The sequence below is a fragment of the Montipora foliosa genome, chromosome 7 (assembly GCF_036669935.1).
Source record: "Montipora foliosa isolate CH-2021 chromosome 7, ASM3666993v2, whole genome shotgun sequence".
Taxonomy (NCBI): Eukaryota; Metazoa; Cnidaria; class Anthozoa; order Scleractinia; family Acroporidae; genus Montipora; species Montipora foliosa.
This window is the reverse complement of record NC_090875.1, coordinates 9,739,287-9,801,786: the sequence shown is the minus strand read 5'-3', so window position 1 is coordinate 9,801,786 and position 62,500 is coordinate 9,739,287. Positions and strand designations below refer to the sequence as shown.

Here is a 62,500-nt window from a genome sequence, read left to right as displayed (position 1 = left end):
CAGAGGACGAATCCAAGGAAGCATTTTATGAGCAGCTGCAGCGAGAGGTAGAAGCAACACCCAGGCATGATGTACTAATTGTAATGGGGGATCTGAAGCCCAAAATCGGAGAGGACAATGGAGGATGGGAGAAGGTGATGGGGAAACATGGACTTGGAAGAATGAATGAGAACGGAGAGACGATGGCGACGTTCTGGGGAAACAACGATTTGGTGATCGGTGGCTCTCTATTCAAGCATAGAGACATTCATAAGATTACGTGGACCTCCCCGAATGCAAGGGATCAGAATCAAATCGACCATATCATCATCAATGGTAGATACAGAGGTTCACTGATGGACACTCGAGCAATGAGAGAGGCAGACGCCAAGTCGGACCATCACATGGTTATGGGAAAGGTTAGGCTGAAGCTATGTAGTACAAAGAGGAAGATTAAGGAGAGGATCATCTTCGACACCACGAAGCTTCGAGATCTCTGCGTCAAAGAAGCATTTCGGCTGGAAGTGTATAACCGATTCCAGGTGTTGTCGACAGATGACGTAAATGACATTGAAGAGAGGTGGGGACATTTCAAGAAGGTCTACAATGAGAGTGCCAAGAAGGTGTTGGGAGAGAAGAGAAGAGTGAAGAATGACTGCATCAGTGGAGAGACCTACACGAGAATTGAAGAGGGACGAAGGTTAAAGGAGAAGATAGGACGTACGCGACCTACCCGCCTGAAGGAGAGAGCCACTGCTGCATGTGCAGTGAAGGACAAGGAGGAGAAAGTCAGTGCCCGGGCAGACAAGCGAGGAAGGCTAAACAATTTAGCAGAAGAAGCTGAAACAGCGGCCAGAAACAACTGTAGCGGTGACCTGTACCAGCTCATTAGAAAGATAGCTGGACAAAGAAGGAACATGACTACCGTCAAAGATAAAGAAGGCAAGCGGCTTGTAAATGAAGATGAAGTCTTAGAAAGGTGGAGAGAGCATTTTGAGGGAGGTTTGAATGTACCACGACCTGACATACCACTGCCAGAAATGGATCAAGCACCTGAAGTCATCACAAGCATCGAGACTGGTGACATCTCAATTGCTGAGATCAAGAGAGCTATTCGCCGTCTGAAGAATGGCAAGAGTCCGGGGATTGATGCCATCAGTGCTGAGATTCTCAAGTGCTCTGAGAACGATGCTGTGAAGCAACTCCACTTACTTTTCAACTCCATCTGGAAAGATCAATGTGTACCAGAGGAATGGAAGAAGTCACTCATAGTGAAAGTGCCGAAGAAAGGAAACCTCACTGAGTGTGATAACTATCGCGGTATATCCCTGCTCTCCGTACCAGGCAAAATCTTATGTAGGGTGCTCATTGGTAGAGTGAAGAGGGGTGTGGACGAGATTATAAGGCAGGAGCAGCCAGGGTTTCGATCTGGGAGGGGAGCTTCTGAGCAAATCTTTGCTCTGCGGAACATCCTGGAGCAGTGCCAGGAATGGCAAGCACCAGTGTAAATTAACTTCGTTGACTTTTCAAAGGCATTTGACTGCATCATCAGAGAGCGACTTTGGGACATTATTGGGCAGTATGGCATCCCTGACATCTTTGTCAGGACTTTCAAGGCACTATACCATCAGAGCTCAAGCTGTGTTACAGAAGGCGGAAGGTACTCTAGCTGGTTTGAAGTGAAGAGTGGTGTGCGGCACGGGTGCGTGATGTCTGGCTTCATCTTTGTCTTGATGATGGACTGGGTCATGCGGCACACGAACAACAGGAAACGCGGCCTGAGATGGAAGCTTACATCAGTTATAGAAGACCTGGATTATGATGATGATGTTGCACTGATCTCAAGCAGATTTGCTGATCTACAGGAGAAGACCGATAGAATAGTAACCACCGCCGGCGTTGTCGGGCTCAAGATCAACTCGCGCAAAACAAAGACGCTTAGGATGAACCACAGATGCACAGACTGCATAAGGATAGAAGGAGAGGAGGTGGAAGATGTGGAATCCTTCGTGTACCTAGGTTCAGTGCTTGACAAACATGGTGGCACAGAAGCGGACATCAAGAGGCGACTAGCACTAGCTAGAATTGCCTTCACCAGACTTCAGAACATCTGCAGGTCAGGCAGATTCAGCCAGGAGACCAAGCTGCGCATCTTGAACTCAAACGTGCTGTCCGTGCTATTGTATGGAGCCGAAATGTGGAGGGTGGACACTTCATTTTTCTCGCGCTTTCTGTGGCTCGACGAGGCTACACAGACATACTACATCAACTATAGTTGTTACACAGTCAACGCTTTTCGTGTTCAGGTGGAAAACGGTTTGGAAAATGTTTTCTTTCTGTATTTTTCGCTGGTTTCAATCCAGTTTGACATATTATGATAGCTGTGGTCCACACTGGCGGCTACGCAGTTATTCAAGTCAAGCATCGGAGGGATGTAACTTAAAGCTGAGTGTTTATTTTTAACTTGCTTAGAGCTACGTCTTTCTCTGTATTGCAATTTTTGGCATATCTTTAGAAGCTCTGATAAGGTTACATGATTCCTGGAGGACCTATGACTAGAACAGAAACGAAAGGAGAGCGAAAGAGAACGATAACGACAAAACAGAATACCAGCAATAGCTCATACTTAGTGCAAGACGTCACTCCAAATTCCAAATTCTTTCCTTGGGCACTAAACCGTTTGTTATTTTCAAAAAACGGTTTAATCGGTTTTTCCTTTATTCAGGAATGAAAACTAACTGAAAAAAAATAACAATTATCTGTACTCTTTCGGACATAAACAAAAAGTTAAATTGTTTGTTTGTTTTGCTCTAGAATGCGATCGTACAAGTTCTTTTTAATCCGTTTTCCCAACTGGCTTTCGATGTGTCTCGACAGTGACAAGAAAATTTTGCCCTTGTGTTATAAACACGTAATCGCAATAAGTTCTCGTAAAATAAGGGGGAAATCTCACTAGCTTGTGTTTTCAGAAGTTTGTTTAAAGTACCTAAAAGTTATTTAAGTGCTGGAGCGGATCTTGTTTGAACTTCGTTCTGTCTTGGTTGCATTGCCGTATTTGGCCGATTCTTGTTCCAAGCTAACCTAGCGTGTTTCAATGAAATACATCAAAATGTGAATGATCTCGTTTTCAGAGATAAAGTGGAATAAAGTACATCAGTAAAACTCTTCTTTGACCTTGAACTGACAATTTTTTTTGTTTTGTTTTGTTTTTTTCTTTTTGCATCTAATTTTAGCGTGATTCCTATTCGCTGGCTATTGACAGTTGACTCTGAAATGGCTTTTTTACCTTTTCCATTCGGTCGCTGTGGGTGTGCTTGTTTTGTTTTAAAACTTCATGCTCTTCAAGAAAAATTCATTGCCAAACTGGTGAATTCCAAAGTAAATTTCATTCGAAAAACCGATATCGTAGTGATTGCTTTGTGATTCATGCGATGTCGGTTTTTAGCGTAAAATTTACCGTGGAATTCACTAGTTAGGCCATGAATTTGTATATAGAAGAAAGCAAAGAAAATGGTTTAATTATTAAAGCAGCGACCAGAAACATCAAAACGCGGACAATTCGAAACATTTCATTTTCACTATCCCTACAGGAAGTAAGAATAAATTTTAGCCTTGGCTAAATCTATATATGATTAATTTGCACTCAACTTTGAACAGTGTTCCGGTAACAATTGGAAATGCTACAGTCTTAATATCCGCGAAGAAACGTATTAGATTTCAGTTTATTATTTAGAGTCACTTCCGTTATTTTTTCCGTTACTCTTACTATTTGAATTCAAATTTCTTGTAACTGACATCTTTTATCCCATTTTTCCAGTATTACGTCAACATATATTTACTATATATATGTACATAGAAGCAATCCAATGTAAACTCTCATTGTACCTGAAGAAGGCTGGTTTGGCCAGCCGAAAAATAGTAAATCTACGTTGTATCGGCTCTTGCTCAATATATTTAGTTTCTCAAAATTAGCCGGTGGAGTAATTTATGTCGTTGAAAAATAATGTATGCATTTACTTTGCTGCGACTGAAAAGCGACGTATAAAAGTGACACGAATTTCAGACGTTTTATCTGTCTGGGGCACACAGATAAAACGTCTGGACGAATATAACTTGAGGACGTTCCCACCCAAAACGTTCCCACGTACAGATTTTTTTTTAAACTTGCCACTCACGAAGGTAATGATCTACTTTTGCCAAAAAGGCAAAAAAAATGGGGGGTCACCGAACTGGTTTTTGAGATCATCAGGTGCACTTTTAGAAGCTTGCGTAATTTTAAGACGATCTTAGCTTACAACTGTCAGCAATAAAAAAGCTACATTAATGAAATTTAGATCAGGTAAGCGTACTCAATTAAACAAAACTAATATAACTAAAGAAACTTTTGCAGCTGATGTCTTTTTCTGAGGTGAAATTGACCTTGAAAAACGATACCTATTAGTCTAAGAAAGAAAACTTCGGTCGCACGATAGCATAAAAGGTGAAATATTTGTAACTTCTCACTTACAGATTTTTTTCTTATGTTTTGTTAAAATGGACAAAACCAAGAAAGGGAGTGATCTACGAAAAGAAAAATGGGGTCACCGAGTAATCAAGAGAGTAAAATCGCTGCGAAGTTCTCAAAGCGATTGTCTATTCGCACTGTCACGCCATTGCGTGACATTTCCGAGACGACCTGGGTCCACAGCTATCCCATGATGCCACATGCTTTCACGTTCCATTCTTGTGGAAAATGTTTGTGCTTTTAGCATCGTGTTTACCATCGTGGTCTGCGATGCATGACGTGTGCGTGACATGGGCGAAAAAATGCGCAGTAGAAATGGCCGCGAAAGTCCTTAACAGTTCGTTTTATACTTCGCTTTACTGTCGAAGAAAATTGCTGGAATTAAATTCGTGTGAATTAAATTTGTCTCTAATCTGACGTATAAAAAGGGCCTAAGTTGCACATTTTTTCGTAGGTATTGTCAACAAGAATCTCCGCGGTCATTGACTTTTTTTTTTCAGCTAAGAGCGCTAAAGGGAAAAGTGGAAACTATTTTGAAAACATAAAGCGGTCTCTAAACACATTCCGAGTTAGGAAACATATTTTCTTTGTTTTGTTTTTTTTTTTCTTCTCAGATAAGCGTTGAGGGGTCCGAAATTCGGCAGTCATTCCAAGTTAGGGACCGGTCATTATTTAGCAGGGGGGAGGGCTACTGTGTTTGGGGAAAGGGTCACTTTTCTTTTAGCCTCACTTTGGGGAGGGCCATTCTTTTTTTAGGGGAGGGCTACGATTTTCTTAGCTTATATGTATTCTGTAAGTATCTACCTGAAGTTTTCAAACTCACATTTATCTTCATTTGAGCCAACTGTATCTGTTTTAGGTAATTACAGATGTAAACATGGAGCACTGTTTTACAAAAATTCACTATATTTAACCATCGTCCTTCGAAATCGCGCGGAACACGGCTTGATACTTAGCCGAAGAAGCCGTAGGCCGAGTTTGCTAAAATCAGGCAATATTCCACAAGATTGAGCAGCATATGTTTTATTATTCAACACATTGATGACAAAGCACAATTTTCTACGTGTATGGGAAAAAAAGATGGTTTAACTACCATTTTTCTCCGCGACACACAAAATTACGTACATCGCAGGATATCTGTTGAGTACGCACGACGAATATTGAGCGCGCCTTGACCATATTTTGATATTGCCACAATGAGTTGAAGAATAAAAAGGCATATCTGTTTTCTTAAACACATAATAACTGAGTTTGTTTCCTAGTGCAAAGGTCTTACAAATTGAAAAACTGGAACATGAGAGGAAGTCATCAGTAAACAGGACTGCTAGTAACATTTGAAGATGTACATTGTCACCAAAAGATAACTGTCAACGATGTTGTAGACAAAATATTCTGATATCAAAGGCGGTTTAAAAACACTAAGGATGTAATCAAGCTGAAGCCTGACAAGAAAAGAAAACCAAGCAAAATGAACCAGGCAAAACGCAAATATACAAAATTTAGTGTGAAAGATGATCCATGAATGGTATGGACTCTGAAGAATCACTCCAATATGGACGATAATCTTCAATATCTGACGAAGACGCCTCTCTAGGTCTGGGCAGGACAGAAACGCTGCAGTTGTCATCATCATCACTTTCGTCCTATTCCTCACAGCAGGCAACATCATCATGATCTTCATCCTCGTTCTCATCGTCGACATGGAAGGAATTACTTACTTAACCTCTTTATTTATTATTTATTTATTCATTTATTTATTTATTTTTGCCAGTCAAGCTGACAGAGCGCCACAACAACTTGCGCCAATTACTGTGGTCCCTCTTTCCTGGCCTAGTGAGCCTGAGAGGTAATCCTTTGCGTCACTGCTTAGCTGAGGTGTTTTATTTATTCGGCCAATTTCTTTTTCTCTTTGTTTTAAATTCTCTTTTTGTATGTGAAAGGGAGTCGTTATCTAAAGCAGGGGCGATTTTTTGCAAAACCGCTGACGTTCTCGTTTTGCAGCGCTGTGCTTATTTTTGTTTTCTCGAACGACATTTCCTCTTTAAGGGGGCATAATCAATATGAAAGATTTTGAGGCTTTTACTCCGAGCTCACTGAGCTTCGAATTAGTCGTAGCTACAACAAGTTGCAAAATTGCTGAGACACCGCCGTTAAAAAAAAGAAAACTTTTTCTTGCTTCCAATACCTGCCGTATCTAGAATTTGAACCTTTCCCACAACACTGATAAGGATGAGGGGGGGGGGGGGGGGGCAGGGCTGCAGTGTGGGAGATAAATAGAGGATATTACATGGCCGCACGGGGATACGAATTTTATCTTCGAGTGCTGCAAGTATCGAACGAAGCGAAGCGAACGAGTGAGAGATACTTTCAGCACGAGAAGATAAAATTCGTATCCCCAAGCGGCCATGTAATGTTCTGTTTATTATATAGATATTGATGAAATGTCTAGATTTAAAACAACTTGTTTTATTCATTTTCGAAATGATGAAAAAGTGGTCACCAACCTCTAAAACACGCATGTTGTGTAACATGAAACAAGATATGAAAGTTATGAAAGACAAGTCATGATAATGTCAAATTTTGCAATAAAAATGTTAATGTAGTAGAGAAAAGTTATATTAAAGCACAAAAGTATCTTACATTGAAGAGAAATCTCGCGTTTTATTGGCTAATCGTGTTGGTTACCATAACAACACCTATATCCTCACATGTGAAAGATAAAAATGATATGTTCACTGCGTGCGGTGAAGATATGATTTTTTAGTAAAAGGAAAAATCCTGGTATTTCATCAATATCTATATAATAATAGGTAAGTTAATAACGCCCCAAGAAGGTGAAGTTTCTCCACTAATTTTGCAACTTGTTGTAGCTTGGTTTATTTTGAGCTCGATCAGCTCCGAAATGACATCCTCGTCGAACCTGCAAGACGTTTTTCGGCCAGCTTTAATTTTTCCTTTGGAAAGAACTGCTGATTCTAGATCTATCTTAACTTTTTCCTCAATTTGTTGCAAAGACTTTTCCACCTCTTCGATTCGATTTAAGTTCATTTTTATAACGGTGTTATCGTGAGGCTTTAATGTATGGTTCTCCCGCAGTAAGTAGAAACCTTAAAGTTTTAGGACGTCTTCAATGTAGAACGTGGCCGGAAGTTGAAATTGACTCCTTCTAAGTATTGCGCATTCCCATCCCTGGCTGGAACCAAGTTCAATTTCTGAACAGGACACCATATTTTGTTTTAGCCGATCCCCGCAGAGCGTGAAGAGACTTTGCCTTACTTGTTCATAAAATTGCACTTAAGGTGGCTCACAACAGTTTTAAACTTTTCTAGCAGGGTTTATTTTGAATAAGAAAGAAAAGGAAGAAATGAAAACTCATTACCATTAATTGGCAACATGTTGAAGTTTGATCATCCGTGAAGCGAAAACTACAACTTGAAAAAGTGTAAGAATTTCACAATGGACAATTATGTGGCTAGCCTTACATACGTATGTAAGTTGTTAATTTGCAGATTATGCAATTGGGAATCCTTATCTGATATAAGGCCAGATTGCCACCATCATTTTGATATTAGCGGGACTTCAAACGCGATGTTTGACGAGTTAGCCGAAAGGTCTCTGATGATTCCCTTGGCAGTGATGAAACATACGTATGTAAGGCTAGCCACATAACTGTCCACTGTGAAATTCTTACACTTTTTCAAGTATTCGATTTGGAGTGAAAAAAAATTCAATATTTTGAAAATTTAAAAAAATTCTGTGGAGCGGTTTTTTTTTAAATTGCCAAGTAAAGTAAAATTTGAATAGCAAAAATCCACTCCACATAATTGTTTTGAAATTGACATGAAGCTTGTTCTCAGTATGACCATTCAATTTTCAAAGTAAAAAAATGGAGGTCACCAAGCTCGTTTTCACAAAAAACTGCTTCGCGCTTTCAGAAAAGTCACGCGCGGAGCACACGTGTTCACAAAATATCAGCAATTGCGCATGACCAAGAGTTGTGAGTTGCCCGCGTCAGCGGTCGCAGAATCGAGAGATTGTCGGTTCGATAGATAACAGAGCGTGATAACTCACCGGAATGTACTAGCAATTATCCTCCCAACTTAGCAGTAACTTCAAGACAAAGACAAGACGGTATTCATTCTTCTGTAGGAATTGTTCCACGATCGCGGTGATAACACGCTTTTTCATGAGGTGGGGGCTTATTCATTCTTCAGGAGGGATTTCCCTCTTCAAGTGATAAGCAATGGCACCGAGAATTCGTTTTGTTCGCGTAACACGAAGTCGCTTCAAATCGGACTGTGAGGGAGGCATGCTTAAGATTGCCAGCAAGCCTTTTTTACCAAACTTCGTATATAATTCACAAAGGTCAGAATACGAGATCCCAGTTCCAGCAATGTTCAAGGCCATAGATTGTTTGATGACTCCATTATCATCGTCGGAGTTGAACAGCCTCCCGTTGAAGGTCTGAAGGATTTCTTGACGTTGATCAAAGTACAACATGCTGTCGACTGCTTGACAAACGTTTGTGACAGAAGAGTAATTTACAATTTTTTCTTTGCTCAGTTGGAGTGATGACGTGAAAAGAATTTTCTGTAGAGCTTTTACATCCTCTAAAGCATCATGCGCTTCAAATTCTTCTTGAAAGAGGTGCGAGTAAAGAGAAGACTGGTTTGATTTGCAGAAATTGCCAGATGAAAGCTGAAGTGCTCGGTGCTTTTCTTTTATAAGGTGTTTGACGAGAATTTGACTGTCGGCAAAATTAACATTCAGTTCTTTTTGCTTGGAATGGAATTCTACATTGCTTTTCCGGAGAAGTATTGGTGTGTCAAATATGGAGAAATTATGTCCAATCAAAATAGTGAGAGGCTCCATATTTAGTCCCCGTTTAACATTGACAAGGAAGGCCAGAAACCTCTGAAGTGCTTGTTCAAGTGATATGGCATCAACTGGTTGATTTTCCTTGCAAAGCCTCTTCTCTCCATTGATGGCTCTTACAGATAGTTTACCAACACGTGAAGCTGCATAACGTACGGTTCCTAATGGCAGAATGTACTCAGAGAAAATTTCAACTCCCGTTTCATCAATAGCTGACAACTGACAAAGCTCTGCATTTTTTCCGGTACAGGTTGTCTCTGTATTAAGACAACAAACTTGTAGAATTTGGAAGGATCATACGAAAGAGTAAGCTGATTAGGTTTTTTTGAATAAGGTGGTACCAATTTCTCATATTTCACTAGCTCACTGACTGAGATGTTCTCCATCAAACGATCTAAGTCGATCGGTGATTTTGGTGCAGGCTGTTGTATCCTAGGATCTAAGTTCAAACCTAGTGATTTCCCATATGATGTTCCTTCTTTAGCTTCTTTACGAAGTGCTTGAGCTGATTTTTGACCATGCAACTTACCCCTTCTGTACTTGAATTTCTTGTCTGACTTTCTTTCTTTTTCTGTCCATGTTAACCTTTTTTTTTCATTGCATCACCGTGTAACTAACAAAGATGCCCAGGTTCAATGTTAAGAACTTCAAGCACTCTACTCACATAGTTGTAGCCAATATTTTTTTGAGCAACTGCACATGCAACTCTGAAGTAGTTACCTCACTTCCCCCATAGAAGCGAGTTTTGGAGTTTCTTGAAGCAATAATACTGTTTAAACGTTCATTTCTTTGAGAGTTAGCACCAGGAAAAAGCTTGCTTATAACGACATCGGTGGTATACTCAGAAATCAATTCGTTTAAGGCCCTTTGCAGTGGTTCACCTTGCAAATCCTTCCCTTTGGGTAAATCACTGTGTTTATAGGTGACAGGACTTTTCTTTCTTTAATCCACACCAGAAAATATCACACATTGCATGATTACCAAATGCATGTGGCACAATGCACTTCAGGTTTGCTCTCAAGTTTTCAGGCTCACCAACATTCTGAGATATGGCATAGCTAAAACATTTTGAAAAGTAATTGATCACTTTTGAACTTAAAATGGAACAATTTGGATTTTTGAACCGGTCTTTAAGGTTGTATGAGCGAGTGGTGAGAGACCTCTGGGCATGAATAATGTCTGACCATTTTTCCACACCATATGGCACTTTGCTATGAATATCAGCCAGAGTTGTGCTGTCATCATCTCCAATGTAAGTAGAAAATTTGACTCCGGCATCACGTGTACTGCACCAGAGCTGGCATGCCACTTCTCATTCCATGGATTTTGAAGACCCAGAATGAATTTTCCTGCAATCAAGATTTTTTACAGTTATGCCTGCCTTTTCACCAGCATACCAGCATCACAGAACCTGCAGGTTTTGTATCTAGTTGCACAGGACAATACTTTCACTGTGATAACACTCATTGCAGCCCCCTGCCCTGTTAGGGAGTTGTGACCTTTTCCTTTTTTTTGTGCCACCCCATATTATATGGCACTGCTATTCCAGGCAAATCATCATCACCATCTCGTGCTTTGGAGTTGGCTGGTGCTATTTTTCGCTCTAGGTTTAAATTACTGCGACAACTGCCCCTGGCAACTACTTCAACTTCATTACCAATTTGAATTCTCTTTCCTGCCTTTTGTAGAGAACACTTTTTATTGATGGAGTGTTCAACACAGATAAAAAAAATTGTTTAACTGGGTTAGACCAATATCAGCATGTAAAGAACCTAATACTGCTCTTGTATTGATGTCATCAGCTTTTGGCCCTCGGCTTCCAGTTCTGTGATGGCCAGAAGTGTTGACATTATTCAGCTTTCTACAACAGTTGCACTTTACAATAAACAAACTACTCAGTCCTCTCTTTTCCTCACTGACAATATTCTGCAAGGACAGGGGAGCTGGAAACCAATTGGGAATATTTTTTAGAATATTGATAGTTACTGCACTTAAAAAATGGGAAATTGAGTTACACTGCACATGTTAGGTTGCAAAGCATGATACATTGAAAAATAAGCTGTAAATCTAGAAAATATAAACAAGAAATAAAAAAATAATAATGTTATGTGTTATGTTACGCACAAGACTGGGAGTGACTATTGGAACGATCTTTACGTGTAATCAATTTATTATGTATATGTATATATGTATTCATGCAGCTACATTGTATAATTCAGTGCTATGCAGTGCAAGACATTGAAATAAATAAACATCATCATCGTCATCATGTCAAACGTTGATGTTGAAGAAAACTTCAAAGTTCTCCATAGAGTTTGAATATAAGATTGTCCATGTGTCACAGTTGAATTATTTCGTGCTCATGCATCCCATAGAGTGTCTACACGTGACGTCACGGCGGCCATGTTGTTGTACCCAACCAATCCTCCGGGAATTGAAATCTATTATCATGCAAACGTTTTCTTTTGTTTCGGTGGAAAAGCAAGGTTACTGATCACGTCAGTGAAAACATTCTATAGGAAAAGGTGTCATTATCGGTACTTTTCTAGCTTGCGTGGGTTATAACTTCCCTTGGTACTTGTACATGGAAGAAATGATATGTGATTTAGAAATCAAATTTTTAACATGTTCAAACAAAAGAACATCTCAAAAATATTACTCTCCAATACGTGCTAAACGGCCAACGTTTGCAAAAACGTAACCCCTTCCTATCTCAAAAATATCATATATGTTTATTGTAACACACCTATACAATCATGGAGGTAACTTAAAATTACCCATCTGGCAATGGGAGCAAGAACTCAGTGTTGATATCTACTAATCTTGTTCCCAACTTTTCTTCATCTTGTGCCATCTGCTATAAAATGAAAACAAATAGCCTTTGTTTTTGAAATCACTAATGTAAATACCAGCTCCTCGTTTCCCTGGGGATTTTTGCAATTGGATTTATAAACTAAATGACCCCAGAAACTGACAAGAGAACCACTCTCAATAATTTTGCGGAGTGTCAACATATCAATATTCTCAACTGTGATGAGTACCATGAGGACCACAGAGGAAACAGCTTTCTTTATTCAATTTTGCGACAGTTTCAGTTGGGAAAAAACGGACCACTGCATCATAAAAACTGGTTTATATGTTACAGTATTTATTATTATTTGCTTCTTCATAATCACCATCTTTGGGAATAGGCACAACTTCGGCTATTTCCAAGAAGAATGAAATGTTGAGGAGCCAAGAGAGGAATTAACTATAGATGTACTTGCACGAAGAATAGGTGCAATACAATCTTTAATAGCACGGATTTGAATGTTATCAATTCCTGAGGCTTTGTTAGATGGCATTGACGCTAACATGCCTTTTGTTTCCTTACTGTCGGTGCAAATAAAGGAAAACTGCGCGCATATGGCATTTTGTCTGGGTGTGAAACGATGCTCGTGAAGATCATGACAATGCTCGTTAGTCAAGGTTTTAATATTGCTTACAGGGTTTTCACCAACGGACACAAAAAAGGGTCAATCTTCCAGGCATGCAAGTCTGGACAAAAGAACATGATCTTCTTTTTATGCAGAATTTCTCGTAATCTCAATTCGGGATTTTTCTATGTGTTTGCGTCGTAAAGCAAAAGGAACGCTTCTTCCGTGATTGAGCCCTCAAAAAAAATCAACAAAAGCAGGCCACGAGCATTTATAAAGTCGGCATGTTGAAAACGCGATGAAGTTCCACTTTTTGTTTACGTCCAACTTCTTAAGTCAAATTTCCCGCGTCTGAAACGCCGTGCTCTCCCCAGTCCCTAGTCCCTCCTGTGCCTCCACTTTGTATTTTAGGACGACGTCCTCAGATATTACGGTCCCTTGTAACCTGTAGTGGACGGGTATTTTGCATTATTAAGTTGTTGGATTTTGGCCTTCAGCCTTTTAACTTCTTGATGGACCGTGTACTGGCGCCTTGCTTCCTGTGGAATTCTTCAGAAAACCTTTTTTTTCACATAGTTAAGAAACCGACTTTTTCAATAAAAAAAGATTTATGCACTCGCTTGTAGAAGTGATTCATTTGGTATTGTTTGATTTTGAATCCAACCAAGTGCCTTGTTACGCCGTATCTGCGGTTCAGATGAACAGCTTTTTTATGTACCAGGCTTGACGTGCTCATTGACATTGGAATCATTTGTTGTCGGTAGGTTTTAAGGAGCCTTTCTGCCCCAATGATGCTCATCCCTTCAGAGTAAAATACTAAGAAATGTTATATAATGCCCAAGAATGCAGAGAAGTGCATTTCCGGTTGACGTTCCTTATAATGGAGACGTGTCCAAACCAAAAAATATTATGGTAATCCCCTCTCCCATGAAAAAATTGGGGAGAATAGTATACGAAATCTTGTAATTCTCGAAATAAAAATGAACTACAAAGAGATAGAGAGAGAAAGAAATGAAGCTCCGCCGCAACCAAAAGGCTGACATAATACTTTCCATACCTAGTTCTCGTTGAAGTAAGGAAGCATGGACATCTCTCAGGTGTTTTTCTTTATTTACGCCTTTTCTTAAACATAATTCTTTGTACTCCTTCAGATCTGCTTCTTTTAAAATAGTTATGACGGCAGATTCGTTCCACGTGGCTAATGCCATTGTCTGACAGGAATAGAAAGATCGACTGAGAGTACGTGACCCTAAAAGCGTTATGTACGGAACAGGGTTATATCCGGTACAATATATGAAACCATACATCAAGTACCTACCGTTACATATTCTGTACATTCCACATTCTTCTTATCTTCTGTTCGAGACTCGGAGCAACACAGTCAGGTGGTATGCTTACGTATTAAATGCCGGATCAATGGATGAGTCAATATGTCAAAAAACCGTTTCGGAGAAAATTGGTAAAAACACACCTTTTTCCTTGGCCAATGAGACTGTGCGATCGTCACAGCAATCCTATTCATTGCAAGACAACAGAACAAAATTAGAGGCATTGCTCTCGGTCATGGCCAACAAAACAGCCAAAAAGGAAGCATTATCCATCGGCTGCTGTTTGTATTGAATCAACTCCTTGTTTTAAACAATGTCGGGAAAGCCATTGGTTATCTGGAACTTGACATAGCTTATGATATGTATTGTGGCTTTTTTGATTGTAACATTGGCTCGAAAAAAGAGGCGAGTTTGATAAATCTTTTACGAAACTTTAGGTTTGCGCTCAAGTCTCTGAAATTTTATTTTTACGTAACTTTTAGTACAACTTTGGTTGCCTATTACGCTAAAAATGCAGTAGTCTACGCCTAAAAAAAAAGCTGTCAATGTCGCGCGTTTGATACTCTACTGACTTTAATAGCAAGGGAATTGGAACGTCAGTTGACAACGGAAAAGAGCGCGGAAAGGAGTAAACGTGCCTTCGGATGTCCAATTCCCCGCTTCGCCGTTGGCCCAGGCAGTTGTTACAATACCTTGTATAACCAAGTGCCAAACACAGAAGTCTTAAGACGAACTAAAATGCCTAGAGTAGAGAGTATTATACCGTCAGCGCAGCTAAGATAGTCGGGTCATGTCGTGCGGAAGGAGGATTGCTGACCACCTACAATCTTACTGTACCGTGAACTGATAGACGGAGCAAGATTCGTAGGAGGGCAAAAGTTACTGTGTAAGAACACGTGGAAAATAACGGTCTGAAAGGAGCAAATACGCCAGTGGATTGCATGGTAGTAGAAGCATTTCATAGAAAGGAATAGAGGAAGGTAGTCCACTAACCGTCAGAAGTCATAGAAACTAAGCGAGAAGAAGAATACCAGAATCGACGAAAAACTCGTCACAGGATCCTACAGTCAACCATAGTTTGCAATAGTTGTGGAAGAAATTTCTTATCGAATGCCGGCTTGGTTTCCCACAACAGAGCATTTTGGATCTCCTGAAGAGTGAGCAATCACGAAACAGGCTTGTCGGGATGAAAGTGTAGCTTTTTTTCTGTTTTTCAATATATATTGCGCTCTGCCTTTATGGGTCGACGTTCTACGGAAAAATCGAAACAGGGCCTTTTTATTAATTATTTATTTTTTTATTTGTCATGATTTTTTAGAATAAAGTATACAAAGCAGTTCCGTCCGTGGCAAATAGCCAACGCTAGTCGAGGCGGGCGGCCTAAGGTTACAGCAGTCAGTTAAGCATGAACTAAATTACTGTTAACACACCGGTTGTCAATGTTACTGGCAAGTTTGAAATCCAGGTTGAAATGATTTCAACCTAGGTAAATTTAATTTTAAACTAGGTTGAAATTGAAGGTAGGAAACATCAACAAAAAGTCCATCAAATGTTAGCAAGTACGTCAATATTGGTAAGTAAATTGGTGCTGGAAGTAAGAGAATGTCGTTAGCGTACGTTTTTTATGGGTTAGTCTGTAAATACGCCTTTGGTTGTTATTAAGTCTAAGCACTGATTTTAAATGGTTATCATTAAGGTTGGGGTTATATCAGGCATACTGTGCATGATAACCAATTCTGCTTTTTTTTTTTTTAATCTCAGAGCAGCAGAAAAACAAAACCTTATTTAACAAGAATTAACTTCATGTGACTTTGTTCTATTTTTATTTTTCTGGTTTTTGGAAGGAAAAAGAGTGTTGAATGATGTACAGTTACTTATTCAAATGAAGTTCAGCAGAAAACCCCTTTGTGGTTATAAGTAATTCAAACTCTCTTTTCTGGTAGTTCACAAAGTTTTTTTAACCGTTATTAAACAGTCATTACTTGTATGTAGCTAGTTGAACAATGAGAAGTCATTTCCTTGTTTTTGCACCTCTTGTACATGTGTTACACTGGTCAAGTGCTTTTTTGCACGCTACAGTGAAACTTATTGCTTTAGTCGTGTCTAAAGACACATTCATGTCTTCAGTCATTTGCAGTCTGTTTGGTGCAATCCAAGTGACAATAATTCCAAATTTGGTTACAATTTTCAGAAATCCATGTTCTTTTTCGATTACTCTACCAAGAAGTGTGTTTGGGTGTAATGCACTTTTGTCTACTTTATCAATTTAAATTTTGACAAGAGTGTTGACTTGGAATGAAATAGTATTGAGTTTTGCTTGTTGTCCTTTTGTTGTTGTATTTCTTATTTGTATTTCTTGGTTTTTTCTGTTGAGACGTCCTTAGCCCCTTTGTTGACTTGATGAGTGATTAACAAGCACGTTTAGGTTCTTCTCCTTCTTCTTCTTCTTCTTTTTCTTCTTCTTCTTCTTCTTCTTCTTCTTCCTCTTCCTCCTCCTGCTCCTCTTCTTCTTCCTCCTCTTCCATGGTAGAATGTTGATCGTGTTACTTATCTAGGGTAGGTTTGGTTTCTTTCTATGGAGTATGTCAAATACCAGTTCATATGGTGTTTGTTTTGTTGCTTCATGTTGCACAATTTTCTTTTTGTAAGGAGCTTCCCCTAGTACCTGACACCAAAGATATGGACTTTCTTTTTTCTTTTCCGAGTTTTAAGATATTTCTGATGTTCTGCTTTACTGTTTGATTGTTCCTTTCCACCAAACCTTGAGTTGATGGTTTTCTGGGAGCTCCATGAAGTTGAGTGATGCCGTTGTTCTTGCAGAATTGGGACAGCAGAGAATTAAATTCCCGTCCATTGTCAGTGTGCGTTTTCTCAGGGAATCCAAATTGCCACCAAAATTGAGACATGCATTCCAATAGATTCAGCTTGCTTATATTTCAATGGATAAAGCCATAAATATTTTGTGAAATGTTCAACCATGTGGAGAATCAAATCGTGTTTGCGATGACATAAACATGTACATGGTAAGTTTTTAAGGTCCATTAGGTCCATTTGCAAATGTGTTAGGAATTCTCTTTCTTGAATTGGGGCTAGCACAGGCTTTTTTTGCCTGCTGGTGATCGACTTTTGTTCTTCCTATATCGAGCATAGTGACACAAAGAGTTGTATTACTTTTTGGGATACTGACTCAGTCGTAGTTTCGCTTAATATGCTAGTCCATCTTGTCTCTTCCTTTGTGCTCAATATTCGAATGGGCTTAACAAAGAACTTGGTGTAGTTGACATTTTTGGACAATTTCGTTTTCCGTTCTTGGATAATAATTTGGCAACCTCCAGTTTCCATCCTTTTCTTTCGATAATTGTTAAATCTTCACTCGTCAGATTTGTTCTGTCCTTGCTGTCTTCATTACGTGTTTCTAACCGCTTCACTGCATCGTTGTAAAAGTTGTCGTCAATAAAGAGGGTTATTTTGCTTGCTTTTGTCTTTTTGGAAGCTTTAACTTCACCCAAAATTTTGCAGAATATCTCTGAATCAACACAATTTGTGTGAGCCATTTTATGAACCGAACAGGGCCACGCATTGCGCACCAGTGAACTTTTGCATAAGTTACTGTGTTCAAGAAGAGTCTGGGACCTCTTGCGCCAGGAGAAAAGTATTTGCGAAGTCCTGTGTGGTTTAGCGACTAGTTACAGCGAAGGACTCAATACCAAGGGATGTCAGAGGTGCCCGGTTCGAGTTTCGGTAAGTGCATTTCAAAGCGATTTCTTTCTCTCATGTACACATTGTAGTATATTGTACACAAAGTAGTGTTAGGTATGACGAATGGATCAGGGGATGGAAGGTTAAGAGGGATACAGACAGACAGAAACAGAGTAAGAAAAGCAAGGAACAGAGTAGAGAGGAAAGTGGGAGGAGGGAAAGGCGATTTTTTGGTTTTTTGTTTTGTTTTCAATCCACCCTAAAAAAAAACGTGCCCCTTTTTTTTTTCCAGCCACACCCCATAAAGAAAATCCGTTTTCAAACAGTTGATAAATAACCTACAATACTCGTCACATTTGTTGGAACACCCATCCTCGTTTCCCCCCTCCTTCAATGTTGATTTCAAAACTACCAGAAGTTGTCCGAAATTTTTTCTAACAACACTGAATTGGGGGGAGGGGGAGAAGGGATAAGCTGCCATCTTGTAACACGACGATTCTAGATCATTCGTGTAACGTGTTCCAACGAAATGTGTCTAGTATTGTAGGTCAATTAAACTCACCTAGTTTGATTTAAATTTACCTAGTTTGAGTTATTTTAACCTAGTTTGATTTAAATGAGCCTAAATTTAATTTCAACCTGTAAAAACAATGTAACAGTTACAAGACGCAAGAAGAATGACAAGTAAATAAAATGACGAAAGAAATAAAATGAAGAAATGAAGTACAATGGTAGTGAGTTTAACTTGAAAATTTTGCCAATAGTCTATTCAAGATGGACTCTTTCACACAATCCTCTTTAGCCTCAAATATGGAAAATAGCATCTGTTTATTTATTTATTTATTTAATTAATTATTTATTTTTTAAAGCATGTGTGGAAAGTTTACTGGTCTCAGCAGTAGTTCTATTCCATAGTTTAGCTCTGAAACTTGCAAAGGACCTTTGATTTTGATTTTGTCTCTAGGTTCTGATGTATAACGGTCCAGAGGAGGAGAATCTAGTTTCATGATTATGGTTACCATTAGCTTTGATAAAGAGATCAGTTATGTTAGAAGACGTATTTTTCAAAGAAACAAATATATTACAGACGAGACTTGTACGAGTAACGTAAAGCATATTCAAAGGAAGAGTTTTGGAAGACATAAAGAACGGGATTGCGTGAGATCTGGGTTCACAGGTCTGGAATACATCAAACGAAGAGCAAGATTTTGTAGTAAGCGAATTTTGCTTAAATGAACATGGCGCCAAGCAGAGAAACCATAAGACAAGTGAGGTAGAATCAGAGAGCGATAGATACTTATAAAAGTAGAGAATGGGGCAAAGTGTCTGAGACGAGCAATTACTCGGACAATTTGGCTTAATTATTTGCAGCTAGGGCAATATTGTTGATGTGAAATTTCCAGTCACTGTCCAGTAGAATTCCAAGGGATTTAACATAAGTCTTACATTCAAGGGGGATAAACTGTTGGATACTGTTATCGATCATTTTAATATAAACTAAGTGGTTTATCTTACCTTGATATGGTTGAAAAATAACAAAGTTAGTCTTCTTGATATTTAACGTTAGCTTATTAGCATTAAGCCAGTCAGAAACGTTTCCCAGTTCAGTGTTCATTGCTGCCTCGAGAGTTGTGTCGTCGGCAAAGAGAAAGAATGATAGCTTCGACCACGGAGGAATTAAAGATATCTTTGATATAGATCAAGAATAGCTATAGAATGCGTCCCAGCACAGAGCCATAAGAAACTTGTCAATCACAGATTGTTTAGAGGCCACTTCAGTAACCTGTAATCGGTCAAGGAGATATGAGAAAAACCAATTATTAATTGTTCCCCTTATACCATAGTGATTAAGTTTCTGGAGTACGATTGAATGATCCACGGTATCAAAGGCTTTCCTTATATCCATAAAGACTCCGCAGGTGAAAAGTTTTAGGTCCATATTATTCAAGTTCTGTATGGTATTGACGATGTCAAGGATAGCAGGTTGAGTAGAGTGCTTTTCACGAAAACCGTATTGAGATTTTCAGTCGATGATACATAGTTTTTTTTTTTATTCAAATATCCAGTTGAAAGAGGAGAACAAAGATATTGGCCAATAGTTTCATCTTAGCTCTTATTAATATATAGACAGGAATGGCTTTCGCTCCGTTTAGTTTCGCTTGGAATACGCCAGTTTCAATCGACATCTTTACTTTATTATGCAGCTAAGGGACCAGATACCATGTGCTTAGAAGCGGATAATATGCGAACTGGACAAGAGAAAAAACCATCAGCTTTATTGCTAGGGATGCATAATATTGCATTTATTATGTCTGCTGGGAAAACCCTATCACAAAAGAAGGAATTTGGGATTGTTGGTGACAAGCATTTGGTAAAAAAAATGAGAAGAGTGTGGAACATGAAAGGCTAGGCTACCACCGATCGAGGATTTCTGTGCAGTGTCTACTTTGAGACACAAATCAAATCAAATCAACTCATATCAGATGGCAGGTTTTTTGCTTTTAAGGAGAGGAGAAAACTGAAGTGCCTACAGAAAAAATGCTAGGAGTAGAGTGGTGAGCCAACAAACTCAACCCACATGCATGTGATACCGAGTCTGGAAATCGAATCAGAGGCATATTGGTGAAGGTGAATGCTCTCACCCTAGCGTTAACACTGCTCCCTCATCGAACAAAAAAAGTGAGAGTAAGAAGTGACCCACGCATTAATTTTTGGGTTGCTCACTATCATGTTCAAAAAACTTTAGAAAGACCGACATGCAAAACCAATAGAAGCACTACAAACGTCAATATAGCGGTTGCACAAGGCCATTTCCCTAGCTAAAGGCAATGTTTGCTAAAGAAAAATTGTCTGTTTTAAATTACGAGGGAACTACTGTTACTTTCGGGAGCTTCAACAAATGGTTTAGCGACCAAGAACAATGGATTCAAGGGTCGTGTGAGTCTTTTCCCTGATGACATTACCAATACCATTGCTAGATTTTGGCACTACGAGCGCAAGGTGTACTCATCAAAAAGTCAGCTTTCTGAGGGCTATTTGAACGATTGCTCCTTGAACAGACTACATTCGTATTCTCAGCATTGGTCTGGAACTAGCTTGCAATGGAGGCTAATGCAGGGGGAAAATGATTTGAATATTTAAAAAAACGTATTTACACTTGAAAAGATTCTCCAGCATTAGCCTCCATTACTAGCTATTGTAGTTCCAGTCCAATACTGAGAATATGAATATAGTCTACCGTACGACGTGAAGTCTTATCATCAATTGCTCGTAACTATCCGACAAAATACAAGACGTTGACGGTGATACATTTTTTTGTAGCTTAATCTGCTCAACTGTTCTGTTAATAGCTCTGGAAAAAGATATATTATTCAAGTGCAACTAGCGTGCGCTTGATGACGCATAGAACTTTCCTTAGCCTTCGTAGCTGGCTGTATTGTCGGCCCGGAGACCCTTATCCATTCTCCGCACGGCTTAGTCGCTTGTTAAATTGCCTCATGCGTCAAAAATACCGCCAGCTTTCCTATAATTTTGAAATCAGGGCTGTTGATAACAATCAGGTTCGACAATGTTGTAATAGTTATGATTAAATTTGCGAGAGGTGTGCGCGAATAATCAAGATAGCTTCAAAACAAGCTGATATTATTTCTTGCAGTTGTCTTCCTGAAACATTATACTCCACCTAACAAAATTAAACTAAATGTATTTATAAACTACACTTTGACAGACACGCAATACAACATTCCCGGCGACATTACTCATATTTAGACAGTGCATTCTGAAGTGTTTTTAATACTTCTATTTGTAATATCCACTGTAACCATTAATAATATTTATTATATGGCTTTGTCTTACAAGGACAGGGAACTGCCAAGTTAACGAATTTGATTGGCTGAAATCCATATTGACCGCGGTCTAGATTTTCCTATCTAGACCGGCATCTAGACCGATAATGTTTTGCGGTGAAAAGATGCAAACTAAAATGCAAAAATATTGAGTATTTTTTTCTACCAATATTTATTTATGGAAGTGCCAAACAGCATGATAACAAAAGAGAGGATGACAAGCAAACTTTGACAGAATTAAGTTCAGCTCATCACCACTCATCGCCTTTCGCAAGCAAAATGTCAGTTAGTACAAACCAGTTACATTAAACGAATTAAATTGTTCTTGTTTGCCATATAATAAACATTTTATTAACCGAGCTTAGTCAGTCTGTTTGGGAGAATCTTGACCTCGGTCGTGTGTACAGACCTCACTGCGTTCGGTCTGTACTCACGACCTCGGTCAAGATTCTCCCATACAGACCTCCTGCTCGGTTAATAAGAGCTAAATATAAAGATCTATGTTTTGATATATTTGCAGAAAACGAAGATTTGATGTAGGTTTTTCAATTAATGGCCGAGGTGATCTCAGTTGACACTGTATTTTTAGAGTTAGTTACTAAACATAAGAATATATCATTTTACTGCTTTCATAGTTCTTGAAACACTCATGCAAATATCGTTTTTCTTGGTGACTTGATTATTTACACATTAGACACCTTGAGAGCTTGCAACTGGTAGCTCGACTTCCAAAAAGTCAAATAAATTGTGAATCTTTGGGCTGATACAGTTATCACAGCAATGTAAAGTTATAGACATTTCTTGTAACAATTGTTTATTTTGTTGGGTAGAAACTGCTGCAAGGAACAATAGAGATGCCTTGGGTTAATATAGTATTGTTGTGTAAGAAAAATGGTCGTCTCGGTTTACTGCACTTATATCATATCGTATTAATGCTACACAAATATAATTAGGACTAAGTATACGAAATCGTATGAATACGAGTACATTTCGTCATTTATGGACAAGAGTAATGTTTCGAAAGTTCTCAAAATTGCACGGGCCGAGTGCTACTTTAGAATAAGTCGCTACTTTAGAATAAGTCGCGAAATATACGGCAAGCTCATTACGATTTTTTTCTTAATTTAAAACTCAACAACATTTCTCCTTTGCTATGTTTCCATAGCAATTTCCGTATTGGACTGTAGAACCTATTTATGCATTCATCACTGACCAATTGGAACACGCGCTATCCCCGTGAGTATATAATAAGAGGAAGTATAAACAGACCGACGAGAAGCCATTTTAATTATTAAAAAGAAAAACACGTTATTAATTTGCTAGATTAATATTACTCCGCCGTGATGGCCATTGACGCAGAGTATTTTCTATAAGCAATATTAATTGGATTCAATAAAAGCTGGTTCCTTTTTTTTATGTCATTCACTCCGGTTTCTCAGTGTGGATTGAAGATCAAAGCTTTGGTTCGTTCATTAAACCCAACACGCTTCAAGACATGTCTCGTCTTGTGCTGTTCCTTTGTGTTCTGCAGACAGTTTCAGTGATGTTTCCTCACAGCAGTGCTGCACCAGTCCATAAGGTAAATCATAAAGTAAACACGAATTCTTTGAAGAAGTGATAGTTTTCAAAGGTGACTGGCGGGGATACTAGGAATAAAATCCGATTGTCCCTTTGCAGGCGTCGAACTACTAGTTCGGATGCTGTACTACTGAGCTATAGGAGACGCGTGGAAACTAAGCCATTACCCTAGGTTCATCTGACAAGTTGTCCCGCTTCACTGCTCGAACTAAAAATCATCGAAACGGTGCATTCTCGCCATTGAAATGAATTTCTAAGAAGGAAGATACTATCTCTTCAATTCATCTACCGGGTTTGACAATTTCCATCTCGGTCATCAATTCATTAATTCTTGTTACACCGCTGCCGGAGGTGGAACATTTAACAATTATTCGCCAAAGGCGAGGTGAATAATTGTTTTTGTATAATTATTAGGTGATTATTTGAAAAATACGCATTTTCTTTAAGACAATTATTTTCTTAGTGTCACCTCCACAAAATGGTTGCAGCCATTTAGGGTGTGTTTGATTGACTTTATTCCGGAATAAGAATACGTGGAGTGATGATTTAAAACGGTATGTCTGGCGCTTTTAAAGCAACAACGATAATAAATGTATGTTTAAAATAGCATTTTAGCAAGTGTTTGATAATTTTAATGTGAATCTCCGTAAAAACGAAGGATTTCTAACTTTTCTTCCATGTATTCCTATTCCGGAATACGGTCAATCGAACGCGCCCTTAGATAAATTACCTCAAGTGCAACCACTCAACCCAGAGAATTTTATATCGTCAATTATTTATTATACTAAAAAAGGATCTTCCTTAAATTAAAAATTACGTTTGCCGTGAGGTACATAGGAAGCGACGGGAAAAAATCATTGAAAAAAAAAGACACATGAAAGAAAGGTTTTCTTACAGCATTAAAAAATACAAGCAGATAACTGCACATTAATAGAAATTAGACATACTGAAGGAAGTTTCTCTATGATGGACGATGGCAAGCTAGACGGCCTATTATCATCACGGGGTTGGGGTTCGGATATAGTCTAGAAGAATTGCCCGCGGCGTTTTCGTATGCGATGACCATGGTTTATCAGTGCCCCAGAAGTTGAGTGGTTATTTAACATTTGTTTTTTTCAACAAAAGACTCGCTCTGCGCTCATCAAACTAGTTGCTGTGTAAATTTTCAACCTAACCCAGCAATTAAGGTGTCTCTCGATACCGAAAAGGAAACTGAATAGCAGAATGTAAAAAATGACTTCAGTCTTCCAACCTCTTAGAACATGAACATTATTTTCAAAGTAATATCAGTCGTTTATTCCAAAAAAAGATGTTTTTAATTAGTTTACCTATGGAATTGAGCAATTATAATCATGGCTAATATATCATACAAAAAAGCTGCATCGATATGCTTTGAGAACTTCCGAAATGTTCGAAATGACAATTGCGACGTCAAAGTGGAGAGCCGTTTGGAGTCGTACAACTACCCCGAGGTCTATCTATTATTATTTCAATACTTTGCCATTGCTTAACATAGTTTTTGTCATTATTGCCATTTAAGCGTTCGTTACATAACAACCGTATGGAAAACTTTAACATGGAATTCATGGAACAGAATGACGTACCGGAAGAAATAAATAGTGACGAAGGTACTTAACTCAGCGAACTATAACTAAGAAATTTTATGAAACAGCTTTAACAAACTACAAGGCTGGAGTCAAACTCATTGCTCTGATTTAGACAACCATGTAGTAAGGAGGCAGTGTAGCCCAGGCTTGTTGCAAAATACGCAACGCAATATACCCGCCGATGTCAATATGTAAAATACGCAATATGTGCTAAACGGTTTATTTTAACAGCGGTTTACTTGGAAAATGTCAAACTGCGCATGCTCACCGTTCCCATAAGGTTCCTCGTGTAAACACCTGGATAATGGATGTGGTTTGCGGTAACTGTTGCTAACAGTCGGTAGAGCAGCGGTGATGTAACCCGAAGGTCGTGGGTTCAATTCCCACCCTGGTCAGAGTGTTTCTCTGTCCTTGTGAGGGCCCCTTTCCATCAGTAGGGCTAACGTTCACATGGTTCATATGGGGTAGACACTTAGCACTTCACATGCCACTCTATTCAGTTAAGTCTGTTTCTAACATTCATCGCCTTCCATCTTTAACCATGCTTTGTTATATGCAGCAATAATTTAAAGTACTAAGTATTAAAGACTCCTTTTTAATGTCCTTTTAATAACCGTTTTGTCATCAGAGCCGGATTGTTCTCCAAATCCGGAGCAGTCAAGAACGCAAGGAAATGTCTTTCCCTCAAATGTGTCCGCGGTTGTTTACATTTAAGGTCGACATTTTCGTAGGCATAGCCTAGCGTAAAATTTAACATTTATGTTGCGTCTTGTTTTCTTGCATCTCTTGCCATTTTAACTCGATAGACTTGTTTCCGTCGAAGTAAACGTGCGACATATAAAGAATCGGGTTAGGGTTAGTCGTCTGAGTGGGATGGAGGAGATGATTACTTTCTCTTGCCGAAAGGATTCCTATAAATTCCCGGAGATCTAACGGTGATGTACCCTCAAATATTTTAGCTAGCTGAGATGTTCTGAATTGTGAAATGTGGTGCACGGGAAGAAATCCGGAAGGTTGGAACTGATAGCTCGTTATATTGATTTCAACACGAATGCAGGAAACTCAAGGACTACAGTTTAGTTCTATCTCTAAAAGACAGAAGACACCATATTCTGAATCTTGAGTATCGTAAAATAATAAAATACCTGAGGTTGCTGTCTCCTGGTACATCAATACTTCAACGGGAAAAAGTTCATCGCGTTAAAATGGTACGAAATATACGAAAACACTGGACGCAACATCGAAGGAAAATTTTTCTCTAGGATATACTTATGAAAGTGTCGACTTCAAATGTAAAACGGAAGCATTTGAGTGAAAGATGAAAGGCGATTAATGTTGCGAACACATGCTATGCCGCAAAACACATCCATTTTGCAAATGTACATTAGAAACCTCGTAGAAACGATGAGCATTCGCAGTTTGACATTTTTCAAGTAAACCGCTGTCAAAATAAACCTCTTTGCGCATATTTCGTATATTGCGTGTTTTACAGAATGACGTCGACATATTTTGCGTGTATTGGGTATACTGCGCATTTTGCGTATTGTGTTGCGTTTCGTATTTCACAATAAGCCTGTGGAAAGGAAAGGAACTTTATTTAAGTGTCTAGTAAGTAGTTCTAGTGCTGGAGCACTAATTGGGGACACCGTAAACTGAAATTAACTATTGACACAAATCAAGTGAAATGTTGGTTTTTGAGGAGAGGGGAAACTGGAGTACCCGGAGAAAACTTCTAGGTGCAGAGTAGAGAACCAACAAACTCAACCAACATATGACGCCGGATCTGGGAATCGAACCCGGGCCACATTGGTGGGAGGCGAGTGCTCTCACCACTGCGCTATCCAAGCACCCTCTGCAAGCTCCTCTCCTGGGTTCCAGAGATCCCTGGTTTAGAGCCCGCTCTGAGCACTCGTTGGCTTTGATCCTGGTAGTCCCTGGTTCAGCTTCTCGGCTGCACTTGTGAATACACAACTGGTTTGCCCCCTACCAGTTGTGATACTTACAAACGTCGCTGTCACAATTACGTCCTTTGGGAAGTGGTCAATTAGGTATGTATGCAGATAACTTTGTATAAAGCTAGTGGTTATTTCAAGTTTGCTTACAATTGCTAAATGTAAAAAAAAATTGGTATTTCACCTCAACTTTAGCTTAAGATTACCCCAGTGGCAAATTATCCTAAGCGTGTAACGTTCACATACCGAACTTTAAGTGCATTGTGGTGAAATGTGACAGAAGTTCCCTTGCAGTTTGTTCAGTAACATTGTCCAATGTGGCAAATGCAGATTTTTTTTCCTGTTGGCGTATTCGTTAGCCGCTGTTTTTAGTATATGTAATCACATGGGTCCGAGGACAATTAAGGATTAATTTCATGCGTATTTTCAAAGATTTTACAAAATTGCCCGAGTTGGGAAGCGAAGAGGGCAATTTGCAAAAACTGAAAAATGCTAGTGAAGTCAATCCTTAATCGCTCAAGGGGGGGCACATTTTTAAATGACCAATCGGTTTAATCATGGGAACAATTGAATCTTAAATATACAGCGGGCACGCTTTCCTTAAAGTTCAATTCAATAATTGAAATCGTTGAGCTTAAGATGTATTTTATAATTGGACAAAAAGCAAGTGACAAGGGACTTGATTCATTCCCCTTCACTTAAATGATATTTTTTTCTTGGTTTTTTTTTTAATGAAATATGAAGACTGGGACCCGAAAGACCCAGAAGACATCACTGACAGCGAAGACGAAGCTGATATGAACGGAAAAGGTACATAAATGGTTATGTTATAATATTTCAGGTGCCGATGAGAGACAATTGTCCAGTTAAAGTGGTACTGTGATGAAAGCATAACTTCATTTTCTTTCTTCAGATTTCGAAAGTGTGTTTGCTTCACACCTTCTTGGCAAAATTGTGAGCTTTAATTTCTATCAAAAGGCTGTTTACTTCGAGTGTAACTTTTTGATTCCACGCTCTGGCACTACTCACGTTCAAAACTGACCGCTTGGACCTCAGAAGGTTGGATCTAGGGAAAAGTGACGTCATTAACTCAATAGCTTAAAATTTCAGCGTTTAAATGCAGTTTATCATGTATGCAAAACACGAGTTTAAAAAATCTGGATTTAATTCAGTCGCATACAAACGCATTGCATTCGTAAACTAGTGTCTTTGACATAATTTTCTCCTCGACCCAGCTCTCTCAAGACTTTACAGTTAGTGAAAGCGGACCATTAAGTAGGAAAATTCCGGTTAAAATAAGCAGATGTCTTTTTAAAGTTAATAGGGCTTAAGACTTGGGTCACTTAAGCTCCATTTACACTACATCTATTTTCGGCCTGGCACTTCTAAATTTTGGCACGGGTGCCGATAATCCAGGGCACGTCCCGTCTTATTTACACGACAGTGCTTTTTTTTCTGCTATGTTTATCTCTCAAAGGAACCCCTGAAATACACTGAGCACTCTTTAGCCTCCTAACATATTACTAGTGGCTAACACAATTTTAGCGCCAAATTTTACCCGGGTTACCAAAAGGTTATAACGGGCCAAACTTCGAAGTCAAAATGGCCGACGCGAGATTCCAAGAAGCAATTTTACAGTGCAAGTCCTACGGAAACGAAAGCGAAACGAAGAAGATAAAGCAAAAACGTTCTTTTTCGGGTCATAAAACGACGACGATACGGTCTCCTGCAAGCTATTTTGAATTGCTTATACCCTCCACGATCGAGGAAGGTATGAACATATCTTTATTGTTTTGCTTGGTGCGACATGGTTGAAGCAAGTTTTCCCGATGACCCTTGGTATTCAAATTTTAGAGTGACCCGCGGCACTTTCCTATATACCCTCCATGAGATTTGTGAAGACATATCTCGGCAGGATACACCAATAAGGAAGGCTGTTACTCCAAATCGTTGACTTGTATTAAGGTTGTTTGTAAGGCCACATAGAAGAGAATGGCGTCGGTGATATCCTTTCCGAGTGGAGAGAACCTCTTAGACGTCATTAAGGGATATAACGAGAAGTGGGGGTTTCCAATGTATGCCGGAGCAGTTGACAAAACCCATATCCCGATAATTGCGCCGAATGATAGTCATACTGATTTCGTTAACAGAAAGGGGTACCACAGCATCATCATGCAGGCTGTGGTGGATCACAATATTTTCTTAAAAGATGTTCTTGTTGTGTTGATGTTGATGTTGTTTGGCTAGGCAGTGTGCACGATGCGCGCGTCCTTTCGAACTCGACACTATTTAAAAAGGGAAACAATAACCAACTTTTTCCGAAGGACTGTGAGAGAGAAATATGTCGATAGATGATAAATCATATCTAGTTATTAGTGGGAATGCTGCATATCCCTTGCTCTCTTGGTTAATGAAGCCATACCCAGAAAACAACACTACACCGAGAAAACAAAATCAAGTCAACTACCAATTAACTCGGACCAGAAGGCCTGTTGAAAATACCCTAGGGAGGTGGATTCGACTTTTAAAAAAGGGTAGACATGTAGGTTTCCTCTGCTGTTACCGTGGTGGTGCCCTCGTGTACATATTGCATATTATTTGCCAAATTCAAAACATTGTATTCCTTCCTGTATGGGAAATGAACAACGAAGCTGGTCAAGACCCAGTAATGTTCTGTGATAATGAAATTCCCTAAAGGGATGCAGCAGATATTCGAGAAACACTGTCACATTATATTAGTTCTTAGTAACTGTTACCTTTTTACAGATCAGGATTATAGCAAAGTACTTGTACATGTTTTAAGAGTTATTTAGGTTAAGGTATCTAAATACGTAAGAGGAGTGCAAACCCTGTCTGCAGTCAACATATTTCAATAATAAAAAAGGGCAGAATGATGCCTTATCCATGAAAATTTAGTTAATTCATTCAGTCTGCAAACACTGAAAAAAGTCAACTTGATCATAAACCAAATCAATTTTAACCAACTCTATGGCAGCATTTCTTTTTATTAGGTATAACGATTATGTCAAACATACGGGACAACTGAGATTCCAATATGTGCAAAGTTGTTAGTCCTTAAGTGATATTTAAACTTACATATCGACAAGCAATGAAACCGTACCATTATGAGAATCTCCATACTCTGGTGTTTTAACGTGACTTTCTTGACTAGTGCGCTCATCTGACGTTTTCATGGAGTCCAATATATGAGGAGCATTCACAACCTGCCTTTCCCCCAAAATCTCGTCGATACTCCTGAAGTGTTTCCACGGCCGAGTATTAGCCCCATTTCCACTTCTTTTAGATTTGTCTTTTTCAGTTTTGTACTTCTGCCGCAATTTTTTTAACTTACTTGTTATATCTTTAACCGTGAAGCCTTCGAAAACTTTGGAGAGCGGCTGTATCTGATCAGAATAATATTTACATTACTGAAACTTAACAAAGAAGAAAATATCTCAGTGCTAAATCAAAATCGAGGTAAACAGAACTAGCGACATCACGAGGATACCCTACTGATCTTAGGTCAAATGGCATGCGGCCGAAAAAACAAAGGATGGAGAACAACCTGTCCAATAAAGTGACTTCCTTCGATAGCACTAAATTTCAAAACGCTCTTAACTCACCTGAAGTGTGCTGTACAAGTCTCTCGATTCCTTTGATGTCTCGCAGCTGCTAAGGGCGAATTGTATAGCTTCTTCCGGCCATAAATTAATCTGCACACTAGTTGCCTCATTACTCCAAACAGTTCTTGCCGCCATCTTTGACGCGAAAAACACAAATCTCTGCGCATGGCTAATTGACATTTGGCAGCCACCGAATGCTGCAAAACTTCGTTTTTAGCACGCGGCCTACTTCTCTATGCGGGCTAGGACTTCCTCCAGAGGTGGTCCTGGCCCGCTTGATTTTTGAATTCTTGGCTCGCGTGCCTAAAATGTTTCATTTAAAATCGAGCGGGGCCGTTGTCTAAATTGAAGGTCCAATGGTTCATTTTTTTCTTCTTATTTTGTCCTTTTGAGGAACCAGATGACTATTCATTATCTCATAGTTGCGTAATACGTTTAATAATATTTTTCTACCTTTTATATGATATGCATATGACTTAAGTGGCTGCTAGTTTAAGCACCACGCTTAAACTAGCTGCTATTACGCTATCACCTTTAATTAAGAGACCTTGTGAACACGCGTTGGTGTCAGAATACTTTTTATTCCAATTTGATTTAGGGATTTACTTTTCCTCTTTGAAACACCAAGATTCCTATCAGAACAACCTAGAGGATATCAAGCACTATGATGAAAAGGAAGAAGCTAACATGATTGAAGGAAGTACGTAAATTGCCTGTGGAAAATGTGGTTTGAATTTTGACGTAGCAATTAAACACACTTCACCGTTCCTTGATTGACTGGAGAAAAACAAGCAAAACGCAATAATTAAAAACCGTTAATGCGCCGATCAAATCGAAACTTCAACATCCCCCCTCCCCCGAGCAAAGCCCGGCCATTTGAACTTTAGAAGATTGGATCGTTCAAATTCCCGCCCCCTCGTTCCAAAATGGTGTTCAAATTCCCTACCCTATCGTCGGATTTGTCTGTTATACCCTATTAAAGAACAATCCTCGTCGGTTCCTCCTGTCTTTAATAAAGACATTTTGAAGACTTTTTTTGTAAGCCAATCGCTCACAAACGCTGTATCTTTTCATTTAATCTCTTCCATCTCGTCCAAACGCGTGTTTTATAGCTGTTAGAGACTTCGGCTCCCGAAATTAAAATCATTTGAAACCTGACACTTCCGGTTCAATTCTCCTCAGCCCACGCAGGCAAAGATCAAATTCCCCACCCCCCGGGCACAGAACACAGTCAAATGCACGGAGGCTGCCCGGCAGAGGAAGGGGGGGATGCTGAACTTTCGATTTGATCGGCGCATAATAGTCACCAAGTGAACCTACAATTTATAGTTTGCTTTAAAAGACGGAGGAGGGCCATGCTTGAACTTTGAGAATAGCTGAAATAAAGGAGACTATTATTATTGATTGAAAAGACGATTAGTACGGCAATCCTGTAACAAATGGTTTATGATTTAAAAATGTAATGACACAATGGCTTAGCGGGTAATTCAATCATAGAATTTTAGGACTCTCTGTCGAACTGTCTTGCTTTACACACGTTTGGGTTTCTATTCTGCTTGATAAAGCCACTTGAGATCGGCGGGAGAAAATAAGCGATTGCGTCCTTTCCGACAAGCGAACGGAAGAAAAATATCCTCGAAGAATAGAAATGTATATTTCCAATAAACAAAGCAATCAAAAATTATCGGTTTCCTGGCCTAACGCGGCCCGCGCCACAACAGCGATTCAAATATAACACAGATATCGATAAAGTATATTTATTGTTTTCGATTCAGACGGGGCTGAACGTTTGTTTTTTATAACAATATGAAAAGAAATACTATTATTCTTGTCCGATCCTATGCAATTTGTGGCAAACTGATAAGTTGTTCATGTAAAGACTGCTGCAACCGTTGCAATCCAGTAACGTGCACAAACAGCTTGCACATCTTGGTCAATTCCGAGAACTGAACGTTTGACCCGACATAATCTTTACAAGTAACAAAATCGTTTCAACCATAGGTTGTTTGATAATAGTATCAAGATTTCCTGAACAACTTCCAAAAATATTAAGGAGAAAAAAATATCAAACAGAAGAGAACAAAAAAAAAACATGTAGCACAATCAGTACAAACATATGACTTCAGCAAATGAATCTGGTTAGCAACAATAATCGATCTCTAGTGACCTCGAAATGACTTCCGTGGCTCAGGTGTCTGAGGTCTTCATTCAGACATCTAGAAATCGCTTCATCACGGTCCAATAGTCATCAACTGGTGTTTTTCACCGTCGACATGGCGAATTTGCGGCCGATATATCAATAACGATTAAATCCTCAAAACTACCGATTAGCAATAAAATATACACATACAAGGCAAGAGGAATAAGAGCACTATTAATTTCATACTAATCTAGCGTTAAATTTGAAAACAAGCCTCCGATTGCGTGGGATTAAATACAAAATATATGAAATATGAAATATGACGATCAGTGGAAGTTTTGTGGTCCACTAAACCTGAGCCGAGCAACGCTCTACAAACCGTTCAACAGAGAGCCTGAAATTTCATTTGCTGAGGTTTAGTTGAAAGGCCTTCAATATGGTGGCTGTTAAAAATTCCAAGAACCTTTTAACTTGCATTGTGCGCAACCAATACAACATATTTTTTCTTTGTTGGGTGGACAAACGTCTCATTTATTTTTCTCTCTTGATGTTTTAACCTCCGATCAAAGTCGAAGACGAAGACGAAGACGAAGACGAGGATGAGAACGAGGACGAGGACGTGGACGTGGACGAGGACGAGGATGACGACGAATACAAAGACCAAGCCGAAGCCAAAGATGAAGACGAAGACGAAGACGAAGAAAAAGACAAAGACAAAGATAAAGATAAAGGCAAAGACAAAGACAAAGACAAAGACAAAGACAAAGACAAAGACAGAGACAGAGACAGAGACAGAGACAGAGACAGAGACGAAGACGAAGACGATGACGAAGAAAAAGAAAAAGAAAAAGACAAAGACAAAGACAAAGACAAAGGCAGAGACAGAGACAGAGACAGAGACAGAGACGAAGACGAAGACGAAGACGAAGAAAAAGACAAAGACAAAGACAAAGGCAAAGACAGAGACAGAGACAGAGACAGAGACAGAGACAGAGACAGAGACAGAGACGAAGACGAACAAAAAGGCAAAGACAAAGACAAAGACAAAGGCAAAGACAGAGACAGAGACAGAGGGAGAGACAGAGACAGAGACAGAGACAGAGACAGAGACAGAGACAGAGACAGAGACAGAGACGAAGACGAAGACGAAGACGAAGAAAAAGGCAAAGACAAAGACAAAGACAAAGACAAAGGCAAAGACAGAGACAGAGAGAGAGATAGAGACAGAGACAGAGACAGAGACGAAGACGAAGACGAAGAAAAAGACAAAGACAAAGACAAAGACAAAGGCAAAGACAGAGACAGAGACAGAGACAGAGACAGAGACAGAGACAGAGACAGAGACAGAGACAGAGACAGAGACGAAGACGAAGAAAAAGACAAAGACAAAGACAAAGGCAGAGACAGAGACAGAGACAGAGACAGAGACAGAGACAGAGACAGAGACAGAGACGAAGACGAAGACGAAGAAAAAGGCAAAGACAAAGACAAAGACAAAGGCAAAGACAGAGACAGAGACAGAGACAGAGACAGAGACAGAGACAGAGACAGAGACAGAGACAGAGACAGAGACGAAGACGAAGAAAAAGACAAAGACAAAGACAAAGACAAAGACAAAGGCAAAGACAGAGACAGAGACAGAGACAGAGACAGAGACAGAGACGAAGACGAAGACGAAGACGAAGAAAAAGGCAAAGACAAAGACAAAGACAAAGACAAAGACAAAGACAAAGACAAAGGCAAAGACAGAGACAGAGAAAGAGATAGAGACAGAGACAGAGACAGAGACAGAGACAGAGACGAAGACGAAGAAAAAGAAAAAGACAAAGACAAAGGCAGAGACAGAGACAGAGACAGAGACAGAGACAGAGACGAAGACGAAGACGAAGAAAAAGGCAAAGACAAAGACAAAGGCAAAGGCAAAGACAGAGACAGAGAGAGAGACAGAGACAGAGACAGAGACAGAGACAGAGACAGAGACAGAGACAGAGACAGAGACAGAGACAGAGACAGAGACAGAGACGAAATGGAAGACGAAGATTCAGAATTATTTCCCGGAGAATACTCTGAAGACGAGACTCAAGCGGACGCTGGGGCACCTAAAGGTAAAAAAAAAAGGTTCGGTAGGATTAGAAACGGGAGTGGTTTTCATACTCACAGTACTTATTCATCTTTGTAAATTTAAATTTGGGATACATCTCTCTTTTTGAGAGCAATGTTAATTTAATAGGTCTAAAAACTGCAAAACCCAGTGCTTTTTGTCGATTTTGGTCATGACACGGCCTGGTTAACAAGTACCTCTTTGAGTTCGTTCTCTTTCGCTTGGATTCTCAGGAGACTTAAATTGAGTAACATCAACTGTCGACATAGCTTTCTTATGGGGAGCTCTGCTTAGTAATTCCCTTTGTCTGCATTGCTATCCTTGCTATCTAGACATCGTGTAAAACATGCAGTTGCCGGGACAGACTTAGAGTGGTTGGTGTCGGAAGAAAATCCTTGAATAGTTTGGTTTTGCATAACTACTCTTAATGACCGGCTAAAGAACGCATCTGATGTACTCAGCCAATCAGAGGCAAAGCCAACCAAATGGACCCTCTCAGAGTTGACTTCAACCTCGAATTTGCGCCTCTGAGTATGAGGCTGAAATTGCTCGTTTTAATTTACCGTGCTTACCACTGACCTCATGCTCTTTGCGTGAATTGTGATCAGTTTATTGGTTTTCAGCGTTTATCATTATTTACCTTTGGCTTCACTGCCGCAATTATTGCTAACTATTGTTAGGGAAGAATGACTAAACGACTTTAACAACATTCTTAGGGTACTTTGACCGGTGGATCAATGAGGAAGAGGAGCCAGAAAAATCCAATTCAGAGCTGATGAATGCGAATGGTAATTAAGTCCTTTATGTGCCAAGCATAGCAATGTGAAAACGTGAATAAGAAATATTAGCATTTTAAGTATTATGTGTAAACTGTCAGAATAGAAATATCTTGTTTGATATTTTCGCTGTTCAACCTTAGCAAAAGAAAAACCTTTAATTGGGGTCGTGCAATTCCTTTCAATATCGTGAGTAGGCTCGTACAATATGTATCAGCTTTTATCTGTGATGAACTAGCACTCGGAAGGTCATTGGTTGGAGCATTCGTATTTTCCCCAGTAAACATCGCTAAATAAATCTCTTCATTTCAGATATGTATCTGATGTGTCTAGCCTTTTCATTTAACTTTCTTCCAGAGTCCGAAGAAGGTAAACTAACCGTTTAAAAGACCTCTGCTCTGCTCCGATAGGTTTTCTTCGCATACCCGTACTTTCGTTTTTACTTGTCACAACAAATCAGCATTTTAGTTGTTTTCAATTCCAGTGTTCTTGCGAAGGGCCTTTGATGGTATTGGGAATTGAACTTTTTCCCTAATAATCAGCAATAATTGAATGAGTTATTGTGATATACCAAAATAATTAAGCCCGAGGCAAGTAGATTTGGGAGGGGCTGATTTCACATTTACGTGGGCATCACAAAAACTTAATACAATACACATCTTTCATATATGCGGCCAAATGAAATATTCTTCAGTTCCAATGGTAATAAGCCTTTCTAGCCTCGCTACGACGAGCAAATTTCAAAGAACTTTTTGTTGCAAAATGAGGGTAGTAGGCCTAATTAACATAAGTATAAAAGAAAGTGGTCTATAGTTATTTTATTCTATGTTGTTTTAGAGAAATCAAGGGGCATAGGTATCTTCACGTGGAATCCATTTTTTTCTTCTCTAACAAGGAAAAACAATTAAATACGTAGTCATGACCAACTTTTACATCGGTAGGGTAACTGGAGTGAATGCACCAGTCAGCACGTATCATACGAAATTCCTAAAGACTCTGACGGTTGCGTACCTGTTGTTACCCTATCAGGTTTAAAGGGACTGTGAACCTATTCACTATGCAACTTACCGTTAACCTAGGAAATACTTTTAAACGACACAACTCAAACCTTCGTGGCAGAAAATGGTTGCGTCAGTGTTAAATCAAGTTCTATTGTTCAGTTTTCCCCTAGCGATTCAAAACACCAGTGTTACACTGTGTTCCTCTCAAATGTGACCGTAACCAAAGTCTGTCGAGCATACATAATTTAAGTTCCAAACAACAAAGATAAACTTTGAAAAACTGTTAGGGCCTGGCCAAACTGGAAATGTTTGGCGACCAAACAACATCAAACATTGCTTGGTGACCAAACATTTTACCGTTTGGCCACCTTGTTTGGTGCTGTTTGACTGTGTTTGGTAAAATTTGAAGGCCATCAAACATTCGATCAAACAACTTTAAACATTTATATTGTTTTCGTGTTTGATGGGTGAGGTTTCGTTCGTTTGGACAGCTGTATCAAAAATGTTTGGCGAAAGTTTGTATCGACGTGTTTTTTTTATGTTTTGAGTGACCCATAGTTCTTGTAGAGTTTGATCTGAGTTGGATCAAACATGTTTTAACCATTTGGCCTCTCACTTCAACATCAGCATGTTTGGTCACCAAACAATGTTTGATGTTGTTTAAACGCCAAACATTTACCGTTTGGCCAAGCCCTTAGGCTGGGCAGTTTTCAAAAACTCCAAGAACTATTGCAATCCATTTTTAACTTCTATCAATTTTATCGCTCATTGCCTACTTTGGTATTTGCTCTTTTATCAGTTTAAACCTTCTGTATATGTTTTAAGTAGTTATGCTTACCCTTCACCTGATTTGGTTGCTAATTCTTAGTCGCTGAATTTCTCTCAATCTCGTGACACAGCCCCTTCAAAGAAATGACTATAATTTGGATAGTGATAACTTGTAATCTTGCAACCTTATCGTCCAGGTCACCTCTTGCCTTGGCCTGCCTCTAGTTTTAATATAAACCTGCAGAGGACCATGTTCGATTGTCAGTAAGCAGTACTCAATTACGGCACCCTGTTCATTTCCAATCACGTGCCATTGTTTTCAATCACGTGAGCCATGGTAGCTCCTGAAACAAAGAAAAAACAAAAATACAGGCCTCGGTTGTTCAAAATGTGGTTCCTGGAACAGGTACTGTTTACCTGGCGTGAACTTTTTTATTAATGCAAAACATAAAGAAAGCTAAAATGGCAGCCTAAACTATCCGGACTTTTGTATTAGTAATCACGTTGCGCGGAGTAAAATTAAGCATTAATATCACGCGTGTTTTCAGAAGTTGATAAAATTAAACTCGTCGCTGCCCGACTCGGGCAATTTCAGCAACTTCTGAAAACACGCGTGACATTAATCCTTAATTTTACCAGGACCCATTGCGATTACTTGTTAAGAACATAGTGGGCCAAAGTTTCTTAACATTGTTGATGTACCTGTAAGATAATCAGCCAAGCGGTGTAAAAACACTCGTTCGCTCGCAAGCAAAGCAAACAAACAGACAAACAAGTCAACAACTCCTTTACGTCCAAAACGAGTACAGATGATTGCTATTTAATTATATCCACACGAGAGAAAAATTCTAGTTTCATTCCTAAACAAAAGCAACAACGATGTAACCAAACGTTAAGCTCTAATTTATTTAATTCACCTGTGTTTTTGAGGTTTTCTACCACGTGAAAAAAACAAGAATCCACTTCAAAACACGTATCCGTAAAAAAAGCAAACTGTTTGCCCACAGAAAGAACTTCTTCCACTAAGTTTGAGCTACTCTTTTCGCCAATCAATTGCACAATGTTCTGTGACCTTTTTTTCTGAGCTGCAAGATGCCTTGGTAAAAATGTGAAAGCCCCTGACGCGTTGAATCATCATTGTTCTTCAACCTCACAATCCTGCCACGCCGGGCAACATGCAAGTCGATCCAATTTTAGGATTTTCAGGCGAAAAAATATTGTTCTTCCTGTTATCACTCAAAAATTCACCTTCCGGAGTATCTAGTTTTTTTTTCTTTCCTTTATTTTCCTTTATAGCATTTTAGCGAATGCAACGCGAATATATTAAATAACAAACTTCGACGAAGACGAAGTTGTTATGCTGAAAATAAAGAAACCAACTGAACGTGGAAGCGGTGAGTTCAGCCAATAAGGAGCGAGTATTTTTGGAGCTACACCAACGTGAGCGAGTAATTTTGCTCTCTTCACAAGCAAAATTAGGAAAAAAATTCCTTCTTCATTGACCAATCAGCATTCAGTAATTTTGCCCTCTGTGTTATTAGTCAGAGTTATTACTTCGATTCTTTCCCTATCGAGGGTATCCGCCCGCAGCCGGATGTCATTGACTGAGAGTGGATTTGGGTGAGGGACGAAAACCGGATTACTCGGAGAAAAACCCTCAGAGTCCAATTGAGATCAACTGTAACTCAGCCCACATGTGACCCGAGGCCAGGTTTAAACCCTAGTCACGGAGTCGGTAGGCGTGGTTGATAACCGCTAAACCACCCTGAATCCCTAATCAGATAGCTTTAGGTCTACCAGTCTCAGCACTTGGATTCCTTCACTTTGACTACTCTCTGTTTTTCGCTGTTATATGGTGTCATCGATCAGTAGTCCATTCAGAAGATTACCTCATTCAGAAGATTAATCCAAGCCGACCATATTTCTGAGGGAAAGGCCACACCACAACACCAGGAACTCCATGCCCTACTCTTTTCGAATAGTGTGTGGGACTTTATGAACATTAAAGGGTTGTGAGACTGGGCCTACGGTTTCTAGTCCTTATCCGAGAAAACTTGAGAGTAACCATTTGTGGATGTGGCAGCACTTTCTTCTCCTCTGATTGGCCAATTTTAATTTGGGGAGAGGTTTTGGGGTGGTACGGAGTTTGTTCGTCTGATACAAATGGCTTTCCTTGAGGCGCTGCTTTCCTACACATTAAGGCCTAAGCAAAGGGTTTCAACAATAGCTCCCCTTCGAACAGTTTTGAAACATATTGAATCGAAATTGAATCCATGCTGAATGAGTTTAAAGGCGTTTTAAACTTTGCTTCAACAACCATTGAACTTTTTTTTTTTGCAGTTAAAGCCGTGTGCCCACCTCTTTCAACCTTGTTGTGTATGCGCCTGCGCATTAATCAGTCTCTCAATGACTTATCCTTGTCCGTATCCATATTAACAACTGCGGCTGCAGCCTGGGACTGAATACAAAGCCACTCGAGGGTTTGATAAATCAAACGATGATGTGTTGAAACAGTTTAAGCACCCTGGTAGTCAACATCGTTCAACATAGTTCAACATCACTTAACAAACAACTCAAAGACGCTTTGCTTGATTGCAATGAAATTTTGACTTTACCCAGGTAAACCGTACCTATTTCTAACAAACCCGTTTTTGGCAAATTTTGCAATTCGATTATTTTTACATTACAGCATTTTCTGCGCTGTTGCTCAAAGCTTTTAGTTAGTGCTTTCGATAGTGATCTGTAACTTATTTAGAAAGCGATCAAATCAAGGAAAGTCCCGACAAGATATTTTAAGTTTCTGGGTGACATACTCAATGAAAGAATTAATTATCGGAATATGAAATTCCTATTGACTTAGAATTTGTGCCTTCATGTTTCAAGCTTGAGAAAACAAAACAAAAACAAATCATGTTCTTCAATACTAAATAAAATATTCCAATTGCCACATTCAATACAAAGGTTGGGATATCGGAAAGCGCTATCCGTACGTCTCACTGAATACACTCCTAAAGGTACACAGTAGCCCTAAGAATGTATCTTTTTTTGGTGTCAATTAATTGCGCAAATTTTGTAATTTTGAACAATTGAAATATTTTACCAGTTAGTTAAAATGAAGACTTTATCCAATTCAAAAGGAATTACAAATAAAACTTTCGCGGGGAGATCATTTGATGCCATTAGTACCAGGGTAGTTTTGACACGTCTTGTGGCCAAAAAAACCCCCATAAAACACCAAATGCCATTCATAAAACCGATTGAAAGGGCGATATGAAAGCTGTAACAGGTGCTAATGGCTAAATATTATTCGCTAATCGAACATTCAATTACTTAAGTTACTCACAGTATAGGATACTTAGAATAATGCATTGCTTAGTATAATACACTACATGCATTACCTACAATATAACATTGTATTGTTCAGTGTTACTGCCAGGAAAAAAAAGAAAGAAATTTATCAAGCTTTATACTTATTGAAACAGACTTAACTGATTAGAGTGTGATGTGAAGTGCTAAGTTTCTACCCCATATGAACGATGTGAGCGTTAGCCCCACTGATGGAAATGGGCCCACACATGGACAGAGAAATAGTCTGACCAGGGTGGGAATTGAACCCACGACCTTCGGGTTAGATCATCGCTGCTCTACCGACTGAGGTCATACGGCAGCAGGCCGTGGGAACTGAAGATGTTAATGTCACGGTAATGAACATGTACAAGTAAAAGGAAGGATTACGTTTTTTTGCGAACGTTGGCTGTGTAGCATTTATATTTGAACAGACTTAACTGATTAGAGTGTAATGTGAAGTGCTAAGTATCTACCCCATATGAACCATGTGAGCGTTAGCCCTACTGATGGAAATGGGCCCAAACAAGGACAAAGTCTCATTGGTACCGAATCCATAAAGACGACTCACTTTTCAACTTTCATGTCATCCAGTGTTTGATTTCAGTCTGAACACGTGCATGGAGCCGTGCAGTGACCTTGCCTGCGTGCGCGAAATGTGATTGATTTGTTTGCAGTTAAACCACAATGAAAAAGAGAGAGTCAAGACACAAATATATAAGTTCCCTTTCAGGTTGTTAAAATAAGATCGGCCAGAGGGTAAAGGGTTTGCATCAATAGATGGTTTTCAATCAGGTGACGAGTCGGCCATGTTGGTGTACAAAACAATAGCAAATTATTGCTCATGTTTTGCATTATAATAAAGTGAAATTCCCAAAAGACTTTTTTCTCTATTGTTCTGTACACCAACATGGCCGCTGTGACGTCAGGGGAAAACCATCTATACGCGGCAGTGTTCATGGGTTTGTGCTCGGTGCGAGTCCTCACATGAAACCGATCCCAGAATCTGTAAGCTTACGTCCTGTTGAAGCGCAAGGTCCCTGCTGCTCCCGTAAGCTTTGCAAATGGTGAGTTGCTCCTCCAATGTAGGCCTCTGAGAGAACACTGGGGCTGATTTTACAGTTTATGGTTTGATAACATTGTTTCATTAAAACCCAAATTTTCTATTTGTTTCGTATGTGCTTTCCTTGTCTGGGCAGAGAAAATTGTACTTCGGGGAAACGCCTTATAGATCTTGTTGGGTCGAGAGTTGTTACCGGCTTTTGCTTGCTCCATTGTTTTCTAATTTATGCACCTAGGGTTGTGCTCAAACTTGTCCCATTGTTGTTTCTTAGGGTTACGCTGTCTCTTGGGACCAGGCATGCCCCATCGTGCCGTAATTTATGCACGCCTCCTCGCCTTCTCATCGATGAAAACGTGTACGTACGTGTCTTTCATCTCATCAACCTAACCCTAATTTATGCGATGCACGTGTTGTTACACGTGTCTCTTAGAGTTACGCTGCGTTGCGTCATGCTCCAACTTGCCCTAATTTATGCACTCCCCTTCTTTTTTCCTTCTGATTGATGACGTCATTTGATGACTACCTGTCAAATCTGGTCTGATTGATCCGATACAACTATTACCATCTTATCCTTCCAGATTATGGAGTTAAAAGGTGAAGTTTCCATAGCAATCTTGCGCGAAGTTCTGACCACCATTGTAGCATGTCTGAATAGAAAACAGAGTTGATGTCGTAGTGAACGATGTTACAAGTGCATTGAAGAAAGAAAAATTCGCCGAAAGGCCTCAGCAGGTATCTGAGGTAATTTTTTCTAAGGAGATGGTTTCTCAGCGAAAATTGTTGAGACTTAATTGAAGTCTCTACATCAGTGAGATTTAACCAGGGGCGTAGCTTTAGATCTCAGACGTCCGTTCACGGACCGTTGATTTCAGTCTGCGGTTAAAAAAAATCTGATCACGAGATAAAATTATTGTAGCTCTGTGGTTTCGAAAGTACCGATCACGTGGAGCAATTCCTTCGTTCCTCCCACGGCCGAGAAAAGAAAAAAAATCCCGAAGTAGAGTTTCCACCTCTTTCTTCTTTCCTCAGACAAGGCTCTTTCCTGGGTTACCGGTAATAGTCTCGGCCGGTTTTACTCCCCGTCAACATCGTTTCGCGCGTCACGAGATCAGTATTTTCGAAACGGCAGAGCCACAAAAAAAATGTTATTTCGTGCTCAGAACTTTTTAACCGCAGACTGTAACCAACGGTCCGTGAAATGGGCTGAACAAAAGCCCTCGTCCACGGACGCCTGAGATTGATAGTACATGAAGTAACTTGCAGGTGACATAAATTACTCTGCTCCAGTCTCAAAGATATGGTTTGCATTATGTTGCTGGCTGCCACAAAGGGGGTTCACGGGCACCCAAGAACAGAGCAGAACATAGCAGAGCCACAAAAATATGTTATTTCGTGTTCAGCATTTTTTAACCGCAGACTGTAACCAACGGTCCGTGAAGTGGGCTGAACAAAAGCCCTAGTCCCTAGTCCACGGACGCCTGAGATTGATAGTACATGAAGTAAGTTGCAGGTGACATAAATTACTCTGCTCCAGTCTCAAAGATATGGTTTGCATTATGTTGCTGACTGTCACAAAGGGGGTTCACGGGCACCCAAGAACTCCCTTCCCCCCCCCCCCCCCCCCAGCTACATCCCTGTATTTACCTGACCCAGCTTGGGCAATACTATTTATTATAGCTCTTCGTGCTATTTTGTCAAGCCCTTTCCGTAGGAGTTTTTAAATGATCCTTTGTATCAACGCAATAAATTCCGAAGGAGTTGGGAGGACCGAAAACTATGAATATCAATTTTGGAAGAAAAGGACTTTTAATAACTAATAATTTTCCCAGCAGAGAAAGACCTCTGCAGCTCCACAAAGGAATCTGCTTTTTAATATCTGTAATTTTATCGTAAACGGTTTTCTGAAGTGATTCTTCTTTGTCATAGCTAAAATGTACACCTACAGCTTTTACAATTTTGCACCATTTTAGAAACAGAAATGTTAGAGTTTTATCACGATAGGAGCCCATCCGTATCGCCTCTGTTTTTGTGTAATTAACCTTTAATCCTGTCGTTAGGTTGTGTTCTATTGTTTATTTTTGGAAAAAAAGTAGGCAAAGACGACCGATTTAAAGGGACCGTCTCTACTTTTGCAAGAAACGGCGACGGTTTACAGTGATCACAATAGTGATGTTCGTTTTTTGCACGAGCAACTTTCCACAATTCATTAGGGCCAGATCTTTATGTAAGGGAATATACCGGTAAACAGAACTTTCTTTTTGAGGAACAATGATTTAAATACACATTTGAAGGCAAAACAATAAGACCATGCATGATCGATTGTTAAGTAAAAAGTTTCAAAGATACATCGTTTAAATTAGAACTTGTAACCTTATGATGAGACGAGCAACCTTTTTGCTACATTTTCCACTGTTGTAAAAATGTACTTTCACATCAAAAAAGAATATTTACATTTATTTGCACTCTATAGAGCTTAAAACGAGTCGCGGTAATAACTAACACTTGATACCACCGCCACTCTTTCAGATGCTATTTGACGTCCCTGTACGACCCAACGAGAATATAGTTCAAAACCACTTAAACATAGCATTGTTAAACGTATTTTGGTATTTAAACAGTAGATATAGGCATAATTTTATCCACTAAATATTTTTCATGTGTTAGGATTTCCTATCTGAAAGTCTAGTGATCCGAAAATTATAGGGATCAAAACTTACCTTTTCGAAAATTTCAGGCGGAAAAAATGCTCCCGAAAATTCTAGGTGACCTTTTTAGGATAAAAATTCGTTAAAAATGGCCAATTATACCATTTTTTAGCCGTTCGAAAATCCTAGGACAGGCAGGCAAGCAAGAAATTTTAGAACAAATGTTCCGAAAATTATAGATCTCAAATCGTCCTCCGAACAGATATTTTCCGAAAATTGACGTTGATTGCCCGTGTAAAATGTCATTTTTTGTACTTTGCCTTTCGCCTTTGTTTAAATCGGATGTCAGAGAGGGCATCTTTGAAGGGTCTTTCACTTTCAAAAGGAATCTCAGAAAATTTGGTGCTTCTGTCTAAAAGTAATGGACTATTCAATCTCTCTCACAACTCTCAACAAGTCTCTATGCCATCAGAAAAACGCCCTGATTTGGCTTGAGTGAAATTCTCAACTGCGGATGGCGACTTGACAAGTACAAATCGAGAAGCAACATTTTATTAATGCTCTTCGTTACCTTTGTAGTTTTAATACGCCAGAACATACAATCATTACTTTTCCCGTCAATTATTTATTTCGACGCAGCTAAACCACGCTTTCATTTTTGATCACTCGGTGGGTCTAAATGCCACGTATTAAAAAGATGCAAGAGATCCGTAAAAAAATCTTTTCTTTTATTTCTCGCTGTTTTTAGATGTAAACTGAAGGAGCTACACCAATGCGTAAATTAATTTAAACACTAGCCAAATTATATGCAGCTAAACCACGTCTTCGTCTTTAATTTTGCTCCGTAACATTAATAAATCGAATGTAGTTCAGCGTTGTCTGTACTCCTATCGACAACGATATTCATCACAGTGGTCACAATGCTGACTGTACTGGACGAATATCGTTGTCGATAAGAGTACAGACACCTCTGAACCACATTCTATTTGTTTTTTTAACGCAATATGCAGGGAGTAAGGCATGTTCGAGTTTGGAGTCGAGTTTATTTATTCAACGTTAAAGTGAATGTTTATTCCAGAGCGTGCCCAAGATCAGACAAGGAAAGAGCAAACGTTGTCACAAACTTTCTCTCATTCTGATTGGTTTATTTCCCAAAGTAACGCGAACAGCGTTGTCAAGACTCTTAATTAGTCAATCAGATTGCGAGTTTGCTGGTATTTGTCGTATTTTTTAAAAATTTCTCGCTATTTTGTAACACTGCTTCAAACGTTCAGTTCAGTTCAGCTTATTTAGCCACAATACATTACAAAGTACAGCATAAAAAAGAAATTATCACATGGCAAGGGAGCCCAGAAGAAACCATGGGGCTTATGGGACCGGGGCTCCCTAGTTACATAAAAGAATACAAAACAGAAAGAGCTTACTTGGATTGATGGACTAAAGACTAATTAAATTACAATTAAACATAAAACGATATTTTCCTTATTTTACACTAGTAACAAGAACAAGAAGGGGAAGACATCAGAATCCGATTTATAACATGACAAAAGATACGTTTTAATCTTAGACTGAAAAGAATAAAATGAATGAGAATTTCGTTGGGTGTCTCGCAGACGAAAGACCTAAGACCCCGAAAACTCGAAAAAAGTAACCGAAAACCCTCAATTTGCTAACCCTAGGCCTAAAGTTGGTTTTTAGACCTAGAGTTTTCGGGTTCTTGGGGTCTTCGTTTTCGAAATACCCCATTTCGTTTTCATTGACAAATTGTATTGCTTGTCTGCAAGTTTCTCATCAGTTTGCATTCTATTCGATTGAACTCATCATTGCCATAGTTCAAAATGAAATGTAGGTTAAAATTATTTTAACCCAGTTTGATTCTTTATTGCCTTAACTCACAGTCACGAATAGTTAAAATGACCACTATAAAAAGAAATAAAAAATAATCAAGAGACAATAATTATCATCCTCTAATATGTACCCCGTACATTCTTCCTTGAATAAATATCTGGGCAGGTGTGGTTGTATGTTATCACTGCCTAAAAACACACCTAGTTTTTACTCAGATTAATAATTATGATTTACTTGTAGAATAAACAACAGTAAGTACTGTGATCATTGGAAAATGTCATAATTTGCAGACAAAAACAAACAGATAACTCCAATTCAAAATCAGTGCTATCAAAAGCTATTCTCTATTTGATGCAGTACACTTGAGCAAAAAGCCTTGATGGATATTAGGAACCTTAACTAATATTTCAGACATTATCATTAGTAACTAAGCTTTTACAATAGGACGAACGTTAAAAGTCAACAGTTGCACACTCCGACGATACGTCTGGATGCCACTGTTAACCTCATTAGTAACCAAGCTTTTACAATAGGGCAAGAATGTTAAAAAGTCAATAGTTGCACTCTCCGAGGATACGTCTGGATGCCACTGTTAACCTCATCAGTACCCAAGCTTTTACAATAGGACAAGAATGTTAAAAGTCAACGGTAGCACACTCCGACGATACGTCTGGATGCCACTGTCAACCTCATTAGTAACCAAGCTTTTACAATTGGACAAAAAATGTGAAAAGTCAATACTTGCACACTCCGACGATACGTCTGGATGCCACTGTCAACCTCATTAGTTACTAAGCTTTTACAAAAGGACAAGAATGTTAAAAGTCAACAGTAACACACTCCGACGATACGTCTGGATGCCACTGTCAACCTTATTAGTAACCAAGCCCTTACAATAGGACAAGGATGTTAAAAGTCCATAGTTGCGCACTTCAAATGATATGTCTGGATGCCACTGTCAACCTCATTAGTAACCAAGATTTTACAATAGGACAGGAATGTTAAAAGTCAGCTGTTGCACACGACAATGGTCTATATGGATCCTACTCTTAATATCACTAGTTCTACCTGAAAACTGATGAATTAGGTTATGTAGAAGAAATTTAAAATATTGGAAGAAAATATTCCACATTTCATCATGATTGGCCAGAATGCCACGTTCTGTATGACCTAAGAGCAATAATAATATTGATACCTTTGTGGTAAAATATTGACTTTTTACATTCTACATGTATTTACTTCTTACTACATGTACTAAAGTCTCAAATGTTGAAAGACCTTTATATTACTGTCAAAAGAAGGTCACAAGTCTTAGGCTCAAGCTACATGTAATGTGTTCCAAAATGTCACTGATAATGAATTAAATGCTGGAAAACCACACATCTATGAATAATTACATTCTGGAGAGCTGCATAGCAATGAGTATTTGGAAAGAAAGCTTCAATTTTACTTTTACACACATGACATCAACAATGTGTTTTCCAATTTCTGTTTGTTGTTGTGCCTTCTATTGCACTGTGAGCCAATCATCCTTGAAGGATTCAGGGCCATAACTTCTTAATGCATTATTTACCTCTTTAAGATAGTCAATTTATATGACAAAAGCCCAATAGAACCCACAAGTAGTATTTCGCATAAACCCTGTGCAATTCAGAAAGCTGGATACTGCTCAGTTCTTCTCCAAGTAAAAACTCCATATCACCACGAATTCCAGTTGATCTAGAAAAAAAAAATCAATAAGCAAGTCTTAACCATAATTTTTTTCAGGAGTGGCATGTTGATATCTTTATTTTGGCAATCCTTCATGTTTGGAGACGTGGTAGATTGAGTAGGTATTGAATCGTCAATTAACAATAACCTTAGGAAATAAAATACGAAAGCCCGTTTTTTTTCATCAAAATCACAATGTTCGTAAGACTTGATTAAAACGTTTACAAGGCTCCTAATGTGAAATAAGTTTCTGGATTGGAAATCGATCGTGAACAAACATTTTGAGCGAAATTAAATATCAGACACTTGTTTTCGAATTTTCGTTTCATTCTGCCCCAGTTTTACGTGACCAAAAATGACTCGATTGCAACTTACCTTACTTGAACAGCTGTTCGGCGGGGCCAATATCATTATCCATTTGATGTGAGATGACACTGGCATTTGCAAACGACGGTGGTGTGCCTTGTCGTGGCAGGGAGGCTTGTGTGCCCTTATGACCCTCAAAGCTGTATCGCCGGGGAGCCTTGTGCCCTTGGTAGGTCTAACCATGCCGGTGGGTCTGTCGGTGAGGGGTCAGACAAAACAGCACCCTGGCTCTCCAGGTTTGGGGTTGGGCGTGGGGTCAGCAACCCTACCTCATAAAAGATTGCACTGCTACAGAGACGCCAAGACGCATACCAAGAGACACTACAGCCTGGGGAGTTGAAGGACCTCTAGCACGAGGGCCAATGACGCCTGGCAGTGAAAGCCAGGTCTACCTGGAAGCTGCCAGGCCGATGACCACCATCATCTCCCCCAGGACCACCACTACCATCGGACACTACAATGTACGACACTGGAAAAACAGCACAGGTGGCCACAGAGATGAGGAACTACTGGCTCTCAATCTTAGGAATAAGTGAATCGCGTTGGACTATCTCCGTTCAGAGGCAGCTGATCTCAGGGGAGCTGCTGCTGTTTTCAGGGCATGAACAAGCAAATGCTCCCCACACCCAAGGGGTGGCTCTGATGCTGTCTAGGACAGCTCAGAGGGCACTAATCGGATGGGAGGGGCACGACCCACGGATTATCACAGCAACCTTCCGCACAAATGAGAGGAGAATTAATATGGATGTGATACAATTCTACGCCCCAACGAATGATAGCGATGACCAAGACAAGCAGGCGTTCTACAGCAGACTGTTAACCATTACCCAGGATCGCCCAGAACGAAACGTCATCATTGTAATGGGAGATTTTAATGCCAAGATTGGCAGTGATAATAGGTGATACGAGGAGATCATGGGGCAGCAGGGTCTAGGGGAGATGAATGATAATGGAGAGAGATTTGTCGACCTATGTGCCACAAGCGATCTGGTCATAGGAGGGAGTTTCTTCCAACACAGAAGGATACACAAAGTGACTTGGGTGTCACCAGACCTGCAGACAGAAAATCAGATTGATCACATGTGCATCGGGAAGAGATTCCGAAGAACTCTTCAAGATGTGCGTGTCAGGCGAGGGGCAGATGTGGCCTCAGACCACCATCTCCTGGTTGCACGGTTGAAGCTCAAACTGAGGAGGAACTGGACTGGGGGGACAATCCAACGCTTGGGGTACAACACCTTTCTTCTGAATGATACCAACAAACGGGAGGAATTTAGCTTCACATTCTCCAATACGTTCCAGGCCCTGCAGGAGCTGATGGAAGAGGAAACCATTGACGTAAGGTGGCAGAGGGTGAAAGGAGTGGTCAGATCGACATGCAGTGAAGTGCTGGGTCCGAGGAATTCCAACCATAAGGGGTGGATTTCCACAGAGACACTGAAGAAGACTGAAGAAAGGAAAGCAAAGAATGTGGCTGTTAACAACAGCCGAACACGAATTGCAAAAGCTAAGGCGCAAGAGGAGTATAAAGGGGTGAACAGGAGTGTCACAAGGAGCCTTAAGGCAGACAAACGCAAATATCTAGAGTCGCTGGCAGCAGAGGCTGAAGAGGCAGCTTATCAGGGAAATATGCGGGTTCTTTATGCTACCATAAGGGACCTATCAGGAAAACATAGCAAGCCAGAGAGACCGGTGAAAGATAAGGATGGGCAATCAATATCTGATTTAGAGGGACAGAAGAAGAGATGGGTGGAGAATTTTGAGGACCTGCTCAACCGACCTGCTCCCCCAGACCCCCCGGACATACAGCCAGCCGATAGCGACCTACTTATTGACTGTAGTGCACCCACAAAGGAGGAGATTCAAAACGCTATCAAGCAGCTGAGAAATGGTAAGACTGCGGGACCTGACAACATCCCAGCAGAGGCACTGAAGGTTGACATCAGGGCAAACGTGGCGCTGCTCTACCCTCTTTTCAATAAGATCTGGGAAGAGGAGCGGGTACCAACAGAGTGGAAGGAGGGTTACCTCATCAAGCTCCCCCAAAAAGGTGATCTCAGCTCCTGCTCCAATTAAAGATGTATAACACTGCTGTTCATTCCGGGAAAGGTGTTTAATCGAGTCTTGCTGAATAGGATGAAAGATGCCATAGACCCACAGCTTCGCGAGCAGCAAGCTGGTTTCCGTAAGAATAGGTCTTGCATCGACCAAATCGCCACGCTGCGTATCATCCTGGAGCAGTCCCTGGAGTGGAATTCACCTCTTTATATCAATTTTGTGGACTATGAAAAAGCATTTGACAGCGTAGACCGGCAGACCCTTTCGAAGCTACTGAGACACTACGGAATACCGGAGAAAATAACCAATATCATCAGAAACTCGTGCGAAGGGTTGACCTGCAGGGTGGTCCATGGACGGCAACTCACTGATGCCTTTGTGGTAAGAACTGGAGTGAGGCAAGGATGCCTGCTGTCGCCAGTTATGTTTCTTGTGACGATGGACTGGGTAATGAAGACATCTACAGCCCAAGGGCGAAATGGCATCAAGTGGACACTTTGGAAGCAGTTGGATGACCTGGACTATGCTGACGACCTGGCCCTTCTTTCGCACACGCGACATCAGATGCAGGAAACGACCAGCACTGTTGCCGGCATCTCAGCACGTTTGGGCCTTAAGATCGATAGGGGGAAGAGTAAAGTCTTTAAGGTCAACACGGTCACAGATACTCCCATTATGCTGGAAGGTGAAGCGCTGGATGAGGTGGAGAGCTTCACTTACTTAGGCCGCATCGTAGATAACACCGGGGGAACAGAAGCTGATGTAAGAGCTCGCATCGGTAAGGCGAGAGCAGCTTTCCAACAGCTGAAGAATGTCTGGAGAGCATCACTTCTCGGAACCAACATTAAAATCAGGATCTTTTACACCATTGTGAAGCATGTATTGCTCTATGGAGCCGAAACCTGGAGAACCACCGTCGCCACTATGAAAAGAATCCAGACTTTCATTAACACCTGCCTCAGAATGATTCTTAAGATACGCTGGCCAGACATCATCAGCAACCAAGATCTGTGGAAACGAAAGAGACAGCAGCCTATACAAGTTGACATCCTTCAAAGACGCTGGAAGTGGATCGGTCATACCCTTCGGAAGTCCTCATTAAACATCACAAGGTAAGCCCTCACCTGGAACCCTCAGGGAAAAAGGAAGAGGAGCCGACCAAGAAACTCGTGGCGCCGTGACCTAGAGGCAGATATGAGGAGAAATGGCTACACTTGGGGAGAACTGCAACGACTCTCCCAGGACCGTGATGACTGGAGGGTGCTTACTAGTGGCCTTTGCCCCAGACGGGGCTACAGGCAATGATGATGATGATGATGGTGATGATGATGATACGGTGGAGTCTTCGATAAAGTACTCGTGGCCTCGTGAGTGCCAGCACCGATAACTTGATCGCCGCAAAGGCTAAGGTCAAGGCTGTTTAAAAGTCCTCTTAGTCGTTCAAATATCATCTCATATTGATACAGTGGCGAATCCGGTGTATGACGAATGAATACGGCGATTATTCCAAATGATCAAGCGACGATTTTATCTGCTGAAGAAGCTTTTCCTTCAAACGGAGCTCCATCTACCGAGCAAATTCCTCTGGAAAGCGCGTAACCAGCTCAGACGATCTCCACAACCTATGTTGCTTAACACATACCTCTTTTGTGCTTGGATCGGACAACTACGGGCTCTGTACCACAGAAAAACGTGAATAACCTTTACGCTGTGTCGTAGCCCGCGCAAGCAAATTGCAATGATCAACGTGGCCGTGCCGTGCTCATGTGATTGAAACGAAACTGGCTTATTCTCAAATGACAGAAACGCATGTTGTTCGTCAACACTAAATTAGATAACTGACATATTAATTCTATTACCCCTCTTTGTTGACAGAGAGTCATTACTGAGTAAGGGGCTGTTTATATGGAGGTAGGAAGATCCTAGCACTAGGAAGATCCTAGAAGGCGGATCATCCTGGCGCCATATGTTTTCTGTATTCAGTTTACATGCAAGAGCTCGTACCTGGCCCTAGTGCTAGAATCTTCCTAGTGCTAGGATCTTCCTAGCTGTGAGCTAGGAAGATCCTAGCACTAGGAAGATTCTAGCACCATGTAAACTGCCTTCGCTCAGAACTTCCTGGTACTAGGGACAAAAAAACAAACATGGAGAGTACAAGGACCCAAATTACATGTTTGTTGTTCTCGCCCGCCATCTTGCGTTCATTCTCCACTTCCACCTAGGCAGAAATTTCTGCATGTAAACCAAACGAAAAGTTGCTTCGCCTTATAGGATCTTCCTACTGCTAGGATCTTCCTACCTCCATGTAAACAGCCCCTTAACCACAACTTAATTGATTCAGAAATTGGGTACTTCCAGTTCAGACCCACCTGCGTCAACATGCATCATCAACGTTATTGTTTTCTTTGTAATCTTTGCATGTCTGAAAGATAACCGTTTTGATCCGATTTATAAAATCTACATCTGCCAGGAAGGACGTGTTAAATTTCCACAGACCAGGGGCCTGTTTCTGGAAAGTCCCGAGAACTTTTTGGGCCCGAAAAGCCAGTCGTCAAGCTGCAATCTGCTCATTTTCAAAAGCTGATCCTTTAACATGTTTTTAATGTAAGAAAAACTAAGAGTATTGCGAAGTTTGGTGGCTTCGAACCTCGGCGTTGCGAAGATATAAAGGAAATTGCGGCACCCGAAATAGGCCCGAAAAACTATCGGGACTTTTGAGAAACAGGCCACACGACCTCTGGGATTTTCTGTGACACCTAAATTCAGGGTAATCAAGGAATGGTCGGTTTTGTATCCAGGCAAAATATCAGAGTTGGTTACTTTGCCATATATACTGCGACTAATGAGAAAAAAGTCAAGATGGTAAGATATATTAGGATAGCGTCTTCCCCATGTATATCTCGTCGTGAGCGGGTTTTGGTCACGGCAGACAAAGCCTAGGTCAAGGTTAATTTGGGCTTTTCCTATTTCGGCAAACGCCTTTGGGTGAGAGGTCTTGGCTGTGCCACCCTGTTTGTCCAATTCAGTATTCAGAATTAGGTTACAGTCTCCGCCCATGACAATGTTGTCACAATAAAATTCGAGCATTCGGCTTGTGATATTAAAGAAAAAAAAACGTCTTTGTTCGGAGCATAATTATTAACTAACGTGAAAGACAGGTTGGCCGCTTAAATATCCAGTTAATAAAACGGCCTGCTGGGTCTATGTACTTTTTGTTTAGTACAAAATCGAAATTGTTTTTTGGGAAAAGAACAGCAACGCCAGCTTTACGACTACTGTCGCAGCCGAAGAACGCTTTGTAGCACCATTCCTTTTTCCACAGGTCAATCTTTTTTCATTTGCGCAGTGTACCTCTTTCCCTAAGCCAATTGAACGTGTCTCGACGTTTAACTTCCACTGATAAGCCTCTAACATTCAAGGAACAAATGTTTAAGAATTGTCATGGTGAAACATTTATTCTGCATTAAAATCCACCCATTGTATGTGTTTAAGTGATGACAAAATAAAGACAAAAAAATTACACCAAATGGCAACGATATAAACAGCACACACGAAAGTTGGAAAGGATAACAACAAGGAAGACAATAGCCATCGGTAATTAGGAGGGATAATAGATTTTTCACGAGACTACTCACCTGAACGCGGGTTTGGCTGTAAAAAGTCAAACCCTGCACAGGAGTTTTTGGCACCTCATTTAGTCTATCTTTGAAGTGTCCTTTTTGGTTTTTCGAGTGGATTGGTAATATTTTAGTGTGTTTTTGCTTTGTTGGTTGCTCTGTATTCAAAATTTTTGTGGGATTTCCTTGTTTTTCATTTGCTAGGTCTTTTTTGTGTGGAATTTATAAGGGTGATATTCGATTAAAACTTTTTGCTTGGTTACTGCTTCGATAAGTCTCCCTTCTTGTTATCCTGTGCATTGTTTCTCTTTGGGCTTTTTGTTCAAAGGGCTATTTTCTTGGCTACTGTGATAAATTAGTGTGGATCTTCTTTATAAAATATTTACTTAGTTGCTCTTCGTGTGAGTGACTACTTAGTGATCAATTGGATTTATCTTACATATTAGTGTGTTCCATATTATATCTTAATATTTTAGTGAATTAAAGTATCCATAATATATTTGGAATTAGTGGTATTATATTTTGAATTAGTGTGACATATAAAGGTGAAAATAATTAGTTAAATTTCGCCCTTTTGCAGCTGCTTAAGGTTTAATCTTAGTTTATTGTTAAAATATTGTACCCATAATTTATTAGAGAATTTAAAAGTATTTTCCATAATGGTTCCGCGCAATACGCGCACAGTAATCATAAAGTCCGGCTTCCCAGCTGGGACTTCCCATGCCGGGGTTGCCAGCATCATTGCTGACTTCCTGGCTGGCCTGGTCGATTCAATCCAGGTCTGTTCAGGGGGTATTATTCGTATCTCCTTTATAGATCCTGCCCACAAAAGGACCTATGAGGAGGCCGGTTTTATTACTTTTGGTGACGTCCGTTGTGACATGGTTGTTTCTACCCCCATCACTTTTGTGATGGTGTACTTGTTTCCTTATGAAGGTAGCAATGACCGAGTTAAAGAGGCCCTTAAGTTTTTTGGGGACATTAAGGAGGTGCGCCATCAGCAGTGGTCCAATGTCCCTGGCGTGCACACCGGTACCCGTCTCGTGCGCATGGTGCGCAAACATGACATCCCTCGAAATATTATTATTGATGGGGTAAATTGTAGAATTTGGTATAATCGGCAACCTCTTGTGTGTGATTTATGTAACAATAATCACAAGGCGGCTGACTGCCCTTTAAAAGGCAAATGTAAAAGGTGCCATGAGTCTGGGCATTTTGTCCGAAATTGCCCAAAGCCTGTTTGGTTTGTGCCGGGCAATCCGGAAGTTCATGCTGATGATAGTGATGATGAAGATAATGCTTGGTGGTAATGATGTCAATGACGGGGCTGCGGCCGGCAATGTTTCCGGGTCAGTTGATTCGGACCCTGTTGGGCGTGTTGTTTCCTCTCCAGTGGCTTCGGCCATCGGTCAGGATGTGGTGTCTGGGGGGGGTGGGCTCTGTGGTCTCTCCGCAGGGTTCTGGCTCTGGTTTGCCTGTTGGCACGTCTGTGTCTTTGGTCGAATCCGAACCTATGAGTGTGGATGTTCGGGACAACGAGCTGGATGAATTGGCCAGCCAGCCGTTGCTGGCTAGTGAGTCTGGCGTGGTTGGGGATGGCGTTCTGGTTCCCTCTCCCAGTGATCGTGTTTTGGAGGCCTCCGCCAGTCAGGCGGGTGTGTCTCAGGTTGAGGGTTTGCAGTCCTCGCCTTCTTTTTCTCCCCTTTCGGGGTCCGTTGTGTCCGTTACACCGTCATCAGCTGTTTCTGAAGAGGTGGATGGGTCTGCATCGTTGGTTTCTGATTCTAGGCCTTTAAGGTCTAGAATTCCGGTCAAGGTTCCTTCTCGTGGTGGTGTTTCGGGGGATACTCAACCCCCCCCCCCCCCCCCCCACTTGTGTCACCAGAGGAGACGGCGGTCATGGTACAGCAGTTGAAGGCATCTCTTCCGGTGTCTGCATATGATCTTGTGGGTTCAGGGCGGGTTGGGGGCTCTTCCCAGCCGTCGCGTCCTTTTGTCGTTCCTCTTCCTCCTCGGGTCAGTACTCGTTCTGCCTCGGGGATGACTCTTCGTACGTCCTCTCGTTCCCGGTCCCGTTCTGGGGATGAGAGGCTTCCTCTAAGCCCGGATCCTCATAGGTCCTCCCGTCGTCGTCCTTCGTCGCCTAGCCCTGCTAGGCACCGTTAACTTGCCGTTGCCTCACCATCCTGTTAGTTTTTGGTTCTCTGTACTTTTTTTTCGTTATGGGTTTTTCACTACTTTCTTGCTTTATTATGGCTCTCACTGTTATTTCTGTTGATGTTAATGGGTTGACAGATGGTGACAAGCGTCTTGGTTTTCTCCAGTGGTTGTCCCATCTCTCTCTCCGTCGGTAGTTTTTCTACAGGAGAAACACGCGGTCTCTAATGATGATCTTCTTTCTTGGTTTTCTCGGTTTGGTTATTTGTGCGCTGGTTCTTTTGGTACGAATTATTCTCTTGGTGTGGTTGTTTTTTATCGTTCGGTTTTGGAGTGTCGGTCTGTTGTTTGCGAGTTCGATGGTCGTTTTGTTTGGTTGAGTTTCGTCTTCGTGGTTCGATTTTCCGTGTTGCTTCTATTTATGCTCCTAATCGTAATCCAGATCGTGACGCTTTTTTGGTTCGTTGTGTTGATTCTATCGATCCTGCTGTTCCTACTCTTTTATGCGGCGATTTCAACACGGTCCTGGACCGTGTTGGGGATCGCCGTGAGTCTTGTCCTTTTGATGTCTCTCGGGAAAGTTCTGCTTCGTTGACGGCAACGTTTTCGGATTGTTGTGTTGTGGATATTTGGCGTGAAAGGCACCCAAACGTTTCTGATTTTACCTGGTTCCGGCCCGATAGGGCCCTTGCATCGCGCATTGACCTCATCGGTTGTCCGTATGCTTGGGTACCTTATGTGTCTTCTGTAGACATTCTGCCGTGTCCTTTTTCTGATCATTGTGCTCTTTCTTTTTCATGGGCTCTCCCCAGCTCCATTCCTCCGGGTCCGGGGTTGTGGAAGCTCAATCTTTCTGTTCTGAGTGAGGCCGAGTATATCGACACCATCTCAACTTTCTGGTCTTACTGGCAGTCTCGTCAGTCTTCTTTTTCTTCCCTCACTGGGTGGTGGGACAGCGGTAAATCTCATATTAAACATATTATCAATAGTATAAATTATTGTGTAAATCGTTGTAAAAGTATATTAGTGGAACGTGATATTTTGTCTAAACTGGCTGCCCATTTAAAAGTTCATGTTGATTCTGGTCGTCTTTCTTTCCTTCCTGTTTATCTTTCTACTCTGTCTCGTCTTCGTGCTCTGGATCTTGAGGTTGCTCGTGATGCTCAGGTTCGTGCTCGGTCGAGGTGGGTGGAGGAGGGTGAGTCCTCCTCTGCTTACTTCTTCCGGCTCGAAAAGAAAAGCGGCACTGATCGTAATATCTCGGTGCTGAGAGCTAGTAATGGTACTTTGGTTACCGATAAGGATGGGTTGTGTGATGTTTTTCGTTCTTTCTATTTGGATCTTTTCTCCGCTGCTCCTTGTGAGTCTAATGCTCGTGCTAAGCTTCTTTCTAATATTTCTTCAGTTCTTCCTTTTCACGATAGTGAGGGGTGCGAAGGTCTCCTCAGCCAGGAGGAGTGTTTTGCTGCTCTTCAGGGCATGGCCCGTGGTAAAGCTCCTGGTTGTGATGGCCTTCCCATGGAATTCTATTCAAAATTTTGGCATATTTTGGGTTTTGATTTAGTGTGTGTTTTGAATTCTGCTTTTGGTTCGGGCTCTTTGTCTCGCTCTCAGCGTCGAGGTATTATTACTTTATCTTTTAAGAAAGGGGATCGTCTTGATCCCAAAAACTGGCGTCCAATCTCCCTGTTGAAAGTGGATTACAAAATTGCGTGCCCTTGGCGTTTTTCTGGTGTGAGCCAACGCCTTGGCGTTGGATGAGTCGGTTGACGGGTGGCCTTCTTTTGGTCTCTTTTCACCCTTGTGCCGGGTCGTGCTAGTTTTGTTTTGTCCGGTTGTCTTAAAGTCTTTCTTGTTGTGTTTGTCGAATTGTCATTTAGGAGTGTAAGTCGGACGAGGCATCTCCTAGATGCAATTCTTCGTTTGTCTGTTTGTCTTTTGTTCAGTGTTGATAGAGGCGGGGTTCGATTCCCTGGCGAAGTTGGCGTGTTGGTTCATCCCCGTTTAAGGTGAACTGTTGTGCTTGATGGACTAGTCGCTATGTCTGGCGGCCATTGCACTCACCCTACTGGGGGGCCAGCCATTCGCCTTAAACATAAAAAAACTTCCAACAATAATTAAAACAACTTTAGAGTTCAAAGGCATCGGATTTGGATCGTGTCTTAGAGTTTATAGATCAATATGGAAGATTAGGCGCTAGTTTGAGTAAAAAAAGGAAAAAAAATATAGGAAATATAGAGATTAATCAATCTATATTTACGGTTATATTTGTACCTACTCTTCCTGAACTTGTCTGATTTTTTCGGCGTGGAGGGTGATGAATCATCTTGCGCAGGTTGACTACCATTTACATCCGACCGTCAACTCATATCGAACGTGTACTTCTTACCGTTGACTAGTAAACGGTCGCCAATGATCGTCGCCTTGGTGCCATCACCTCCCCTCCTTTTTTAAGGGCTGGAATTAAAATGCTCCTTCGTATTTTGCGAACAATGTGAGGCAGATCCTCCGCAATCTTTACCCCCAAATCCATGAGATTAAAACGCTGCCGCCAGGCAAAGTCTCTGTTTGCTCTGCATGTGTAACATGCAATAATTGGCCTTGCCTTGGGGTTTCCAGATCTTTTTTTTGTCTTTCCAAGGCGGTGGGTTCCACAGAACATAACTGAATTCGCTTTCCTTTACTCCAAATTCACCAAGGCGTGCTTGACTAACTTTAAACAATTTTCCTCCTCTGATTCGGAATGTCGTGGAAAATAAGATTCCAGCGCCTGCTGTATATGCTCTGTCTGATAATTTCGTCCTCTTGCCTGCAATGGTCCTCTTTGCATTTATCAATCCTTTCCTTCGCTTCGTCATCTTGACTTTGAGTAAATTCAACAAAGTAAGACAGGCCTTCAACACTCTGGAGATCAACAGCTCTCTCGCTTCATAACAAGATCCGGATCTTTAACACCAACCTCAAGTCTGTCTTACTTTACGGCTCAGAAACCTGGCGGGTAACAAAGATCTATACCCACAAACTCGAGACACTTATCAACAGATGTCTCAGGAACATCCTCAACATCAGGTGGCCGGAAGTCATCTCAAATGATTAACTTTGGGACAAGACCAGACAAGCCCCAATCGAGTCCAAGATCAAGAAACGGAAATGGGGATGGATCGGTCACGCGCTCCGCAAGCCTGCTTCTAACGTCACCAGACAAGCCCTTGACTGGAATCCACAAGGGAAGCGGAAGGTGGGCCGACCAAAACAGACCTGGCGCAGAAGCGTCGACACTGAGGTGAAGGCAGCCGGTAAGACATAGACCGAGCTGAAGAGGATTTCCCAAAACCGCGTTCGTTGGAGGGGTGTTGATGCGGCCCTTTTTTTCCCAGCGAATTCAGAGGCATGATTGATTGATTACAATTTCCGAGAAAACAAAGTTAATGCATTCCTTTTTCACTTTCTAATGTGTAATGGTTATGATTAATTGGAAACAGGACTTCGTGTCGTCTAATTTGGTCTGTAATCATACTCGAGATTAAGCAAATCGGACTCCCGCTACGCGGTCGTTCGATTTTGTTAATCACCTGTATGATAACAGACCAAATTGGACTCCACTCAGTCCTATTACCATAATAAACAACGCATCCGTAAAAATAACAAACGGTTTAGTGCTAAAGGAAAGAATTTGTGGAGTAAATTCTTCCACCAAGTATGAGCTATTGCTGGTATTCTGTTTTGTCGTTGTCGTTCTCTTTCCCTACCCCTTCCATTTCTGTTCTAGTCATAGGTCCTCTAGGCCACATGTAACCTTATTAGAGCTTCTAAAAATATGACACAAATTGCAATACAGAGAAAAAAGCAGCTCTAAGCAAATTAAAAAGAAACACTCAACTTTGAGTTTATATCCCTCCGATGCGTGGATTAAATAACTGCGTAGCCACCAGTGTGGACCACAGCTATCATGATATGTCAAAATGAATTGAAATCAGCGAAAAATGCAGAAAGAAAACATTTTCCAAACCGTTTTCACCTGAACACGAAAATCGTTGACTGTGTAAGAGCTATCGTTGAGGTAGTATGGCCGCGTAGCCACGTCAAGCCACAGAAAGCGCGCGAAAAATGAAACCTCGTATATGCTTAGGTGAGTTAACCTGGTTGCTGTCATCCAACCGAACACCAGTACCTGGTCAACTTTAAAAAAAAAACAGGTGACCGCGGCGAGCTCTAAGCTTAAGCCCGCGATATGGTCGCGTGATACTGATCAGTAGATACCTTGCTTTGACAGGTGTCAATTGACTATGACATGGATGTCCAATACCAAAGATGCATGCTGTAAACTAGGGTTATACTGGTCGCTTTGACATACATCGAGGAGTGGACGTTCGTACGGACGGTCGATGACGTCATGGCTATAAAACCAAAATTTCTCGAATCGATTGGTTACCATATTTTCTTAATTATGGTGTTCCACGCGCGCGCGGTAAATACGATCGCATCAGGTTTAAGGCAATTTCGGAGGAGTTATACGCTTGAAGCTGTTTTTATTAAGAGGGCTGGGTATACTGAATCAAATGCTTTACTCATGTCCGATTCCAAGACACCAACAATATTTCTACGCTCAAGCTCAGCTTTAATGTTGTCAATTAGTCCCAAAAGTTTGGTTTCACAGCTGGTATGAGGGCGATAAGGGCTGACACTTTCTTCCAGTAGGTTTTCAGAGCAATTCTCTGCTGCTTGGTTGCTTCATTTCACCATTTCCGTTTTTGCTCGGGGCTCTCCTGCGTTGGGTTCTCACCACACTTCTTGGAAAATCGTCCTTTCCACAGTCATGTAGGGTACTTCATTATCTCTTCCTTTGATTTGTTTAATGGGCACAAAGTCCTTAAGAGGAGTTTCCCAGTACTCATATTTTCAAGGGTGAGGTACTGTTTTGCGTAACTCTAATCGGTTCACGTATCAGGCAATGGAGACCATTTTCCTCCTCCAAATCATGTAGGATTTTACCTTTTCTTTGATCTGGTCCAAGCCTGTTAAGGATTAAATCTCCCATTATAATTATGAAGTGCTTCTGAAGAGATACCCAGGAACAGATGTCATTAAGCTCCTCTTCCAATCTTACGTGATAATCCTTGCCAGTCACTAATGGTGAGCGGTACAGGCCAAGTACAATCACATGCCCTCCTCCAAAAGTAGACTGTATTGCTAGAGTTTCAATGGTTTTGTAATCTCTCGGGAGCTTTAACTTCTTTGATGGTAGAGGTGCAGAGAAATATTACACCACTCACCTGAAAGCTATTAATTTCAAATTGCCTATTCGGGTACGATGCACCAATCTTTGCTTCAGTTAAAAGCATGACTTGCGCTTAAAATTGATTAATCAGCCGTTCTACTTCTTCTTTTTTATATTCTGAAGATTATTCGCATTTAAACGCGTAAGTAAAATCTCTCTGGAGTCTTTCGATCGCTGGTTGACAATTTCCGGAAGACCATCCATGTGTGGGAGGGCCGAACGGCAAAATATTTGGCCCTAAACTCAGTCATTAAGCATTTTACCACATGCACTCTTTACGCTATTCATGAGCACTCAGTCGTTTGGACAAGAAAATCAAAAATTTGCAAAGAAAGGTTATCTAATATGTTGTTTGTATTTGCTTTTCTGGCTATAAATAACTTGAATGTGTAGAAGTGGCGAATCCCCTAAAATCGCACACACAAAGCACCAGGTGTTGTTAACTCATCCGTAGGGTTTTTTTGTGGCCTCCTCGACCTAACGCGCACGGCCCTCATATCGGTATTTTCCCAATATATTTACAATGAAATTGCGCGCGGCACGGTCCGGGCCATGTGATAATATAATGACTTTTTAAATTTCCCTGTGGTGGGGGCATTTGATGAGCTTTAAAAATGGAAGTATAAAGGAGCATTTGAACGGCTTTTGGCGCTCCCTGGGGGAGCTGGCGCTTCGATTTGACCGATACATTACGTTCAATGTTCGGCCGCGCACAGAATCTTCGCAGATTTTCCTCATACAACCGTAGATGAGAAAACAAGAATATTATCAGCTTTTATAGTCCGATGTCAGTTTTATACACACTTACGATAAAAGTAAAGAAAGAAAAAAAGTAAGCGTTGAGTCAGGAAAGGTACAGCATTATGCATGCATACGAGAGGGCAAAAAGGGTGATTCAAAGGCCTAATTATCTAACGAGCAGAATTGTGAAATGAAGGTTACAGAGACGAGTGTGACATGGTATGGTGGACAGAACGTGTTGAAACATCTCTATAGGCACTCTTGTCATAGGTTTCCATGTCACTGAATGTCTTTCGCCATCTAGATGTTATGAATAGTCAAAAGTATGATAATACTACTTTGCACATTACCAAGCTGAAAATATGCAAAATGCTATATGTTTGGATCAAGTTATACCTGATGAGGAAAAGATTATTAGAAGGGCTTTTTTTAAAGGACGGACCATTAAAGTAGCCAGTAGGGGAAGGTGTTGACAATTTC

General features: G+C 40.5%; 3 protein-coding genes across 5 annotated transcripts; 2 read left to right on the top strand and 1 right to left on the bottom strand.

Annotated features, from left to right (window-relative positions):
* Nucleotides 1-8,686: 8,686 nt before the first annotated feature.
* On the bottom strand, nt 8,687-16,627 carry LOC138009879 (uncharacterized). Its single transcript, XM_068856870.1, has 2 exons — nt 16,522-16,627; nt 8,687-9,615 (listed from the first exon to the last, which is right to left on the bottom strand). The coding sequence occupies exons 1-2, from the start codon at nt 16,625-16,627 to the stop codon at nt 8,687-8,689; spliced, it is 1,035 nt and encodes a 344-aa protein (XP_068712971.1).
* Nucleotides 16,628-23,051: 6,424 nt separating this feature from the next.
* LOC138010516 (serine-aspartate repeat-containing protein I-like) lies at nt 23,052-35,729 on the top strand. Of its 3 annotated transcripts, none has more exons than XM_068857498.1 (6): nt 23,052-23,225; nt 24,765-24,852; nt 27,528-27,593; nt 31,035-31,106; nt 33,116-34,651; nt 35,364-35,729. In XM_068857498.1, exons 1-6 carry the CDS (start codon nt 23,142-23,144, stop codon nt 35,441-35,443), a joined length of 1,926 nt encoding a protein of 641 aa, XP_068713599.1. In that variant the 5' UTR covers nt 23,052-23,141; the 3' UTR covers nt 35,444-35,729. The 3 variants fall into 3 exon arrangements, with proteins under 3 accessions (XP_068713599.1, XP_068713598.1, XP_068713597.1); XM_068857497.1 differs by having other exon boundaries at nt 31,005-31,106; nt 33,122-34,651; XM_068857496.1 differs by having other exon boundaries at nt 23,053-23,225; nt 31,005-31,106.
* Nucleotides 35,730-48,628: 12,899 nt separating this feature from the next.
* On the top strand, nt 48,629-49,072 carry LOC138009878 (craniofacial development protein 2-like). The gene has a single exon (XM_068856869.1). It carries the CDS (start codon nt 48,629-48,631, stop codon nt 49,070-49,072), a length of 444 nt encoding a protein of 147 aa, XP_068712970.1.
* Nucleotides 49,073-62,500: the final 13,428 nt, after the last annotated feature.

Excerpts from the sequence above, each read along its gene's own strand:
- LOC138009879 (XM_068856870.1), bottom strand. The coding sequence starts at position 16,627 with ATGGAAGAGGAGGAAGAAGAAGAGGAGCAGGAGGAGGAAGAGGAAGAA. Across the intron at positions 9,616-16,521 it reads AGAAGGAGAAGAACCTAAAC|AGACAACCTGTACCGGAAAA; the intron begins GTGCTTGTTAAT and ends GTCTTAATACAG.
- LOC138010516 (XM_068857496.1), top strand. The coding sequence starts at position 23,142 with ATGTCTCGTCTTGTGCTGTTCCTTTGTGTTCTGCAGACAGTTTCAGTG. Across the intron at positions 27,594-31,004 it reads AGCTGATATGAACGGAAAAG|GGATTTACTTTTCCTCTTTG; the intron begins GTACATAAATGG and ends AATTTGATTTAG. Across the intron at positions 34,652-35,363 it reads GGACGCTGGGGCACCTAAAG|GGTACTTTGACCGGTGGATC; the intron begins GTAAAAAAAAAA and ends CAACATTCTTAG.
- LOC138009878 (XM_068856869.1), top strand. The coding sequence starts at position 48,629 with ATGTACGACACTGGAAAAACAGCACAGGTGGCCACAGAGATGAGGAAC.